We start from the raw sequence: 72,089 nt of genomic DNA on the forward strand, positions 1-72,089 counted from the left end.
TTTAATTTAACTTTCTTTCTTTAATTTCATTGTATTTTTTAAAAAAAATTTCTAAGGAGATGAAAATTATAGTAATCTTATTTGATTTATTGATCATTTCCTTTTTATAAATAATTAACCTAGTAAATTGAATCAAATGAACTAAAAAATTGATAATGTCATCTATTTATTTTTTAAATATGTCAATTTTTACCCCTTTCAAAAAATCTTGGTGATTTCTATAATAACTAGGAAGAGGTAGCTCGTGCAAGCACGGGCCTAACAATAATAATTCATTTGTCTATGCATTCTCAGGGTAGTAGAATGTTTGAGCTAACAATTTGTGATTTGTGGATTCCTATTTGTTAGATAACTTTTACATGGTGACTATATAGCAAGTCGTTGAAAGTCACTAATGATGCACACATCGTTCGTAACTGATTATTTTCCTGATGAAATTGAAATTTATTGCATTCTAACACTATATCAAGAGGTTTCTTGACTGTTGAAGATATTAAATTAATGGTCATAATACACCATCAGTGGTGCCATCAGGACTCTTAGCAAATAATTCTATTTTTATTTTTTTCCTCATACTTTTCAGCAGAGAGTCAAACAAAATTCCAGCACCAACTCCACCAGCCAAATCAATAGAGTGGTGATCCTTGGTACTCATTACTCAACAATCTCACCATTTGTACGGTCAATGTGTCAAATAAATAAGACAATTTTCATCTCTGCAATGACAAAAGCTGCAACATGCCTCGAATAGAACAAAAAACACGATACATTTCCAACTGGAAAATTGGCTCCTGACCCCAAGAAATCCTACATCCATAAATTCGAAAAACAATCAGTGCGTTGGACAACTAATGTTTGTTCTACAAGTTTTCTACTTTGAGCAATGCATCGTGTAGCCACTGTTCAATTAAGAAAGCTCATACTATGTACACTATTTGCATTCTCACAAATCTCTGTGTGCAAAGCAATATTTCATAGTATTAAGAAAAATCTCCACTAGTCTAAATCATACATGCAGAAGGACGAATGATTGGCAAATTGTAAAACAAAGACAGGAAAAACATAACAATGTAGATTTAATATTAGATTCAGTATGTACTATGTAACCATTTCATTTAAAATGCATATTGTGTTAAGGATAACAAGAAGTAGTCTTTCGTATTTGTTCACTGTAAGCACTTGCTTAGATAATAGGTAGTTCCTTCAATGAATGTTTTGGGAACCATATAATCATCGCAAATATAACAAATCTAATGATTTAGGTTCAAGATACTGCAAAAGATAATCCCACAGCTGAAAATAAGTCAATCGATCCACAAAAAAGAAAAATATAGCGAAGGCATTTATAGAGAGAGATATGAGGACGAACAAGATAGATAGGTGCTTGAGCGACCGCTGAAGAAATGCAAAGATGAGGGATATGGTTAGTGATGACTATATAGCACACATAAAGTTCCTTCTCACTTTTGAATCTCAAGATTGCCACACGAAAGAGGTCAATCCCTTCAGAAGATGACATAATTGTATTGTAAGTTCGACAACGCCTTTTTAGTTCATCTTTGTTTCCTAATTGCCGGATAATGTGGTTATTTTTTTTTAAATATAAATTGTCGGAATTTAATTTTTAGTGACATTTCAACACACTGATAAGACATAAACAAACTACTCCAGCACAAAGATGTTCTCAACACTCACAGACAAAACAGATACCAATCATGCTCGCACACAAAGACACAAAGAGAAACAGAGTGCATACATTCATGTAATTACGCACGTGACTCAAGCTTTCAGGCACACTCCACTTCTTAAAGTGTCCAAGAGCCACCTCGAGATGGTACAGTTTTGGAGCCAAGATCATATGAACAGAACAAACATTCTTCCCATCGACATATGGTCCCTGATGAAATTCATAGCCAAAAGAAGTTAAGATCATTGTAAAAATTAGAGACACATACTTTTAAGTTAAACATATCAGACAATTCAATGTAAAACAACATACATGAACCTTGAGATGCTCTTCCAAAGCCTTTAATTCATCAAGGAGTGCCTATTCAGTACCATCACTAGAATCCTTGCTCTTCATAAACGATACGAAGGTAGAAAATATTTTTGAGCCCCTGCAATCCCAAACAAGTTACAAATGATATTCCACCCGTCAATATCAATGAAATAAAAAATCAAACTGCAACAGATGCTAGCTTATTACCATGATGAATCATACAAACATAGTATATAGAAAATCATGTAAAAAGAAACACTGGATAGATAAACTAAATAATTACTGTGTTCTATATTAAATGTTCAATTTAACTTGGTATATTAAGAGATGAGAATCTAAAGGTGAAACATATGAAGCACAATGGTAACCTTTTTGCTTCTCCAAACAAGTAAGAGAAATGTGGTATTCAGTAAAGTAATGGAAGATTAAAATACAAGAGGTATTTTTTGGTTTGAAAGTTCGAAAAAGAGCTTCCGCAGAACGACCTTTAGATTGTTATAAGATCTGTTTTCAACCAAATACAAAGAAAGACGGATTTTTTTTTGAAATTTTAAACCAAATCTCACCTAAGACATTTGAGATAAAAGATGAAATCTAAGTGTATATATTCAATTTGAAACACATCAAGTAAAGTGTTTTTGCTTGATCTAAAGAAAATGAAGCCACAAAAGTGAAGAGAATTATCACAAAACTTCATTTAAATGTAGCTTGCAGAACCTAAGACGAATTCACTAATCACTTCCCTCCAAGGAATTAAGAAGAAAAGGTTGGGAAGTATAACAAAGAAACCTTTCCACTGAATTTTGAAGGAAAAATGTCATGTTAAAGTAATTGGATATAGCAACTCCATAAAACGCTCCCACTTTTGATTTCTATAAGGAGTTCAAGACAAATAAACCATTAAAAACGAAAAATAGAATAGGAAAAACAACGAAAAAATTGAAGGCACAATGATTGAAATTGTTGAAAAGTACAAGAAAAATTGAACCTTAATAACAAACCCAAATAAAATAAAGAAGGAAATCTTAACACAGCCATATCAAATTTGGTCAACCAAAGATAAAACTGGGGCACATTTTTTAATGCAATTTTAGTTTGAGTAAAACAAAGAGATGCAAAAAATCAAAAGAAACAATATAGAGAATGATTACCTAGAATGAATGCTTGAGAAAAAAGATACATTTTGTGAGCAATGAAGTAAGATCTTAAAGAATCAAGACAATTAAATATGATGTGTACATTGAAGACACAAGAGCAAGACATCTAGCTATATTTGAATATTGAAACGACAAAAACAACCTTAGATGTGATGACATAGGTATGTTGAAATAACGCTCTTCTAATATAGTAGTAACATATGATTGAAAGAGCACTAATTCAGAATTTTCTTATTAAAAAAATCAAAATAAAATATAACACGGCAAAACTTAAAGAAAAAAAGAGCACAAGAATTTGAAAAAAAACTCGATAGAGCAGGGTAAAAAGTAAGAAGAACTTAAACGCGACATAACAAGACAAGTTAAATTTAGCGAGTTAAGATTAATATCATTCTGTCACATCTCATGTGTTTATTACTTTATACTTTGAACCCCTTTCATGAACATCCTGACTTCGTTATTGTCCACAATCATAAATCATTAAGTTCCTTTACCATTTAAATCAATTCATAATCACTATTTTAGTTTGGAACTCAAGTTCTTAAAAATTATTGTCATTTGTTAATCAAATCTCATGTTTTAATGTTAAAATTCATAAATGAAAACTTAGATTTACAAAGGCTTATCAAAATGGATAAGCACAAGAAATCTTTTCAAAATAGCCTCCAAGAGTTTTGCAAAGCTCAAAAACAAAAAATAGGCTACAACTTCAAAATTTATAGGTTTGAACCTCCCCCCCCCCCTCCGAAGTCGCAAAAGCTAACCCATGTTCGCTTAAGCAGACATTAGCAAAGCGAACCACACATTCTCTTTTGCGAACACTCCAAAAATTGTGCCTCTCACAAAAATAAAGTTTTATTCGCTTAAAACAAATCTCTTTTATGAAGTGCACTTAAGCGAACAAAACTTCACAAAAGTTAGGCCGACACACACAAACAAAATACAACCAAACACAAACCATCAAATGGATACTCGAAATTTGTTTGAAATTTCGTAGACATACTCGAAATTTGTTTGAAATTTCGTAGACGCAAATTATATATGTAATTTGACTATACTCGACGTTTCAAACTCAATGAAATTATCTAAATACATATCTGAGGTCTCCTTGATCGAAATTTGTGAAAGTTACAAGAAATGAATTTAACACCTAAAAGGGCTAAAAATCAAGCTCGAGAGCTCTGAAGATTCAACCAAGATCTCACTTAGGTCTAAAATTATTCCCCGAATCCAACACACTAGATTCACAAATTCTCAACTTCGAACCACAAATTCTCAAAAAGATTTCAAATATTAAATCAATAACTCGCATAGACCAATTTACACATTTCAAAACTAATGAAATTGACGAAATTCTATTCCAATACTCAAAACTTCAAAAGACATCGAAAATCACTTTTTAACAACTTTAACCTTTCAACTCAAACTTACAAAATTCACAACTTTTTATTAAAAACTCAAAAAATCAACTTTCAAAAATTAATCAAAAATAATTTGAGGTCAATATCGAGAGAGATAAAATGATAATTTATGAAAATTTTAAAAAATGACCAGTTAGGTCGTTACAATGAGCTTTCAGACGAAATGTTACATGTATTCAAAGAGTTGGATACCATACTAATACGATACATTCAACAAGTTGGCCTCTTGAAGATCATGACTATTGGACATAAATAAGATCCTTAGTGTGTGTACAAACACGATAGTATGATATAAATTGATGTTGATATGATTTAATGGTGTTGATGTGTATACAAGTTTTAAGACAATTGCTTCCATTGGGAGTCTAGTATAACTCATTTGCTGCTTTATGACTTGTAATTTACTTGATATGGTGTGACATATGAGATAATCTTGAGTTGGGGGGGTGGGGTGGGTGCTTAGATAAGGTGGCAAATTATTGAATGTACTTGTCTCGTAAATTGATGAATTTTATTGGCTAGACTATTAAATGTAAGCGAATGAGGATGATTATGGAAGTATAAAATCTTCATGATTGTCATTATGAATTCTGTATTATATTGCGTGGTTCAACTTTGATTAATTAATGATGCTTATCAATATGTGGTGTATTGATACTATCTTTTTTATATTTTTAGTGGGATGTAAATATGTTGTAGGTTGACTTGAAGTCTCAGCGCGAGTAATCATCAACAACTTTTGCATTTCTCTTGTCATTATGAATTCTGTATTATATTGCGTGATTCAACTTTGATTAATTAATGATGCTTATCAATATGTGATGTATTGATACTATTTTTTCTATATTTTTAGTGGGACGTAAATATGTTGTAGGTTGACTTGAAGTCTCAGCGCGAGTAACCATCAACAACTTTTGCACTTCTCTTTTTTCTTATCTAATTTGTTACTTGTAAGTAAATGTTATGAGTTTTCATAATCTTGACATAAAAAATGTATGTTTATTTATTAAGAGGCCAGTAACTATTTCTTTTTTGGTATACTTTTAGTTGGATGGTAAGACTTCTGTTATCTAGTTACGAATAGAGTAGGTATCCACACAATGTGTCATAACAATTGGACAATGCATTGACCAGTCAGAAACTCTAATGTTTAGAAGATACAAGCTCTGGAATGATGAGATGAATGTTTGATAAAATATGGGCGGTACAATTAGAAATGAGGATATTAAAAATAGCGTCCAAGTGATTTTCGTGGTTACATTATTTATACATGCAAAAAGGAGATTCATAGATACTCATGAGGAGGTGTGAGGTGTTGCATATAATAGGTATGTAGAGAGGTAGATGTAGGCAAAAAAAATAAATAAATTAGGAATAGGTAATTAGACATAACGTGACATAATTTTAGATTATCGAGCACATGAACCTAGATAAAAGAGCATGAAAGTCGTATATTCGAATAAAAATTTAGTAGGTAATGAAGTGTCGTCTTACTTTTCGAGAATATATTCTTGTAGTTTTTCCTTTTGATATATATCAATATTTGTTGTTTTTGTATTTCAGTTATAACATTATGTATTTTTTACTGTTTTCTTTTTATTTGTACTTGAATTTATTGCACTTGAACCGATAATTTTTTAAAACAATCTATCAACCTCCATAAAATAATGCTAAATTATATGTATAACCTACTCTCCGTAGACTCCACTTATGAAATTTCTGAAATCGAATACCATTCAACTTTCACATTTTTTCTCATCCACAGCTTTTTAATAATTTCCACATTATTAATATTATTATACTTGTATTATTTTTCAAGTCAAATTCAAAAACATAAATCCAACACCATGAAGAAAAGATAGAGAATAAAATAATTGACAAGAAGATATTGGGAAAAAATGGGTCCCAGTAATGTTAATCACTGCGCATGTTAGTTGTCTCCACAATCATTACATCTACACTAAGCAGTCCAAAAAAACTAAAAGCCCCATGCATTTATATCCTTCCACTGCACCCTCTACTAACCTACGCACCCTCTACTACTAACCTACGCACCCTCCCCCCTTTATGCTTGTACTCTTCCCACTCCATTGCTGACCACTGACATTAATGGATCTGTAAAAAGCTCTTCAACTCTTCACCTATAATTTGAATTAATTATATTTGATTAATATATTAATTTATATTAAAAAAAAGGAGTTTATATTTGCTGTTACGTATCGGTTTTCGATCTTATGTCACATCAGAACTGTTCCGGTTGTATCGCCGATTCGATCTCCGATCGGTTGTTCTGCGTTGAAGTTTCAGAGAAGGAGGAGACTCAGATCAGTGGTTGTGTTTGTTTGTGTAGAGATCGTTGTTGTTTTTCATCAGCATTGGTGGATTTGTGTTGTTTGAGATGAATTAGTTTTTAATTTTTTTTGAGTTATTTTTTTTTGTGTGTGGAGATGAATCCACTGTGTTGCATTGCGCCGGTATCGATCGACCGTGATAAAGGAAATCCGGCGGTGGTGAAGTCACAATCCGTGACGCAAAGTCAGTTAGGGTTTGATAACAATGTGGGTGTGAAGCCGGTGAGTTTCAGCTTGAGGCAGAGTTTTACAAATGCACAAGTGAATACGGATTCGGATTTGGGTTTGGTGAATGAAAATGAGGAAAATGGGAATGATTCGAAAGAATTTAAAGGCAGTGTTAGTGTAGCTGGAGTGTTATATAAATGGGTGAACTATGGTAAAGGATGGCGTGCGAGATGGTTTGTGCTTGAAGATGGGGTGTTGTCGTATTACAAAGTTCATGGACCGGATAAAATTGCTATGAGTCCAGGGAAAGAAAAGGGGTTGAAGGTTATTGGGGATGAGTCTTGGAGGTATATGAGGAAGGCTAATGTGAACAATAATCGACTGAATGGATCTAACAAGTGGAAGCCGTTTGGGGAAATACATTTGAAGGTTTGTTTACTGTTTAGTTTTGTCTTGATTGCAAGTTAGTTTGTGATATATGAGTAAGCTTTTCCCGGCATTAATGGAATGTTATCCGAAATAAAGTAGTTGAGCAACTCATGCAATGCATCGATTAATGGATTGTGTTGACCGTCTTAAAAATGCAAACTTTGATTTATCAGTGTGTAGACAGGAAAGTAGTGTCAAAGAGTTTTGACATAGGACAAAAATGTGCAGAAATGCACTAACAAGATACAGATCAAGGACATTTGTCTTAATATATGCTCCTGTTCATATATATTATGGCTTAGGTATCCTAAGATCAGAAGAAAAAAGTTTGTAAAATTTATCATGCTTATGCCTCGTAGGAGATAAAACAACATAATATGTTCCAATAATAGTGTATTGATTGAGTAAATTAAATCTTCTACTGGAAAAGTACATGCCGAATGATGGAAATGAAGGATGATCATCTTAAGAGAACAGTCCTACAACAAATGTCTAAGGCATTTTTTCTGAGGAAATTATTGCATGCTTTCATTACTACTGGAGTATGTTCTTATCCAACATATGAGAAGTGAAGAAATCATCTCAGATGACATCATCACAATGATTTACTTCTGGTCGCTGGTCTGCCATATCTGTCTGGTTCCTCTAGTTTCTAAAAGAATATTCTGGTTCACTCTTCCATAGTTGATTCTTTTAATTTTCAAGCATCCTTAATGCAATTAATAAATTACTCTGTACAGATTCTGGAAGTATGCCTCCGTATCTGTTTCCTTACTTCTACTTGTGGTAGATTGTGGTCATATATTCTGATCAACTAGAAAAATACAACAACATATCATACAGGTCTCGTCAGTTCGGGCAAGCAAGTCAGATGACAAAAGGCTTTCTATATTCACGGGAACAAAGACACTCCATTTGCGATGTCAATCAAGAGAAGATAGGACCACATGGATTGAGGCTCTTGGGGTTGCTAAAGATCAGTTCCCTAGGCTGTTGTCAAGTGGTGATTTTGCATCTTCAGAAGATTTTATTGTTTCAACAGAGAAGCTACGATCAAGATTGGTGCAGGAAGGAATGGGTGAGGCAGTGATAAAAGATTGTGAATCTATCATGCTACATGAGGTTGCTGAGCTACAAAATCAGATGAAGGCTCTTCAACTTAAGCATGTCATGCTTCTGGACACTCTAAGACAACTAGAGGTAATTTAAACTTTTTAAATCTATAATCTTAAGAGGTGACGAAAGTTTTAATGTTGGTCTGTGTTTTCTTTTTATGCTTGAAATTTCCTTTAGTGAATTACTTTTGTTATCATTTTGGCATTTGTCTGTTCTTTCTATTCACGCCCCAAGTTTCCTAGCAAGAGTCTCTTAGTTTCTATTTTCAAGCCTAGACTTTCTGGGTTCAAGAAAACATAAGAATGTCTATAAGATTCTGAGCTACATGGTTTCCAGCAATGGAGTCGATGCCATTTTTGAATTCTTTGGCCAATAGGGTATCTCTTCACTATTATGCCCCTTAAATCAAAGTCTAAACTTGTCCGGAGAAGGTGGTTTGGTTGCTGTTTACTGAACGGTATTGCAATGCTCTTCAAGTTTGTTTGCCGCCAAGTTTTTGTCCAACAGTCCTCTCCTCAGCTTGTTAGACCACAAAGAAAATCCATGTGATTTAGGAGAGAAAGAAGTACGGGGTTTATTTTAGCATCAAGTAAGAAAGATAAGTCTACCTGTGAAACTGTGATTGTCCCTTGATGTATGGGCTTGTCAGACATAGTTATGTTCTACTGATGTCTGATTCATTTCCTGCTTTCTTGTTTTGAGCGCTGAGTTTCAATTGCTACTTAATTTTCCATTGACTTGGGATTCTTAATGTATTTGCAACTTGAACATTAAGGTACTACTTCTTAGCGAGATCTCACTTTCTCTTGCAGACGGATAAAATTGAGCTGGAAACGACTGTTGTTGATGAAACAAAAGAACGAGATTCATGTTGTGGGCAAGGTCGAAGATTTAGTGGTTGGTTCCTATCCTCCCACTCTTTTAATATACCTTAGATCAGATATTGTCCAATTTTTCTTATATCAGTAGTGTTGAAAATTGTAAAGATCTGATACAGTATGTTCCCAGTAGCTTTTGGTCTTTGAGAATGATTTGTTTACATGGTCGGGAGCCTCCTGATGATGATTGATTATCCTATAACCTTTAAATTTGGGAACATTAAGGCCCTTATGTGCATTGCGTAGTCCAAAATTCTATGTAGTTCAATTTCAGTTAACATGCCATGTTATATTGAAGGTGATCTTTTTGGGATCTGGAATAAATCAAAATGTTTGTTATGTTATAATCAGGAAAGTTGATGTTAGAATGGTCCCTCTTTTTATTTTCTTGAAACAACAGAAGATTTGTCTTTGGAGGAGACCCTATGCCTCCAACCATGTGGTTGGGGTTTGAGTCACCAAGGATGGGGAAGTGCAAAAAACCGTCACTGGCGCCTGTGTTATTGGGAATGATAAATTGGTTTTTAGCTATTCTAAAACCTTCTGCTTAATCTCCTTGTCCCTTCTTAGGTTGCACAGTGGTTGTCACAGTTTTGTACATTGCAGCTTATAGAAAACCATTTCAAACTAGACCTTGCTGTAAATTATAAGTTGTGTACAAACGAAAAAGTCTCTCTCTTGTTACAGCTGAGAAGGGTTTCTAAAAGTTTGTTGCTAAAGAGCAGTTACTAACATTTTTTGAACTTTGTCACATTTCCTTTCAACTAGATTGAAATTTTCACTTATTAGTTTATAGTAAGATTCAATAATTCATAATATCTTTGTGAATGTTGCAGATTTTTATTCCATTATGTCTGAAGGTAGTGCTAGTGACTCTGATGCTGACAATGAAAGCCGATATGGAGGAGATGCTGAAACAGATGAAGAAGATGGTGCATTTTTTGATACTAATGATTTTCTGTCTGCTGAATCTCTTAGAAGTGCTTCTTATCGCAGTAGAGAGGGTATTGGAAATGCTTGTAGCTCATTAACTTCTGAGAATGTGACCATTACTGGTCATACAAGGGAGGAGATGGAAGTAAAGACAATCAGTTATCCCTATATCAAAAGAAGGGATAATCTACCAGAACCAAAGGAAAAAGATAAGCCGGTTGGTTTGTGGTCAATAATCAAGGATAATATTGGGAAAGATCTGTCTGGTGTGTGCCTTCCTGTGTACTTCAATGAGCCACTATCTTCACTGCAGAAATGCTTTGAAGATTTGGAGTACTCACACCTGGTTGATCAAGCACTGGAGTGGGGAAAGCAGGTCACTCTCTCTCTCTCTCTCTTTTATTGCTTTTTCTGGTGGCTAACTTTTTTTAGAAATGCTTGATTTGCTATCAAGATGAAACTTCTGATCTAGTTTACGAAGATCTGTTTCAGTTGGTTATTTTCACTTGTCTTGCAATCTTATGGTTTGCAATACTGTGCACAATAGTCTATCAGTTGAACCTTTTGATGAACTGTGTATGCCGTTAGCAGTATTTTCTATCTAAGTGCTAAATATTTTGCTTTTTGATGTGATCTTGGCTATTCCTTCAAGAAAATTGTTACAAGTGTGCAACTGCACAGTTTTTTTGAGTAGCAAGCTTATTATTGAGTGATTGGATCTTTTCCTGTAAAGTATTGTGAATTGATCCACTTTTCATCTAAGTTGTTCTGTAAAACCCTACTGGACTTGTAAAAGGGACAACGATAATGTGTTTTTACAGCATATCTTCAATTCTAACCTTGAAGGTTCCAAATATTTGGTTGCCATCCGATATAGGAATTAGATACTATAAGTTTGTCCGCTAACCACCTATAAGTTAAATATTCTGCTTGCTCCTTATTTGTCGCCATTTTCTATTTATTTTTGTTTTAGATAGTGTTTGTTGTGCCCCCTGGGCTTCAGTTCAAGTGGCAAAGATTGAAGGACTTGTGATTCAGATCGCAGGTTTGAGCCCTGCGCCATGCAAACTAAGCGTGGTATTTAAGCGGAGAGGAGTAGAGGGGCTGGCCCATTATCCCCCAGTATTGAAGGCTGTTATTGGTCCCAATGATTGTCTTCTCATTCACAAAAAAAAGTTCTGTTGTGAATCATGAGTGTCACATTGCTATTGTCTTGAAATTAGTGGTGTGTACAGATTTTTTTAGTTTTTGTATTTAAATTCTCACATACATTTTGTCCCTGAAATTACTTGTGTTGATAAACATGGTTAACATTGGTTTTGCCTGGATCATTTTTGTCTTGCATCTTTAGTAAGTTTTTATTCAAAGTAATTGAGCTTCAGAATTATTCTCTGCAGGGAGATGATCTGATGAGAATCCTTAAGATTGCAGCTTTTGCTGTATCTGGTTATGCATCGACTCAGGGCAGACAATGCAAACCTTTTAATCCTCTCCTTGGTGAAACCTACGAGGCAGATTATCCTGACAAGGGTCTACACTTCTTTTCTGAAAAAGTAGGACTTTTATTTGTGAAACGACTAAAGATTGATCTGTGAAAAAATTCTCTTATAAAACTCTTCTGTTTCTGTTACAACTAACATACTAGATGGTACATATCTCTGTTGCCTGTCCTTTTCGATACCTGATCTTGTGTGCATGAATTTCAGGTTAGTCATCACCCCATGGTTGTTGCTTGCCACTGTGAGGGCAGAGGGTGGAAATTCTGGGCAGATTCTAATCTCAAAGGGAAGTTTTGGGGACGCTCAATCCAACTTGATCCTGTGGGGGTTCTAACCCTGCAATTTGAAGATGGTGAGACATTTCAGTGGAGCAAGGTTACTACTTCTATATACAACATAATAATTGGTAAAATCTATTGTGACCATTATGGCGCTATGCGGATCAAAGGCAGTGGTAAATATTCATGCAAGCTCAAATTCAAGGAGCAGTCTATTATTGATCGAAATCCTCATCAGGTAATATTTGTTACTATTAGATTTTATCTATTCTTTTGGTGTTGGTGTGGAAAAATAAACCTTATAAGCTATCTACCTAGAAAATCCAAAAAAAGTAGTCAGATATTCACTGCGTACAAGTACAGAACTTTCTATCATTTCAGATTATATTAGTAGCATTGAACGGATGAGCTGCTGCACATTTTGTAATCTTAGTACTTTAAATCTTAACAGTCAGTTTCGTTTAAATCGTGAAAAGTAATTAGTCCATTTCAATTTGAATGGAGGAGCATATGATTCTACTTCAACCAAATCAAAAGATTAACACTATCTTCTGTGAAAAAAAAGGTTCATGGATTTGTGCAAGACAACAGGACAGGAGAAAAAGTGGCCATGTTATTGGGGAAGTGGGATGAAGCAATGTATTATGTGTTGGGAGATCCAACTACAAAGCCAAAGGGCTATGATCCCATGACTGAAGCCATATTGTTGTGGGAGAGGGACAAATCTACTCCCAAAACAAGATACAACCTCACACCTTTTGCAATATCTTTAAATGAATTGACACCTGGGTTAAGAGAGAAGCTTCCACCAACTGACTCAAGGCTGAGGCCTGATCAGCGCCACTTAGAGAATGGGGAGTATGAGCTGGCTAATGCAGAGAAGCTTAGGCTTGAACAGTTGCAGAGACAGGTACTCCTTCATTTTTTCTTTATGTAGTTTGGGCCTTGCACTGCTTTTATTGGTTTCATGCATAAAAATGTGATGAAGAAAAAGGTGAACAATCTGGCAACCATGTAATTCAAAATGCAACTTTCCTCTAGCAAAAGCCTGCTTCTTTTATACATGTAGAAATGGATCATATGATGGTCTTTAGTGTCTAAAATGTCATCCATGTTCACAATACTGATATTTATTTGCTTTGATCTAACTTGAAAGTTGAGATATGAGTGATGCACTGTTTTCTATCTGATTGAGCCACTATTCTTACTGTCTTTATTAAGAACTGTGCAAAGAACTACACCCAATAGTGTGTGACCTAACGGTCAATGAAGTGGGAGGAAACCATGCCTCAGGTTCAAAACCCAGCAAAAGCAAAAAAAAACCCTTCCTAAGATCCTAAGCCTTGGTGGCAGAGCTATCTGGTGCGAGGTGGCAAGTACTTGGTGGAATATTCAAGTTGCATGAAAGCTGGCCTGAAGACCACAAACATTAAAAAAAATGAAAGAAGGTGCTGTGCAAAAAGCCACAGTGCAATACGTGATAACTTCTGTTATCTCAAATGGCTACGAAAGCAGATAGAAATCCAAGTGGAATTGAAGGGACTTTGAAGGCCCATAACCTACATCTGGGATACCAACAACAAAGGTTTTGAGGATGGTGATGCCAAATTTGTCCACATGTATCACTTTTCTATTGGGCGGAGGGAGTGGGGGAAAGAGGAACGGTGGGATACACAATTAGACACGAGATTCTACAACTTTTGATGACTTTTTAAGAGTTTGCTTACTATAATGCATATCAACTACACTACATTTTATTCTTTCTATTAGCTTCTGTTGACCATGATGATGAGCTTTTGTTCTAGTTATCCTACCTAAACACATTAGTTTCTTCAACCTGTTGATTTTCATCTTTAAAGACATGCTGATTCTGAAGTCCACTGATTAACCAAGTTATAACTGCTGGTGTGCAGGCAAGGAAACTACAGGAGAGGGGTTGGAGACCAAGATGGTTTAGCAAGGATGAGGATGGTTGTTATCGTTATGTGGGTGGATATTGGGAAGCAAAGGAGAAACATAATTGGGAAGGTATCTCTGATATATTTGGGCATACAGGTGATCCTTCTCCAGTAATCGAAGAGTTTGCCTGTTAAGCCTGCTCTTCATTTCTTATGGAGAGGTACATGTTACATGGCTTTTCTAGCAACTAGGTTTCTGAGTTTTGACATTTTCCTTCACAATTTGATACTATCTATTTTAATGTGTATAATAGCTCTCTCTAGGGTGCTTGGTCAGCTAGACATTTTTATATCACAAGGAAAGTTTCAGTATCATTCAACTGGAACTTGGGACTATTTCTTAGTTGTGACGGTTCAAAAGTAGTTGTTTTTTCCCAAAAAATGATTCAGTAAAAACTAGGGGTGTCCACACTTGGTAGATACCAAATTACCATATATTGAAACTGAAACTTTTGATACCGCAATTTCAGTATTAAATTTTGATATTTATAGAAAAAACGTTGAAGACTATACCCAAGTATTTAGTTTTATATACAATTCATATATATTATTACTAAAATAAACATATACAATAATATGTTATTAGTACCAAATTATACATAACATCTCTAACAGCGGAATGACATTTGGACTACCCTATTTTAATGGAAATGTCTGAATTTCGTGTAGTTTAATAATAAAGCTAATAGTTTGTATATTCTTTTGAATATACACGGGTAAAGTGTAGTATAATATAATTGAGATTTTTTTAAAAAAAGTCGAAGCCATTATTCTTTATTATATAAGTTGACGTTGTAGTCGAACTATCATCGATAATTGTAACAAATTCAAACTATAAAACACCGAATTAATTTAGTATGTTAATGATATAATACTAGTTCTTTTAACAATTGAGAATCAATACAATAAATTAAATTTTTTAATATGATACTATGCTCGTACCTGGATAGTAGACTCAGCTAAAATTGAGCCTTGATATAAGCAAAAGTAGGAGTGTGAAATATGACTCAAAATTGATGAGTCTTTCAATTGCCCAAAAATCCTATAGATTTGACATAAGATACTATTATACTATGCTAATTTTTTAAATCGATTTCATCTAAAAATCCCACATATATTATGAAATCGAGTCTAGGAAAGACTTGTTCATCTCTTTGTTTTGATAAATTTCAATCTGTATCGATATAAAGAAGAGATCTCTATAAAGAACTTCTTATTCATTGTAAAATCAAAATTTTACATTGTGGTTAAGTACACAAAGGGCTATAAAGAGTTTCTCATAGAGAGTCCGTTGATTATTCTTTGATAATATCATTGTAATTTAAGATAGGTAAAACAGAAATTTACCTCTTTGTAAAGCCAATAATGTCGTCTACTTGTTAAATGATGTCATCTGATATCTAATACATTTTGGAGTATTTTAAAATATATAAAAGACTTATAATTATTTTTTTAAAACTTTTTTATCTATGAATATTCTTAACCTACAAAAAAGAGACTAATTCTGAAGTTCAAACATAAATGAGAAAATAACTATCAAGATTTTGTGACTAAAAAGAAGGAGAAATTTGTGGAATGAAATAAGGAAAAGATAAATGTTCTAAATAGCATATTTTTTTGTTGTGCTATACATAACACAAAGTTTATGTATCACACATATGATTTGTACAAATACATATCCTTCTAAACTTGAATATAGTAGAATATGCATAACCACATCTAGATACGTGATAAATAATACATGTGATAAAAATTTTGTATCGAGTATCAAACTAATTAGAGTTATGTATCAAAATTAAAATTTAAACATGATACACTAATATTAATGTATCGTAATGTTGAAACAAAAATTGCACATTAATTAAGAAACAAGGTTAAATCAAAATTCTAGTTAATGTTAGATAACTGTGGAGAAATTTATGACTTGAAAGAGGAGAAAAAAATCGTGGAATTAATTATATCTCCAGTAATTTTTTACTTAAATTTATAATTTTTATAATTGAGTTATTACTACGTTACGATCAAAGATTACTATGAGTAATAAAAATATTTATTACACAAATAATTGCAAAAACCAGTGACTTATTTTTTACGCTAATGGCTTGGCTTCATCGACCTTGCATTCTTAAAAAAATTGTATGATCAGCCTAAAGTTAATTAAGGAAGTATGTTTAACATACCCATTTAGCCGTATAAGGATCATTAAAGAGGAAATACTCCTCTTTTAATTTTATTTTTGGTTAGATTAAATTTCATTTTTGGTTAGATTAAAAAGGAACAAAATTTGAAATTATAATTATTATTTATTTTTTTAATGTTTGATTAGTTTAATTTTTTTGAAAATTAAATGCGGATATGAATTTTGTAACTACTAAGAATTTGGAGTGAATTTAGGGAGAGAAAATAGGAGTGAGAAAGGGAGTGGCGAATGTGGGTTTGGCTGATTACTTTTATGTATCTAATAGTTTTTAAAATTAGGAGAAAGAAGAAATTTAAGTAATATTTTGAAAAGATAGGGGAAAATAGAGAATAAGAAAATTAAACATGTGTATATAAGTAATTTATCGAAAGAATTTTATGTAAGTTCAAGTTTGAGCCCAACAAGAGTTAAGGGTGAGTTTTTGTTACTATTAATATAACCCTTAGACGTTTTTTAAGAGTTGTTGATCATTTTTTAGCAAGTATTACGTAGAAGGGAGTTTCTACTATTAGATTTTTATTTTATTTAATTCTATCAACAATATTTTGTATGAATAATATATTGTTTTATGATTTTCAATCAGAACATTAACAGTTAACCGTTCTTATTTCGGGATTACGTTCATAGCATAGCATGGTTGTTAGTGAACGGTTTAATGGATAATTTTTTTATCAATAGTAATTATTCTTATATTCTCATGATTATTATGTTGATGCTTAGCTACCATTAAAATAAATGAATATTCTCTTTGTGAACTTGGGAGGTAAATCATTGAGATAAAATGAAGAATATAGAGAGTATGATATCTACTTTGGTAAAATAAAGAAGTAATTTGGGTCTAGGACAAGAATGTACCTAGAATTAGAAGTTTAAAAGAATTTTTGACAACAACAAAAATAGATTTGTATTTAGTTCAATTCTGCCAATGATTAAAGATCGATAGAAAGTAAAATATTTCATCAAATTCAGAACTCTATTTAAGCTATTACTACTAAAATGACCTGAGAATTGTGGGAATGAAAAATAACCAAATGCATAAGGAGAAAGAAGACTTATCACATTAATTATATTATCTTCAATAAATTACAAAGATGGACGACTCTATGATAGTGGCCAATCAAGAAGTCATTAAGCTAGGATATACAAAATACAAGCAAATATATACAAATTTTACCAACAATCAAGTTGAAGATTAGATTCAGTGATTTACGAGCGATAAAAGAATACTTAACCTTTAAGCTCACCGTTCATAATTCAGATCAACAAATCAAATCATCTTGTCCTTGAGCTCTTCTTGTATATTGTATTCCTTTCTAGCTGAGAATGAAGACATAGGTCCATTGCTGATTTAACCCGAACAAGGAGCTTCGGTGAGTTTTCATGTTCGCATTTTTTTTGACCTGATCGAGGAGCTCGGGTGAGTTTTCATGTCCGTCTTTTCCTTTTTGACAAGATATTAATTTTAATTTTTCAAATGACATATTTAAGATTATAAGATAAAAAGGTATTTTAGTATATGATTTTAATTTAAGACTCCAATATTAAGATGTGTTACTTATTTTCTTATACTAAAGGAGTATTTGTGTTTTTCTTTTGTATTATGGATCTTTTTATTTTTAGTTTTTATTAATTAATTAAAGGAGCCAGCAGCCCACCCTAAATTTAAGGGGGAAAAAGGTAGATATTATTTTTAACTAATAAGACAATAAAACTAATTTCGTTTAACCATGTCATTAAATCAAAGTAATTATATTTAATATCCAAAGCAGATATAATTTTAACCTTAACCAATTCACCATTCCAAAAATTAGCCAGTCATTGACGAAGACTACCAAATCAAACCATTGAAGAACGAAACGCAGAAGTGTAGAGAGAGAGAGATTGGGGCAGAGTTGAAAATTAACCTCTACAACTGAGAGGAGAAGCTCAAGTAAGAAAAGGACTCTTCTTGTTTCATTTTCTGTTTTCCCCAATTTTCTATCGATAATTATCTTTTGGTTTCTCTGTTTTGCACAATTTTCCTTTCGATTTGGAAACTCAGTTTTTCAATTTTCCAATGGTGAATTGCAATCCTTGCCCGTATCTTTGTTGTAATCTGTTGACTGATACATACAATCGGATACCCTTGCCTATATACATGTTGTTCGGGATTTTCTGCGTATTTATTTGAAATTGTGATATGGGTATTGAACAAGATTGCTTTTTGTGATCTGGGTATTGAATATAATTTTATTTCTTTGGTGTTTCCATTACATGATGTATAAAATTTCCCCTTTTTTGCGACTTTACGGATGTATGTAGGTGGGTATCCATTTTACTGCTGAGATATAATTTAATTTGTACTCTGATGTGCGTGTTTGTAAAGATCTATGTGCTGTTGTTACTTGTATAACGTCAGATCTCAATATGCCTTGCTTGAAGATGCTTAAACTTTGATTTCTCTCTTTTTTGTTTGTTGAAAGTGGAAATCTATTTGTAGTTATTCTATGCTAAGTTAATTGCCTACTCAGAATTTGTGTTCTAGTTTTTTTTTTCTGTTTTGCTGTAGATTATAGTTAAAGTTTATGGTCTTTTGCTTTCACATTTTGTTCAATACATTAAGATCTTATTCTTCTATCAACTTAAATAGTCATCTTATATTAAAGATGGTTGGTCAAGTGGGAGCCCTTCCTCCTTAAACCAAAAGATTGGGAGTTTAAATGACCAAAGTGGGAACTTGAAAAAAGCTACTGTTGGCTCCTGGGGAGTAGGGAGTTGGGGGTTTGGTGTGGGGGTTTATAAATTTTTTAAAAATAATAAAGAACGGACTGTTTCTCATCCTCTTTAACATTAATGACCATATGTATTAAGATTTGTGTATATTTGCTGCAGTTGGAAATTCAAGTTTCTTGTTTCTTAATATGTACAGCAATGAACTTAACTATCATCTTCATTCCTTTAAAAATCAGGCGGAGTTTCCTAATTTATAGTCTCAGTTACCTTCAATGGATCCAACAGCAGATGAGCAGTTGGACTATGGTGATGAGGAATATGGAGAAAGCCACAAGATGCAGTACCATGGAAGTGGGAAAAATCCTGCACTGGCAGAGGATGAAATGCTGGGTGAAGATGATGAATATGATGATCTTTACAATGATGTTAACATTGGGGAAGGTTTCCTACAGCTGCAGTGGTCAGAGGTTCCAGTTCCTTCTGTTGATGCGGGAAATGGGAGTTTTCAAGTTCAGAAAGATAGTTTTTCTGCCTCAAGGGCTGGTGGTTTAGGATCAGAGGAGGCGAAAATCCCTGGTATTGCAACAGAAGAGAAGTATGCTGGCACTGAAGTCCAATTTCCCCAGCAAAAGGATGGGTCTTTAGTTGAAAGGGAAATTGAACGACCTGGTGATGCTGCACAAAAAGCAAGGCCTTCAGCACTTACCATGAATCTCAATTCTCAAGTGGGGAACTCTGGTTACCAAGGATCCATGCCAATGCCCCATAAAATTGGTGTTGATCCTATGGCTATGCCAGAAATATATGCCAGTGAAGCTACACCATTGGTGAATTCTGCTGTGGCTGGACCAAGAGTTGTTCAGCACATGCCAACTAATTAATTGAACTCAAGTGGGAATGTTAACATCAATAATCCAGTTATTAGTGAGACTCCTTTTAGGCCATCTCTGGAGAATGGTAACACCATGCTCTTTGTTGGAGAATTGCACTGGTGGACTACTGATGCTGAGTTTGAGAGTGTGCTAACTCAATATGGGGATGTAAAGGAGATCAAATTCTTTGATGAGAGAGCTAGTGGCAAGTCTAAAGGCTATTGTCAAGTTGAGTTTTTTGACCCAGCTTCTGCAGCTGCTTGCAAAGAAGGAATGAATGGTTATAATTTCAATGGGCGACCCTGTGTTGTCGCATTTGCAACTGCACAAACTATAAAACAGATGGGTTCCTCATATGTGAACAAAACTCAAAACCAGGTGCAGTCTCAACCACAGGGGCGGAGACCCATGAATGAGGGAGTTGGTAGAGGTGGGCCAAATTACACCCCTGGAGATGCTGGGAGGAATTTTGGAAGAGGTAGTTGGGGGCGTGGAGGGCCGGGGATGCCTAACAGAGGACCTGGGGGTGGACCAGTGAGGGGAAGAGGAGCCATGGGATCGAAGAATATGATGGTGAATCCTGGAGCTGGCAATGGTGCTGGTGGAGCTTTTGGACAAGGACTTGCAGGTCCAGCATTTGGTGGTCCTCCTGCAGGTCTAATGCATCCCTGGGGCATGATGGGTCCTGGTTTTGATCCTAGTTTTATGGGTCGAGGAGCTGGTTATGGAGGATTTTCAGGTCCTGCATTTCCGGGGATGATGCCTCCATTTCCTGCTGTTAATCATATGGGCCTTCCTGGAGTGGCTCCTCATGTCAACCCTGCATTCTTTGATCGAGGAATGGCTGTAAATGGAATGGGAATGATGGGTACAACTGGGATGGATGGGCCTCATCCAGGAATGTGGACTGACACAAGCGGGGGCGAATGGGAAGGAGAAGAACATGGCAGTAGAACTAGAGAGTCCAGTTATGGGGGTGAAGATAATGCATCAGAGTATGGCTATGGAGAGGTTAGCCATGATAAAAGAGCCATGTCAAGTGCTATGTCCAAGGAAAAGGAACGGGGTTCTGAGCGTGACTGGTCAGGCACCTCTGACAGGCGGCATCGTGATGAAAGAGAACATGACAGAGATAGGCATGATAAGGAGCACAGATACAGGGAAGAAAGGGATGGTTACCGGGACTATCGTCAAAAGGAGCGTGAATCAGAGCATGAGGAAGAGTATGACCGTGGACAGTCTTCTTCAAGATCCCGTAGCAAATCCCGAGCAGCTCAGGAGGAAAATCATAGGTCTAGATCAAGAGACATCAATTATGGGAAACGTAGACGCGGACCTTCTGAATGATCTCTTATATGCTGTTATGCATCTATTTTCCAAGTCTTTTATAGGACTACAGGCGCAATTATTAACCTTTGGTGATGTCCTTCCTTCAGCTACTTGTATGCAGTGGCGTTCTTTCTGTTTTGTGTTGGTGCTGATATTCTGTGGTTTCAGGACTTAAAGAAGTAAGTCAAGTATTACTATGGTTCCAGGAAGTAGATATAGATCCTTCTATCCTACTCCCTATAAACGTCATTTGATGCAAAACTTCTATTTGTGCAAAGATTATGAGTAACTTTATTAAAAAACTCAAATGTGTTTGCTTAACGAGTTGAGCTTTCTAATTCTGTTAATTTTTAGGTTTTATGACTATTATCGTAAATTAGAGCTTGGAGCTGCTAGAACTTGTTGTGTATTATCTTAGAGTTGTGAGCCTTTTTGTGTACGATTTTTTGCTGACCAAGTTCTTTCAGTTAGTTATATTAGTTTAATCTGAAAGATGAGAAATAGGCTTAATGTATCTTGATGCTTGGCTTTTTCAATTCGCTGCTCATGTGATATTAAAATGTGTATTTTTTTCTTCTTTTGTTTGCCTGTTTGGGTGCACATGTATTGGCCGCGGGAGGGAGGCTGTCTTATCTGGTCTGTTAATCTCTAGGCTGCCAGACCTTGTTATCTAGGTATGCTTGGAGGTACTGTTGCATTTTTTATTCAAACTTGGTCCTTATTTGATTATGTCTCCAGGGAAGAAACTGAAGTTTCATGACAATATTTTAGAAAGCCATGAAATTAATGATTTTAAGTGGTGTTCCTATAAATTGGTTGTGCCATGGTTGTTGGGTTGTAAAGTTGTGCTTATATGGACGGATCATCCACTATGGGTGTATACTAAGTTACTAACACATCTTCTTCGTGAAGCTGAGGATCTTTTTTGTTGTGAAATAGTTAGGGAGTCATAATTCTTGTGCCGGTAATTTGTATGTGGTCTTGGAGAAATTTTTCAGCAACTTTAAGTTTATGTGGTACTGCATGGCTCATAGGGTAGCTGTTGCTTTCATAATGCCTCTAGGTGATCAACAAATATATTGTGAGCTTCACTCGCTTAAATTTCTGCTGCACTTTTGTACTCTGATTATTTATGGCAGAGTCATGAGTTAGCTGACAATTTGTTATATTTTTGGTCTTTTCCTTTCTCTCTCTCTCTTTTTTTTGGTGTGCGAATAAACGAAGATCCTCCGTGAATTTTAGGTTTTTGTGGTTCTTTCTCTGTGTTGAAGTAAAGATAGTTTTAAAAGCCTTATCATTGGCTTTTGGCATTTATGTTATGGACCAAGCAAACTTCTCCTGTCACACCACCAACTCCTCCCGATCCTCCAGAAGAGGATAGGGGTACTTTCTTATAGATCCTTCTTGTTTTCAATGCTGGGCTCCATGAGTTCAGGCAAAGAATTTAAAGTTGCATTTCTCTGCTCCTTATAGTTATAGCTGAAAAATTCTCCCCGTCTGTATGGTTGTACCATTAAAAGATTTTGTATTATGGTTTGATTATTTGTGCTTATTGATATTGTTTCATCTCATTTTTGAATGGCATTAGTACAGGCAGAAATGCAGAGACAGACATTGGATGCCAGTTCTATTTTTGAACTATGTTAAATCTTGTAGATTATTTTCTCGATGTGCATTTGTTTGTACAATTCCAATTGCGCGTTGCTCTGATTTGAAGTGTTGTTCGGGAGGGTTTGACCATTTAACCTTCTTCCTTAGACAGTTAAAGATCAGTTTGCATTATTCCTTCTTTCTTTTTGGTTTCTATATCAATTTTAATGCATCTCTTAACTGTTATTGGCATCTATAACTTACGCAATCATTTGAATTTGGGTTCTATCATTTTTCATGAGTATTAACATGAGAATTTTCTCTAATTATCGTATTCAGGGAGCCGCGAGGCAACTCTGTTTTTTGTGACTAAATCAGCATATTTTGGTTATCCGGAGGAAGATGAGTTAAATTGGACAATTGTTTGAAAATGCTAGTCTCTGCCTAGTGCCCTAGTGTGCCTGAGATGTTTGTCTGTAATTTTGTTTTCTTTAGCATATAACATTGTGGGCGTCCAATTTACAGCAGGCCCACCAGTCTTTTAAAGCTCTACTTTGAGCTATGTATTGTAGATATGTAGTAGGTTCCATCATTTGTAATGTTTCATACCGTTTTTTGCTCTTTTTTGAGCTTTGAGGCCATCATTACAAAGGGGAGAACCATTACATCGTGAGAGTCTTGATGAGGCCAGTCTTCGAAGCATAAAGTGTCTCAAGCTTGTCCCACAAATTTTTGGCATGTGTCTCATTCACAATATGATTTCTAACATTATCTTCAACCCATTGTCTAACATAGCCACAAACCTGCAGATGCTCAAATTCTCATTCTTCATCATTCAAAGACTGAGGCTTATTAGAAGCAAACACAGGTAAATGCATCTTCTAGACAAATAGAAGATCTTTCATCTTGCCTTTCCAAATATGATAGTTACTACCAGTTAAACACACCATTTTACTCATATTTGCCTCCATCATTCAAAACGACAATCAACAATAACCAATGCTCTGATACCACTTGTTAGGATCGGAAATAAGCAGGTGTATATGCGGAAGCTAGCAAAGCAAACCTCAAAAGACCACGAGTAAGAAGACAACGAGAAATATACCAAAAGACACGAAGATTTAACGTGGTTCGGTCAATTGACCTACGTCCACAAAGGAGATGAGCAATCCACTATAAATATGAGAGTACAAAATACAGAGAGAAACAACCTCAATCAATTCACTCGGAATACATGGGAGGTTCACACAAGTGATAACGTATCAAGCTTGTGACCCACAAATTCTCCCCCTAACCAAAACTCTCAAAGTCCTTAAAACTACATTGTGAATGCTGATTAAGTTAGAAGGAATATTCCTCTATTTATAGAGTCCTAAACAATTTCCTACCAAAAAAGGATTAGTCAATTCAAAACCTTTTCCTAAAAGGAAAACCTATTTATGGTAATAAATCAGGGCAAATAAAACCCAACAAATCTCCCCCTTGGCCTGAATTTCTGACAAAATAAATTTGTCCACCATCTTCACTTAATCTTCAACAACTTGTTTCTCCTCTCCATAATCTCCTTTGCAAAATTTATGTCTCAACACAGAGAACCTCTCTAAAATAATTTCTCCAACAAAATCTTCATTACTGTCAAAAAGGTTGCAGCTAAGACTACACCCGCCAAGATGAACACATTTTTCTAACCTGGTTCAATCATCGATTACCGAACCACTGAACCTGACTCCATCATTGAATCTGGCTCTGATACCACTTTGTTGGGAAAGACAAGGCACTAACAAAGAATGCCTGATAGGATAACAGCGGAAGATTACCCAAGTCTATACTTTCCCTTCTCGATTTGAACCAAGAGAAGACAAACAACCACAAGCAATATGATAGTAAGGCAGCAAGTAATTCAACCAAACAAATATAACAAGACAATAATAAACCAATCACACAAGACACTAAGATTTACGTGGAAAACCCTTCGATGTGAAGAGTAAAAAACCACGGGACCAAAAGCTCCACTATAATCACCAAGAGTTACAATATTGTTCTCCAAAATTGGCCACAAAACAAGTGCCAAACAACGAGCAACAACAAAATAAGATTGCACCAAATCTAGAGAATTAAAGGAGCAAAAACACCAATTTCGCAGCTACTATTCACGACAGCAAAACTGAAGCTGCAGGCCACCAAATCCAACTCTGTCAGTTCCTAATCAAATATTGAGATGAATATAATATGCTGTCCAAAAATCAGCTCAATCGGACAAGAAACGAAGCGGGAATGACAATTTGAAGTTGGTTGTTAGGGCTGAATTTTTGACTGCGAAAAACTGCTCTTTTTTTTTTCTTTTTGGCTGCTGAAAAACTCTTTTTTTTTATGTCTGAAAATAAGACCTAAATAGGCTTATATTTGCCTCATAAGAATGGGCTTATGGGAAAAAATGGGTTGGTCCAAATTGGACTTTTATTTATCCACATAGGAAAGGAAAAAGGTCCATAACCCAACAATTCTCTCCCTTACGACTAAGTGGAGGAGACCGCCATCCCGGCGACCATGCAACAATCTTCAAACTTCCCTCTTGGCAAAGCTTTAGTCATCATATCGGAACCATTGTCATTTGTATGAATCTTTTCAAGCTCAAGCAACTTAGAATCCAACACATCTCGAATCCAATGGTATCTCACATCAATGTGTTTAGACCGACCATGGAACGTAGAATTCTTGCCAAGATGTATAGCACTTTGACTGTCACAATAAAGCACATACCTCTCTTGAGCACAACCAAGTTCCCCCAAGAATCTCTTCATCCAAAGCAATTCTTTACAAGATTCAACGACAGCAATAAGCTCAGCTTCTGTAGTAGATAGAGCAACACATTTTTGCAACCTAGATTGCCAAGACACAGCTCCCCCTGCAAAAGTAACCAAGTACCCTGAAGTAGACTTGCGAGTATCAACATCACTAGCCATGTCTGAATCAGTATAACCACAAAGAATAGGCTTCCCTGTACCAAAACACAAACTCAGACTAGAAGTGCCACAGAGATATCTCATAACCCACTTCACAGCATTCCAATGTTCTCTTCCCGGATTAGAAAGAAAACGGCTAACAACTCCAACAGCGTGAGCAATATCCGGTCTTGTACAAACCATCGCATACATCAAACTACCAACAGCTGAAGCATAAGGAACTTTCTTCATATTTTCCTTCTCATCATCACTAGAAGGACACTGTTTCGTGCTCAATTTGAAGTGCATAGCTAAAGGTGTACTGACAACCTTAGCTTTGTCCATGCTGAATCTGCGAAGTACTTTCTGAATGTACTTCTCTTGTGATAATACCAATTTCTTGGCCTTTCTATCACGAACAATCTGCATGCCAAGAATCTGCCTTGCTGGTCCTAAGTCTTTCATAGCAAAAGACTTACTCAACTCTTGCTTCAACTTCTGAATCCTGCAAGTATTATGACCAACAACAAGCATGTCATCAACATAAAGCAACACAATAATAAAGTCACCATCAGAGAACTTTTGCACAATGGTCTGAAGAAGTCTTCTTGAAGCCCTGCTGACTCATAAAAGAACCAAACTTCCTGTACCACTGCCTGGGAGCTTGTTTCAAACCATATAAGCTCTTCTTCAATTTGCAAACATAATTCTCTTTACCCTTGACTTCAAAACCTTCCGGTTGCTCCATATAAATTTCTTCATCTAAGTCACCATGGAGGAAAGCAGTTTTAACATCCATTTGCTCAACCTCTAAATCTAGACTTGCAGCCAAGCCTAGAACCACACGAATGGATGACATCTTCACAACTGGAGAGAATATCTCATCAAAATCAACTCCCTTTTTCTGATTAAAGCCCTTGACAACTAATCTAGCTTTGTATCGTGGAACTGGATTACCATCTTCATGTTTCACCCGAAAAACCCACCTGTTTTTCAAAGCTTTTCTGTCTTTAGGTAACTTAACCAAATCAAAGGTATGATTATCATGCAAGGATTTAATCTCATCTTCCATAGCATCAAACCACCTTTCTTTTTCTTCACTTTCCATGGCCTCATGAAGACTCTCAGGTTCTCCCCCGTCAGTCAAGAGTACATACTCATTGGGAGAATAACGAGATGAAGGAATTCTCTCTCTACTAGATCGTCTGAGAGAACTCTCTGGAGCATCTATAATTGGTTGTTGGACAACCACATCATCTTGCACTGGATCATCAACAACATCATGCCGGTCATTCTGAACATGATCACCATCTTCATTATCAACTTGATTTTCATCATTATGAAGATTTTCTTCCGGTGCAATAGTCAAAGGAACTGGATCAACATCAACTAAGCTCTCACTACTCTGAAAATCAGCCTTGTCAGTTTTGTCAAAATCTTCAATTGTTTGGTCTTCAAAGAACACAACATCACGGCTTCTAACAAGTTTCTTCTCAACAGGATCATAGAAACGATAGCCAAATTCATCTTGACCATAACCAATGAAGATACACTGCCTAGTTTTAACATCCAACTTTGACCTTTCATCCTTAGGAACATGTACAAAGGCTTTACACCCAAAGACTCTAAGATGATCATAAGAAACATTCTTACCAGTCCAAACTCTGTCAGGGACATCACCATCTAAAGCAACAGCAGGAGATAAATTGATAACATAAGCAGCAGTATTAAGTGCTTCTGCCCAAAAGGAATCTGACAGCTTAGCATCTGAAAGCATACATCTAACCCTCTCAACTAGAGTTCTGTTCATCCTCTCTGCTAAACCATTTAACTGAGGAGTCTTTGGAGGAGTTTTCTGATGCCTAATACCCTGCTCTCTGCAATATCTATCAAAAGGACCAATATACTCACCACCATTATATGAGCGGATGCATTTGAATGTCTTCCCTGTTTGTCTTTCAACCAAGGCCTGAAAACTTTTGAACACATCAAGTACTTAATCCTTGGACTTCAAAGGAAATACCCAGAGTTTGCGAGAATGATCATCAATAAAAGTCACAAAGTAAAGTGCACCACCATGAGATCTTACCTTAAAAGGACCACACAAATCAAAATGTACCAACTCCAGTAAATCAAGCTTTCTTGAAGGCGGATGACTCTGAAAAGAAACTCTTTTCTGTTTACCGGCTAATCAATGAACACATTTCTTCAACTTTGCTTGTTTCACTCCAGAAAGCAAATTTTTCTTAGCCAAACTATCAATCCCCTTCTCACTCATATGACTCAGCCTTCTATGCCATAACTCTGATGAAGTATCATTCTCCACCAAATTTACTGAGTCTCTGGACATGGAGCCCTGAAATACATACAAGTTAGACAACTTGTCACCACGGGCCATAACCATCAAACCTCTAGTAAGCTTCCACTGGCCAACACCAAATGTATTAACATAGCCCTCATCATCAAGATATCCCACAGAAATAAAATTCAAGCGAATATCTGGAGCATGCTTGACATTATTGAGAACTAGTTTGGAACCATTGTTACTTTCCAAACAAACTGTCCCAATGCCAATAACTTCAACTTCATGATTATTGCCCATTTTCAACGTTCCAAAATTACCTAGAGTATAAAAAGAAAATAATTCCTTCTTTAGCGTGACATGAGAAGTAGCACCAGAATCCACAAACCAGCTAGACTCATCACGAACAAGATTAATGGCATTTGCATCACAAGAAACAAGAAGATTATCATTAGCAACAACAGCAACACGATTTTCATTATCGTCTTCTCTCTTTTGTTCTCTCATATCTCTCTTGTGCTTGTAACAATATTTCATGATATGCCCATTCTTGTGGCAATAGTCACATGTAATATTCTTGTATTTAGACTTTGACTTGCTTCTACTTTTACCTCTATCATTCTGACCTCTGGACTTGTTTCTCCCCCTATCTTCAGTAACCAAAACATCGGAGTGTGAAGCTGAAGAAGATGAGGCTTGAGATCTTCTTCTCATTTCTTCATTCAAGACATCACTCTTAGTATATTCCATGGTTACAACACCACTGGGAGCAGAATTAGTCAAAGAAACTCGAAGAGTTTCCCAAGAGTCTGGCAGAGTATTAAGAAGCCATAGTCCCTGTATCTCATCATCAAACTTTACACCCAATCCGGACAGCTGGTCAAGAATACCCTGAAAATCATTAATATGATCAGAAATAGGAGTGCCCTCTTTATACCTGATATTCATTAATTGTTTCAATAGGAACAACTTGTTGTTGCCAGTCTTCGAAGCATAAAGTGTCTCAAGCTTGTCCCACAAACTTTTGGCATGTGTCTCATTCACAATATGATTTCTAACATTATCTTCAACCCATTGTCTAATATAGCCACAAACCTGCAGATGCTCAAATTCTCATTCTTCATCATTCAAAGACTGAGGCTTATTAGAAGCAAACACAGGTAAATGCATCTTCTTGACAAATAGAAGATCTTTCATCTTGCCTTTCCAAATATGATAGTTACTACCAGTTAAACACACCATTTTACTCATATTTGCCTCCATCATTCAAAACGACAATCAACAATAACCAATGCTCTGATACCACTTGTTAGGATCGGAAATAAGCAGGTGTATATGCGGAAGCTAGCAAAGCAAACCTCAAAAGACCACGAGTAAGAAGACAACAAGAAATATACCAAAAGACACGAAGATTTAACGTGGTTCAGTCAATTGACCTACGTCCACAAAGGAGATGAGCAATCCACTATAAATATGAGAGTACAAAATACAGAGAGAAACAACCTCAACCAATTCACTCGGAATACATGGGAGGTTCACACAAGTGATAACGTATCAAGCTTGTGACCCACAAATTCTCCCCCTAACCAAAACTCTCAAAGTCCTTAAAACTACATTGTGAATGCTGATTAAGTTAGAAGGAATATTCCTCTATTTATAGAGTCCTAAACATTTTCCTACCAAAAAAGGATTAGTCAATTCAAAATTTTTTCCTAAAAGGAAAACCTATTTATGGTAAGAAATCAGGGCAAATAAAATCCAACAATATTTGTAGCTACTATATTAGTCTTAACCTCTCTGTTGTGGCTCATTTCCGTAGCAGCCCGTGTTCCTGACCTGAAAAATTAGAAAATGAAAGCAGAATTTGTGTGCACTAGTGACAATTACCTGCTCATATCCATTCTCCTTCACTATCCCCCAACTTATTGACTGTAGGGGGTTGTGCAGTTAACTGAAAAGGCGATCGAAAGGAAGCGAAACGTGATATATACATGGTTCCAATCACTAATAAGTGATTAGAAGTTGTGTCTTAATCTTGTTTGATATTAACATCTGTTCTTGAGAGAGTTAACGTTAAATAGTACTGATATGTGTTGCATTATTTGATTTTAAGTTTGGTATGTTCTTTCGTGCAATTTGTTGATAATTTTTTGGTTTTGTATTCTTTTGATTTAATTAACTTATGCACAATGGTGTGATTTGTTACATTGAAATGAAAAGCTATTTGTTTGAATGTATGGTGTGTTATGTTCGTCTTTGGCTTTGTATTTCAATTGTTTTTATTCTCAATAATAGCCAAGTTAGGAAGACATTCATCTCACTTTTTTCTGATAGTAGTTATCAAATAATTAATGAGCAGGTTTTAATTCACATGTACCTAGTACCTGTACAATTCAAATGGGATTTTATAACATATCAACATGTCTTGCATAACCCTAACACTATGTTTTGGATCATTATTACTCATTGTATTATATTGTATCGTTATTATACCAACAATGTTTGTTTTGATTGTTACTTAAAATGTATTGTATTGCATTGTTAAATTTCATTGTTACGTAACAATTAAAACCTCTATTTTATGGAACAACCGATTTGGTGTGTTTTCATTGTTACTTGATTTCTTTTTCCAATTAAATCTTTACATAATATTTTAAAATATTATTTTAACCTTTAGCTTAATTATTTAAATCTAGTCAAACTTCATACCCTAGAATAACTAAGGATATTTTAGTAAATTTTTTAAATTAGAATATAGTACGATACAATCAAACCAAATAATTAAAATATTATTAAACAATAACAAACAATACAATCTACCCAAACATCGCATCTATCATACAATACAACTCAATAGGAATTTTTCACCAAAGTAGGCCATTATTAAATCAATTTATCAAGATAATATGTTTTTTTGAAATTTTATAAAACTAGTATAAACTTAGTTCTCAGCAACGTTTCAGGTAATATTTTATTAAAAAAAATTCAATAACAAAAAGACAAAATCTGACAGAATAAACAAACATGAAACGTGATTGTCAGTTACGTTTTATAATTCGTTACTGTGAAACACGTTTTGCAGCTAAAACGTGACTCGTAGTAATATTTTTCTAAAATGGTTGAAAATTGAAATTCAATCTTGTGTGTGCCTCATTCATATTCAAATTTTCCACTATAAAAATGGACTTGAAATATATATGATTTTCTCTTTTCTTTCACTTTTATACATAGACAATACCTTTTTAAATTAAAGAAAAAATTGGAGCTTGTCTTGTATCATCTCAATTTCAAAATTTGTGAATAAATCATATAAGAGATTTTCTCCTAGCCTAAGTAACCATCCCTTCCAAATATTAGACCCATCAATTTCTTATGATTATTAAATATTATACTATCAATAAAGAATTTATTGAATTAATATTAATGCAATAAGTAAGCGAGACAACTATTAAAAAAATAAATAAATTAATATAGTACAAAATTTCTCATCACTCTCTTTTTTCTTACAAAAGTATTATCTATGTATGAAAAGAGAATACAAGAGAAATTTATACATAAAGAATGAGACATATACAAGATTGAATGTTAATTTTTAATCATTCAAGAGAAACGTTATTGTGAGTTACACTTTTAACGGTAAAACGTGCCTCATAGTAACGAAATATAAAACGATACTGATAATAACGTTTTATGTCTGTTTACTTTGTTAGATTTTTGTCGTTTAGTTATTGAATATTTTTGAATAAAAATTACCTAAAACGTTACTGAGAACTATGTTTATACTAGTTTTGTAAAAAAAATTTATAAAATATATTATTTTGATAAATTGATTATAATAATGGCTTGCTTTGGTCAAACTTTCACACAATAGAGTATAATATTATACATTATGAAACAATGAGTAATAATGATCCAAACAAAATGTAAAGAGGCGGAGCTATGTGCCAATTCACAGAAGCAATAGTGTTTACTCAAATTTGATATAAGTACTAAATTATTCACTAAATATTTAGAAATAATCGAATGTGAAAACTTAATTATTATTGTATATTAACTTGAGACTTTTGTAGCAACCTTTATATATTTCAAAATGTAGTGTCTCATCTTAAGGTGTTTCTAAGCATTTAAGATTTAAAGTTCACACATTAAGAATTATAGTCCTTTCAAGTGACTATAAACTTAATAATTTGTACATATTTTATGATTTCTTAAATAAATAGAGTTTAGATCAAAGTTAAGATGAAACTTCATAGTCACTCCAATTTATGAACGGGTGGATTTTATCAACATCCATTTGACGCAACTCACCCCACATCCACGTGCACTCTAACCTTTTTTTCATCGTCCTGTTGTCATTTCTACGTATAAAGTACTTTTATTATTATGCTGTAATAGTACCTCAGACTGAATTTTAATTTTTATGTTGTAATAGTACCTAAGGTGTAGTCCAAATGGAATGGAAGTTTATTCATCATTATCAATAATATATCTGTTGAAGTTTTTCTACGTAGGTTCGAATCCTGCCTCTTTCACTTGGTTGTTGTAGACTTCAGAGAAGAGAAAAGAGGCATTCCTTATGTATCCATTCTCTCTGTTTTTCCGTATTTATTAGTCCAAATTATATCTCTAGTAACTCGTTTGGAAGCGTATTAATTATTGTTTGAATTTATTTTAATATATAGCAATCATGAAATGGAAAAACTTACATTTTGAGGGACCTTATTTTGTTTAAGCAATAATAGCCTAATAGGTTATATCAGAAGAAGTTTGATACATTGAGAGCATTGTCACACACACAAAAAAAATTATCAAAAGAATCCATTAGAAAAACCTTTCAATAACTTTGCATCTCAATTATGAGCTTGGTAAGAAGATATAATATGTTTATTTTATTAATTTTCAATTTAGACAGCTAATATGTTTAGGTCGTCCCTAATAAAAAGAATAGGGCCTTTGATGGTCATCCTTGGACTCCGCTTAACCATTACATAAAATTTCATTTTTGTGTTCCTATATTAATCCCAACCTATTTTTATTCCTCTCTCATTGCTGCACTTTCTCTAATTTCCATTGCTGCATTCAAAATTAAATACAAATAAAAGGAGCAAAAAAACGTTCATAGCAAGAAAAAAAAAATGGCAGCACCTAAAATCATTGTTCTTGCTCTCGTTTTCTTCGCCATGGCTTGTATGGTCTCCGCCATTGATGAATATTCTACAACAACTGCAGCTTTGAAAGACGCAGCTAATGCTCCTATTCCGGTTGAAAACAACAACATTATTGGTAATTCTTTTTTTACTTAGTTTTCGAATATATATAAATAATGAAGTTACTGTTCAAAAGATTCTAAAATGTGTCAACGTAAATTGAGACAGGTACTATTAATGGTATCGATGAAAATGAAGCTGTATCTGCTGCACCAGTTGGTGGACCAGTTTCTGGAGTTACTTTTCCTGACATAAGCCTACCACCAGCACCCAATGGAGGCAGCAGTAGCAATACTATTGATTTCACCACAATTGCCACAATTATTGTTGCTGTTTCATTCTTTTTTTAAATCATGAGTGGCCGGAGGGAGCTTCAATCCATGTTTTCTTGGTTACATATTTTCCTGTCTTTAATTTATGTTACATGTTATAATGGACAATATGTAAAAGACATCATCTTTGTAAACCATGAAATTTTTATCAAAAAATGAAAAACTTTGAATCGGATTTCCTATTCTTCTTTAATTTATTTATATGACACGATTATTGTTTACTCTCTTGAATATATATCAAGTGTTATTGGGTTATGGAAATGGTTTTATACAAAAATAAATTATTGAATTATTGGTTCAGTTTTGGTTTTTGAATTTTGTTAGAATTATTGGGTAAATTGATAATCCATTAAGATTACTAATCAACTACTCTTTTCGTCTAATTTTATACGTTACCTTTCGAATTTGAAGAGTCAAACAAGTCTATCAAATTTTTTCATAAATCTTCTAAACATTTTGAATTATCAATTATTGTGACTCATAGTATTTTTTACGTAGTTTACAAATATATAAATTTCATTTCAAAAAAATTGAAGATTCCATGCGTAAATTTTTTGTCAAACTTAAACCGTTTGACTCTCGAAATATAAAATGTGTATATAAATTGGAACAGAGGAAGTAGTTTACTCGTCATAAATATTAAATATTAATCTCAATAGATTATGAGTTATTGTTTTTGTTTTTTTAGCCTTCAATTTACATTTCATAATGAATTTGAGTTCACAAATTCACGTTTTACATGATGTTAAAACCTAAAAAAAAAAAGAACTCTATTCTATCTAATTTCTCTTTGTTTTACACTTGCAAAATTCTTTTTCATGTTAGTTAGTACTATTTCATGAGCATTAGTAAAGTTATATTATTGTTTTGTGGTGTCAAACTATTGGAGAAATCGTGTATCTATTTTATAAGCATTTTCTTATTGGTTATACCAAGAATCAAACTGTTAAAAAACCTAAATCAATAAAAGGAAAATATCTTGTTCATTTCATTATTAGCTTTTCATATTTAAAAATAAAAAATCAATAAACTGAACCAATAATGTACAAAATCAAACTAAATCGATCGATCTCACTTTTTATAGTATTAGATTACTATTTGAATGCTTTCATTGATCACTCTTTGCCTTTAGAGCACTGAAGGAAGCCAAGTTTGTCGAATTGGAACTAATTAATAACATTAAATATATTTTGTTATGTGATCTGGAATATAGCACATTGAATTTATCGTAAATTACTATCCTTCTCTCAAAATTATCAACAACATTTTTTTTTAAAAAAAAAAACTTATTTATTTGTCTAACTGAATCTAAATATTCACCGGTCTTCAATATGAGTAAAATACATTTCTAATATTTTGTCAAGTTAGAGGTATTTTTAGCACTTATCTTGACTTTTTATTAAGAGTTTCATACTTGTATAAATATATGAGATCACTTGCTATGTCATGTAGCAAATCAAATATGTATCTATGTTTAATTAGTCAAATAAACAATATTTTTAAGTCTTTTAATAATTTAAAAATAAAGTTAATAATTTACACTAAATTCAAAAGTTTTTTTCAAACGCTTCTAATATATATTAATATTTCCTTTTTATGAACTTTAAACCCAAAATAGTTGAAATGATATTAATTTTCTTACATGTTTGGAGCAATTAGTCTTTACTCTTCAAATTTCTGTTGATGTCTATCCTGCAGAGGTACTCAAATTGAATCAGTGATCGATTTCTATGTTTCGTCGTAAACCTAATTACAACTCATGCGTCATTTTGAGTCGAAAGGAGGAGATAGGTACATTTCACTTAAGATAAGCGTTACAAGAAAATGCCAATTGAAGTGTGAGTTGAGTTTCTTTTTTACAAGTTTATTAGAGGAATATATGTATTTTTTCCTAATATTTAACAATAAAAATTGACATTATATATAAATATTACAATTAAAATAACTTGGTTTCATCTAACCGCTATAATTTTTAATTTCAGGTGTCCACCAGTAAGCACTTAAATTTGCATAAAATTAAACAAAACAATATGTTCATCCTACATGATGTCATACATGACAATTTTGTGTCTTAATTGACGTTTTATGTGTATTATCACTACAAGAAACAACTTTATTTAAGACCAATATTTAGAACGGGTTAATAATCCCGTCTTTAAAAATCATATATTAAGACGAAATTTTATTTCGATCTTTGATTCCATATGTTATTGTGAAGATTCTAAATCTGGTCTCTATAAAAAGTAGTAACTCGTCCCAAATTAAAACTTGGGCCTTAAGAAATATATTGGTTGGCAGGAAATACTTTCACCAAAAAATTAGCCGCCTAAATTAAAGTCATCAATTCATAAAAATCTTAAAAGAAAAGAAAATAAAGAACAGACGCCTCAGTATTTGTTTCTCAAAGCAACGATCTTCCACAGCTAACAACCAGCTTCGCTTACAACAAACTTAGTACATAGTAGCTCTCAACTAAAAATCTGTGTTTTCTCAGAGAAAGCACATGTCTGCCTAGCAGTAAATGCAACCCAAGTCGTATTGATTAGTGTTTCATCTCAGTGTTCTCGAAACAGAAAAAGCAGAGGTTTGGGCAGCTGTGAACTTTTTTTTATTTAAAACTCGTCTCGGATCTTAGGTTTGTCTCTACTTCTACGAGTTTGTTTGATTTTTTTATCTGTGTTTTCTAAAAAAAAATAGAAAACACAGGTCTGCCTAGCAGCAAACGTAACCCATGTCTCATTGATTATTGTTTCATCTCGATTTTCTCATAACAGAGAAAGTAGAGGTCTTCGTAGCTGTGATTTTTTTCCATTTGTAACTGGTCTCGGATCTCAGGCCTCCCTTTACTTCTACGAGTTGATTTGATTTTTTTCTGTACAGTTGATTTTCTATTTGTTTTGTTCGAGTTGTAACTCGTCTGTTTGAGTTCTTGTTCTCTAAGACTAGATGTTGATCATTTTCTAAAAAAATGATTTAGTTTCTTAGTGTGATATAATTCCAAAAGTGAAGGGGATCGAGCATTTCTTGATGAAGTATATGTTCCTAAAGACAAATAATAATGAACCAAATTTGAAAAGAGACACTAAAAACTCAATGAGCTAAGAAAATATTAAGAGATAATATAGAGAGTGTTCTGTTTAAGTTTAGAAATCTCTCATGATTTACAAGTGAACTACTAAGAGGGCAAATGAGAGAAGTAATTGCAGAATGTTGCAACTGAATAAGTGAAAACACGATAGTCTTGTTTGGGTCTGAAACTGATGAAATATGTAAAACACAATAGTAATGATGCTAACTGACCAACTGTGGTACTGCACATAGAAGATTGAATGAGTGATAGTTTTGTTTGGGTCTGAAAATTAGAATCTTGATAACTTTCAAGGTGAGTTTTTTTTTATCCTCTATTTTTTTCTTATAGATTGTTTTCTTCTTATAACATAGTGTATAGTGTGTGACTAAATAATCAATCATATTTTGACGATTACAGTAACATGAGTTGATGAACGATGAAGAAATCAATAGAAAACTGATGCAAATTACCTCTTGTATATGATGCACATAGTAGGTAGAAACAACGATAGTTTAGTTTATGTTTCAAAACATGTAAAACTCAAGATTTTTCAATAGTTACACCATATTTTTTTTAATTCTTGTAAAACAGAATCACTAGCTATTTTCTGTTTGTTCAACTTTTTGTTAAGCTTCCTCTTTTTGGAGCTGATTTTCTTCTTCTCTATATTTGATTTATTCGAGTTGCACTATACACTTATTTGAATTACTCTTCATCTTTGAGATTGACTGGTCAAATTTTTTGAAGTATATCATAGTGTTTCGTGTGTGTCTAAGAAAATCGATCATATAATTTTTACAATAAAATTAAGTCAAATTCACAAAAGACGTAAGAACAAACAAAACGGATACAAATTACATCATGTGGTGTTGTACATAGAAGGTAGAAATAGTTGTAGTTCCATTTACATTACAAACTTAGCAAACTCGAGAACCTTCAAGAGATATGTTCTTATAGTTGCACCATATATTCGTCCATTCCTATCAAACTCTCAATTACCACGAATTTTTAATTAAAAAAATCTGTAACTAACAAATTATAAGAAAACTGTAAATAACAGATTGTAAAAAGTTTGTAAATTTTTTATTATAAAAAATCTGTAAATAACATATTGTAAAAGAAACATTCTTATAACTGCACCACATATTCTTCCATTCTTGTAAAACTCAAGCTCGACAAATTTGCCCAAATGACTGTAACTGCTAGTAAGTTGTGCACATCTTATAATTTATCAAAATGTCTGTAAATAACACACTGTAAGTTGTAAATAATTTATTAAATTTAATTATACTAGTTACAAAATCACAAGTTGTGTGAATTTAAAGTTTTTTCTTATCGTTTATATTTTCTTATTCTATTTTTATGTATTTTGTAAGGTTATGACACCTAGTAAGCAGTGGATGCAACTTTCTCTTGATAAACGGGTTGACCAGGCCTATTTAGATGGGGTGAAAAAACTTTTGGATTATGCTTTTCGAGGTCTGTCTTGCTAATTTTATCAATATAGTCAACTCCTACAAGTTGATGCCTTATTTTTTGTCAAATAGTCATTGGGAAATTGTATTCAAACAGTAGCACTTTGTTTTCTCCAGGTTCTATTGGTAAGGAACGAGGAACTGGACATAAAAACTCCACCATTCCTTCTAGTGAAGTTCATACTCTAATCAAGTAAAGCAATGTACCAAAGAAGTTGAAACAAGTATGTTTCTTTTCTAAAATATGTTTTATTTTAAATTCCATGTATAATAGAAAGTAAATGTCAAAGTTTTTATAATATTACTTCTTGATTCTAGGTGCTATAGAAAAGGGATGTGAGCAAATGCCTAGATCTTTCTGCTCATTTTAGGGGTTTCTGAAAATAATGTGGAATCTAGTCAAGGACTACCATCAATGGATAAAAATTCCCTTGTTTTTGAGAAAGAAAACACGGAAATCAAATCTCATGGTTCTACTGATCAAGTAAGGCAACCCTCCCAAACAACAGAAACAAGTATGAACATTTACAAATATGTGCATTATCAATCTGTAGAACTAAATTTTACTGATGTAGTTCTTACTAAATTATACAACTACATGATCATCTAATCCTAAGAAGGTGAAAAGGGTTCGAAGACCAAAAAAGTGTAAAGAAGTTGCATCACTTGAAGCCAGAAAGAAGTTGAAAATAACATTCTATAATAATCGAACGGTTGGAACAAATAGCAATCTGTTTTTGAGGCACCTGAAAAATAATTCGTGATTATAAAACATGTGTCCATTGGGAGTATCATTGTTTAGTGATATCAAGCAACAAAATATGGATCATACGTGGGTAGTTATTGCAGTAACAATTATGAATTACATTGTTTAACATGTTGACAACTTACTTTTCCTATTCAAACATTAAGCACTGCTGCATATCTTTTTCATGCTCAAATTTGTACATACTTTTTGTCTATTTGTCACACAATGTTCACTTTCCTTTTTTTATTTAAGCTCATATTTTAATTGTTGTAGGATAAATTTGAGAGTGATGACTTGAATGATCATTGTGATCATATATTTTGATGGATGAATGAGTTATGAAACAACTGGAGATGATACTTGCATGCTACTTTTGTGAAGAATAAACCGATCGTTCAAGCTCTTAAGAATATTCCAAAAGGAGTAGAAAGGAAGGAATGAGAGTGGTTAGTTAAGGAACAATTTTGTTCTGAAAGTTTTCAGGTATACCTAGTGATCTAACAATTTACATTGTTAAAGCAATCATTTCGCAGCTCATAGTGTTATTTAGATGTGAAGCTTTTTGAAGTTGATAAATTTTCTTAGATATGAAAGTTTTACCTAACAATACAGGCAAGGAGCAATACAAAATTGAGGCAAGTTAAAGGTGTTCCATCATATTGATAGCAAGCCTATTAGAGAGATTATTTTTCAGTAGATATTATCAAAAAAATTTATTTTTTAATAAAATATTTACAATGTGTTATTTGACATGTTTTTTGTTTAATTTAAAGAGCGAAAAAGATGGTAATCCATCAAATTTGGCGATTATTTTCTTTGAGACTCGTAAGAAAAATAACAAGCTTGTTGAACCAAAAACAATTGAAAAACATGTGTGTTTGGTAAATTCAATAAGTAAATTACTTCAAACTATTATGAAATGTGTTAATATATAATGTTTTATATGTTGTAGGCTTAAATCAAAGAAATACTAAAAGTTGAGTCATCTCTGCTAGCATAGAGATTGTTAAAAAGTATTGTGGACCTCAAAATTGTAGCCATGACTTTGGGGATGGAGTAAAGGCAAAGGACATGAGAGGTGACACTTCTTCAAAGGTTGAATTACTGTCTGAGCTACGTTCAACTCAAGAGAAAAATAAATTAAATGACGAAAATAAATCCTTGGATGATCGCTTGTTTACATTAGAAGATGGAAAGAAAGAGATAATAAATATGAAAGAGTTCTTTGCTGCTCAACAATCACATAACCTGCATATGACATCACTTGTATCAACTGAATGACCACTGACATTTTTTGTTGATCAAGTAAGTAACGATATATCAAACTCTATTTATGTATTGACGTTTAAGCAGTTACTGTAAGGTTGGAATCATAGGAAACTAATAATGATTATCGATGTCTCAGATGTAATGGTGTCTCTACTTCATGTGGTGATGCAATCTGTGCAAGTGATTTGAGTGCTTATGAGTTCTAATCTGTTCTTTATTGTGATTTGCTGAGCCTTGCAAATTATCCTTGTTGTGTTCAGGTCGATTATCCTCCTTCCCAATCAATTCATTTTGAGATTTAGTACAACCATCTGCTTGATTGTGGAGTATCTCAGAGTTGTTGAATTTTATTATTAGCTCGATTTAATTGTGCCCCTCCACTATGGACCCCACCTGTGTTTGGCTCTTGCTAAAACTCGGAGTTGTTGTTGGAATTGATCTCTGTAATTTTTTTTATGTACCCCACATTATTGACAAACCATTTGAAGATCACTATACATATAGTTATTCTCTGTTTTTTATTGATCTTTGTTTGAAATACAACTGTTCTCTGTGTTTTTAATTTTCTGCACATAATGTAACAGATCTTTGTCTCTGTGAATGTGATCTTCCAACTGAAATGAACAATTCATTTCTTGTTAATGTGATCTTTCAACTGAAGTAGCACTACAAAAAAGCCAACCACCATAACCAGCTCTAATGGAATTATGTCCTTTCTTTGTTTCGCCTTCAAGACTTCTTGTTCTACGTAAAGATATAAGATTTATGATTAAATTGGTGTCTAAATGAACTCTCTCACTAGATTATAATGACCATTTGTTACTGCCAAATCAATAATAGAAGCGAACTACCATTGATCCGCTGTGCTTTCCCGTCTCAAAGGAAATAACTTGGAGGCATTTTGACAACAAAGTAAAGCGCTCAACAACCAACTCCTACAAATCAAGAAAACCAAAAAAATCTCGAGATACATATGTAATAGGTAATATTTAATTTAACTCAACATATAACTGGATACCTTATTGGTCTTTGATCAGAGTGGGCAAGCTTTCTGAAACTTGTCTGTCAGATAGAATGTTCTCCTTTACATTACCATAATGTTATTGATCTGCATTTATCTTGGTGGCTTGTTGGTCAACATCCTTACAGTTGCGCCATTCGGTTGTCATTGTCTTGTTGTGCATAGTCTACTGTGTCAGCCTTCAATACATAGTTTTTTTAGATTTGACGCAATCACTATGATGACGTATTAGACTTGTGACACAGTCACAAGAATCAATTTGAGATTGTTTGGCTCCTACAAGAATTACAAATTGAAAGAAAATAATAATATGTTGCTTCTTTCCCCTGCTACACAAATAACTTTGTTGTTTCTCATGAAACCTTTGTATCTTGATTGTTCAGTTCCTCCATAAAAGTTTGTGTCCCCTGAAATATAATATAAATCTTCTTGATGAAATTTTTTTCTATTTGTACTAAGTTGTTGTTATTGAATTTATGTTTCTGATATATAGATTTTTATTATAGGTTAATGAATCTTAAAGGTTTCGTAATCATTTTTTCTTATTTTCATGCAAATTATTCATATGCGTGGATAACCCTTGGTGAATTTTGATTTCTTTTGTGAAGGTTGAAGCTACAAGTGAAGATGAATGTTTAGAATAACCATCAGACCATTAATATATTGCTAAGAAAGTTATGCAAAACTTGAAAATGTTGCTAAGTTTTTTTGTTGAGAAAATGTTTTAACTAACAACACGGGATGTAACTTATTTTGATTCTTATGTCAGCCTTTTGTATAAAGATTTACCGTAGCAATCTTATATTTATTGACAAATTAAAGCTTACTATTTTTTTGTGATACAAAGATCTAGAATAATTGGTGGTCAACTAGAGACCAACTTTTTTCTCGTATCTAAAGGTTCATCTAGGACGAGACAATTTGTTGTCTCTAAAAGTTTCATCTACACTGATGCAACTTTTTGTCCCTAAAGGTTCATCTAGGACGAGTTGTTTCTTGTCGCGAAAAACAATATGGGATGACGTAGTTAGTGATAAAAAAAGGAAATTTAGGATGAGTATAGTTACTCGTCCCAAAAGAGTATTCTAGGACGAGATTATTGCTAATCTCTAAGGATTTACTGACCAGAAAATAACTAATTTTCCAAGAAGGAAATATCTTTATGGGACGAGTAATGTAGTCTCTAAAGACATTTTGCGGTGAAGACATTTAATGTCTGCAAAAGCATACAGTCCCGATTGACCTTTCGAAGAATAATTTAAGGGTGGCGACCAGCCGAAACCCGTCCCAATAGACCATTTGGGACCAGATTTTCCTTTCTTAGAGATAATTTTTCTTGTAGTGTATGCTACGTAGAACTACTTGTTCAGTTTTATACAAATTTAGTATATACTTATGAAAACCTAATAATCGAAGGGAATAAATGTCAATCGAAGTCCAAAAATATATAAAGGGTGCGTTTATACATTTTAAATTAAAAAAATAACAAATATATCTCCTAACTATCGTAAATAGTATGCAGATACCCTTCGTTATACTTTTGGGACATTGTTGCCTCTGCCGTCCAAAAACTATAGCATATATGCCCTTCGCTCGAATGAAAGACTAACTAGGGACACATGACACAGCCTTATTAGTCTATCCGATATTTAATAAATTTTAGGGCGGTAGATAAGATTATGACATGTGTACATTTCGTTAGTCTAAAGGGTATATATATTTTAATTTTTGGATGATATGAGCACTAATATCCAAAAGTATGACATAGGGTATTTACACACCATTTACATAGCTTCAGAGTATATTTATTCTTTTTCCGTGTAAATTATGCAATCAAAATTTTAATTAAAAGTTAGGAGTCAATTCCCTATATGGTCACCCAAGTTAAGAGAATTGCCTTGAAATATTATTTATGTTTCATTTAGGACCAAAATAAACTCAACTATCACTATTTTTCTCCAAATATACTTGACACTTTAAAATCATCACTCTCTCCTAGTTGGCATGACATGTCATTAAAATCTTTTTTTTTAATAATAGACTAATTTAATTCATTGAACCTTTTTAACTAAAATAATGATCATATTATTTTTACTTTATTTTTAATCTATTAAGAATAAATTTTCATACTTAAAATCTTTTAACAAAATTAATTGTTTCTTATGTTATGAAAAATACATTTTTAAAATGTACTATAATTTTATTAATTTTGACTAATTATAAACACATACATTTAAAAAAATATTTATGTACAAATCACTCATTAACACTAATTAACATCAATTAATCATAAGTTGTATAACAAATCAATAATATCAAAAGTCAATTAACTACTACAATAATATTAATTGTATATTATGCAATTCATACTTCCAATATTTATTTTTTTTGAAAAAAAAAGAAGAAAGTGAAAAATATTATATTTTTTATCCATTAGAAATACTAAATACCTCAAAAGTTTCCTTAAATTCTAGTTGATATGCTTTGTCATTAAATATTCATTTTAAAAAAATAATAGACCTATTTAATTCATCAAACTTATGTCTCTACAAAATAAATATATACGTGAGAATTTATGAAGATTATAACAAAAGTAATTTAAAAAGTCTAGTAACTTTATATATTATCACCAAACAAAATTCAATGGAAAATCTCTGTGTGCAATTATTGCATGATAATTTTAAAATTTTTAACTAAATTATTTGAAAATCTTACTTTTAATAAAAGTATTTAGATAAATTTGTAAGGTTGACAAAAAAATTGGTAAGAAAAAGAAAATTATTATTTAACTTTTTTTAATTTTATTTTTATTTTTATTCTTTTATTCTATATTATATTATATTGTATTATATTATATTATAACTTTTCATACAATTAGACATCAATAAATAAACTAATAATTAATTGAATTTACTAACTTAATTCGTTAATATACATATTTTATGAGATTAATATACTATAAATAAAGATCAAAATTTTATATTCTATAAATATTATTCACTTATTATTTTCTTTTTTTTTTAAAAAATATTATAAGTATATATGGATTTCAAAGCATTCAAATAATTATTTCTTAATAATTAGTCGATCTTTAATATTATTGATTTATTATACAATTTATGAATAATTGAAGTAAATTAGCGTTCATAAGTGATTTGTATATCAATATTTTGTGAATATATGTGTTTATTAGTATTTAAAATTGATGAAATTATAGTACGTTTTAAAAATGTATTCTGCACAGCATAAAAAAATAAAAAGTTTAATATGATAAAAGATTTTAAGTATGAAAATTTATTCTTAATAAATTAATTAAAAAAATTAAAAAAATATGGTTATTATTTTAGTTAAATGAGTTTAATGAATTAAATTAGTCTATTATTAAAAAAAGACTTTAATGACATGTCATGCCAACTAAGAGAGAGCGATGCTTTTGAATTATCAAGTATATTGGGAGGAAAACAGTGATAGTTGGGTAATATTTTGGTTCTAAATGAAACATAAATGATATTTTAAGACAATTTTTTTAACTTGGGTGATCATTCAAGAAATTAACTCTAAAAGTTAGGTAGATATTTCCGCTCACTCGACCCAATTCGATTTGACCCGACCCGACCCATTTAGATACAGTACACGAATAAACCAGAAGCGGGAGCACTTTTTATTTAAGGGTTTATCGCAGACAGCATGCTAGGGTTTTGAAGTGTTCTAGATTCATAAAACAACTCTCTCTGTCACTGTCGCCGGAGATTATTATTTACCGATCTGACCGGAAGCAGGTCACAGTGAACAATGGCGTTAGCTTTCGATGAATTCGGAAGGCCGTTTATAATACTGAGGGAGCAAGAACAAAAAACCAGATTAAGAGGCCTCGATGCTCAGAAGGCCAACATTTCCGCCGGAAAAGCTGTTGCACGTATTTTACGTACCTCACTTGGTCCTAAAGGCATGGATAAGATGCTTCAGAGCCCTGACGGCGATGTCACCATCAGTATGTTCTTCTTCATTCTTTTTTTTGCTTCCCTTACTCTTCATTGAAGTTTGATCTACTTTTTTTTTTCTTCTGCTTGGTACTAATTTTGGTGATCTACGTTTGTAATGAACGGTTTGATTTATTTTCTTCAGAAAGTATATTGTCTGTTTGTTTCGAAGGAGATTTTCATGCAAAGTGTTGTCCAGAAATGTTTGATTGGTGAGCTGAGAATATTTTCTGCAAAAAATAATTTTTCAAGATTGATAATAATGCCATTGAATTTGGCAGTGTTTTGATAAAATCTCTTGAGTTGTAATGGTTGGTAACTATATCCAAGTGTTGGCTGGAGCAAGTGAAACTCATAAAGCTGGGATAGTTACATAGGCAAAATGAATTCTGCATGTTAGTACGGAAATGATGGAACCATTTTGCTGGAAAATGTACAGTTTTCGTGGGAAAATATTCTTTGGTTACCAAATACCAGAATAAATATGACTTCTTTATGGGAAATATTTTGGCACATTGTGTATGTAAATAACTGGATTCTGCATTCACTAGTGGTAATCCTAGTGTTTTCAAATGACGATTTGAGAAACTGTAAGTCTAGGAGCTTACCAGCCCCTTGTGGAGTTAGCGGACCAAGAGAAAAAATTCCCCGATATAATAAAGAAAGTAAGAAGGGTTCCAAACCATTGAAACAGAAAGCACTTGGTTCTGTATTGTGTATTTCATTTTGTTATAGATGCACTACTGATTGTAAGAAATTTTGTCCGAGGTTGCAATTGATGAGATTAAAAGTTTCTGTTTTTGTCCAGTAACTAGGCTTAGTAGAATGTCGAGTGTACAACTCTGCATAGCTCTAGAGTCAAGTTAGTTAGGCCCCTATAGTTGGCTTCACCACAGTTGCTTAAGTGCGTCCATTTCACTTACTATGTTTGATGTGATGTACGGTGATATTAGTGCCTGCAGTCATACTTGGTTTATGGAGGAACTAAGGGGCTATTGCATATGCAGTATAGATGTTCAAGCTTCCGATTGCCGTTTATCCATTTTGTTAATGGAAATTGGATTGGCTCATACGATATATTTTCTGTTTGTATCAGTTATTTGTAGTTCTGACCTTACTAATAACTTTGAACAATTTCGGAAGGAAATTATAACTCTATTTCAATTCTTGTACATTTCAATATAAGGTCCAAATGTGAAAGGTAGATTAATATATTATTGAAATGTAATAAGACTGCTTAGGAGACTATTTTTGAGCACTTTATATATAGAATATCTCTTTTGTTTGAGGAGTGGAGAGGCGTGTCTAGCTTTGCTGTCTCATTGATGTCTGGCATTTAAATTCCTTTGCTACAAATTTCTGTTGACTCAGCTTCTCAAGATCTTTTAATCACTGTTCTGGTCCTTTTGGAAAGAAATTTTTGAGGTGAACCTTGGGGCAACATACAATTGTTTTTCCTATGAGGCTTGCGTGATTCTAAAGGCAATCCAGTTGAAGCAAGCTTTTCTTTGCGTTCAGCTTTCCCTTCTTTCTGCCAGACGTGCCTCTATTCGGTAGTCTTCTTATGTTTGGGAAGAACAGTAGTTACTTGAACACATAGTTGAAACTACTATGAGCTCTTCCCTTTCTGATCTAACATATACAGACAATCTCATGTCTTGTTTTGATGTTTCTAATATTGGAGATTTCAATTGTCAGCAAATGATGGTGCCACCATTTTGGAGCAGATGGATGTTGACAATCAGATTGGGAAGTTAATGGTTGAGTTGTCACGAAGTCAGGATTATGAAATCGGCGATGGAACCACTGGAGTTGTTGTCATGGCTGGGGCACTCCTAGAACAAGCTGAGAAGTTGTTAGAACGTGGTATTCATCCTATTCGGATTGCAGAAGGGTATGAAATGGCTTCAAGGATTGCAGTTGAGCATTTGGAGCGTGTAGCTCATAAGTTCGAATTTGGTCAGAATGATGTTGAGCCTTTGGTTCAAACTTGCATGACTACTTTGTCATCTAAGATGTAAGTGACAAGTCAATTTCAGATACTGGTTGGAAATTTCTATGTTGCGGATTGTACTTTATGGCTTCATGAACATGCATTTTATTTATAACATGCATCATGTGTAGTATTTTGCTGCTTTTGATAATGTTACAATGCTTGAAGACCCTGAAACAAAACTTGATACTTTTTTTGAAATGAATAATTTATTGCAGTGTGAATAGATGCAAACGTAGCATGGCTGAAATTGCTGTTAAAGCTGTGTTAGCAGTTGCTGATTTAGAGAGGAAGGATGTAAACCTGGACTTAATCAAAGTTGAAGGGAAAGTTGGTGGGAAGTTAGAGGACACAGAGCTAATTTATGGTATTATAGTTGACAAAGATATGAGTCATCCACAGATGCCAAAGCAAATTGAGGATGCAAAAATTGCAATTTTGACATGTCCCTTTGAGCCTCCTAAGCCAAAGACTAAGCATAAGGTTGACATTGATACTGTGGAGAAGTTTCAAACTTTACGCCTACAGGAGCAGAAGTACTTTGATGACATGGTCCAGAAATGCAAGGTAAATTACTGGATCTATAAAAGAGATGAGAGTTGAAAACCTTTGTTGAAGCTAATCCCTTGTTCTACAAGGGAATGAAAATGGGAGGGTTGGAGCAACAAAAGACAGACGTGTTTCTTGGCTCTTATAGATATATTGGAGTACTAAGAAGTCTATGATCAGCTAAAACTAATAGTTCTCCTTGACTATCTGGTGATAGTGTTGCAAAACTAGTTCCCTTCACTCTTTGACATCCATTTATCCTCTTAGCGAAGGAGTTAGTTTTTCCAAGCCTATCACTGTATATGCAAAACTCAGTTACGAATGAAATCCAGAGATATTTGTTCTCCTCTCCTGCCCCTTGTCTTGTAAGTTTATGCAATGTGGTCTGCCTATTAACATAAACAAGTACAGGGAGTAGGTATGCCAACACTTGTGTTCACAATTATCACTGAGTCATATATAAGGGAACTTCACTTGCAGCTTGTTTGATGATTTTTACCTATTTTATTGTACCATATTGCATTGTGTACATTGTGTCACTACAACCTATGCACATTTCTGCCTATTTATACTTGCTAGTTATGTTCACAAATACCACTGAGTCATATATGTAATGGAACTTCATTTATTTTTGAAACTGGTAAGTTTATGTAATGGAACTTCATTTACAGCTTGTTTGGATGATTGTTACCTTTTGTATAGTATCATTTGTTACTTGAATTTTGTTGTATCGTGTAAATATCGTTTGAAGACTCATGTTCTGTCTATTATACATACAAGTTACCAATTTCAATTTTTTTACTGTATCATATTGTTGAATCCATTGTTATGTAATGAGAAGTGTCATTTTATGTGACTACCAATTTCATGTGGTCGTGTTGTTACTTTTTTTTTTCTTCTCATTTTGCTCTTATTATCTAATAATCTTATTTTTTACTCTACCATACTTTTTTTTAACTTTGCATGTACCATACTTTTTCTTTATAATGTTGTAAGATCATCTTTTAAATTGCTTGTGCATGATGATATGTAATGAAAGAAAATAATACAATATATCAAAACATTGTATTCATCAAAACCATATAGTATGATACAATATAAAACGATATGTAACAACCATCCGAACAATTTGTTAGGGAGATGAGGTCTTTGGTGTGTGTTCTTAGGACATAATATTGCAATATGTGTGCTTTTACATGCAGTTTATCTTTATCTGGACCTATTTTCCTTGTACTCCTTGTATTCTGGTGCTTTCGCTTCTTGGAGTTTGATTTATCTAAAAAGGGTGACATATCTAACAGGATGTTGGTGCCACCTTAGTTATCTGCCAGTGGGGCTTTGATGATGAAGCTAATCACTTATTAATGCATAGAAATTTGCCTGCTGTTAGATGGGTAGGTGGTGTGGAATTGGAGCTGATAGCAATTGCCACAGGTTTGTGTCTAAATATGATGATTGCCTTGCATCTTTCACTGTTTCTGCTAATTTAATTTAATTTCTTCTTGGTATTAGGTGGGAGAATAGTACCAAGGTTTCAAGAGTTGACACCCGAAAAACTTGGCAAGGTACTCTTTCCCCTCTGTTTGTGGATGTACATTATATATCCATGAAATTTGTGGACTTATATGTGAAAGTTGTTAAAGGATGATTTAATAGTCCTATTAAAGCTATATTGGGCTTATCTTATAATTTATGGATATGTAATGCACTTGTTACCTATATTTGTTATGCCAAACATTGCATGAATAGATTGTGGAAGTGTTTCTAATTCATTCATATGTAGGATTGCTGGACATCTTATCTTGCCACGTACTCCATGAGAGCTTCACCATTTAATTTTCTATTGTGAAAAGACTTGTGGATTTGTAGTTCTCTCTAGTCTCTATTTGCTAAACATGATTTTTTATAAGTTTAGGCCGGTATTGTTCGGGAGAAATCTTTCGGTACAACAAAGGATAGAATGATCTACATTGAGCATTGTGCAAATTCAAGAGCAGTAACTATATTTATCCGTGGTGGTAAGTCTATTGCCTACCGAGATGCCTTATTAGTTCATTTTGCTGTTGATGGAAATTGCATGTTGTTTTATTTTCTACTTTTTAAATGTTGATCAATGTTGCCTGTTGAAAATGTTGGAGGTCTCAAGTTTGGAACCCCTTGCGAGCAAAAGCAAGGGGTTTGCCTTCTGGGTCAAGCTCGTCGCACTAGGCTTGCCTTGTGCAGCTTACCTCTCCTATGTGGTTTGCGAGCTATTGCTTAGCAGCAGGGTTTTACCCTTGCATACCCATCTGGTAGTGGTTGAGGGTTTTCCTTGTCATAAAAAAACAAAGAAGCCTTAAATTAGTTTATTTGCTTCCATGAAAATAACATGTGTTATTGGTTTATTTTCTAATTGTTGATGAAAATTCAGAGAAATTGATAAAATTTTGGAGTTTCTTGCCCTTGCCCTGTCTGTACATGTTTTATTCGATTGTGACATTATTATTTATGATTGAACTCTACGTATATGTGCTCCCTGAATCCAAATCGTGGTAATTTATGTCATGACCTTCCCAAAAATGCTTCCTTAATGACAATTTTGCTTTAGCGTAACCACCCAGACAGTTATTGTGTGGACTTCTATTTAAATCTTATACTACTGATCCTGGTGAGGGATTAAGTCTTGTATGAAACTGTTTTTTCCTATAAGTAGAGGCAAGTGAAAGTGAAAACTCCATTTCATGCTGAGTTGAAAAAGTTCAGCTAGCCAGTTTAATTAGGCGTCTGCATTGTTCAGATGGTCCTAACTTTACTTGGATGTAACAACAAAACAAACTGTCTAAAACCAATGGCTTCTTATTGGTGATATTGGTTTGATATGATTCGATGTATCATTTATGAAAAAATATTTTTCCTCTTAACGTTACACTCTTGTGTCAGAGTGAAAAACCATTCCTCATAATAAGATGTTCTTTAGTAATTACTTGTCGACCACGATGAAGTAAAACGTACATAACAAACATATCTTTGAACCATAAAAACATTTTATTAAAGCCTACAGTGCATTTTAAATGCCCGATGAGAAGACATTTCTCAGAAAGTTGCTATTTTCCATAAGCAATAGAAGTGTAGATATCCCCTCTATATTTTTATTAGATGGAGATAATTATTGGGGGATTATCCTTTTCCATAAGTAGTTGTTTGAAGTTCCACCTAAAAAAGAAAATTTTAAATTATATCATCAAGCAATTTGTTTCCAAAATTGTTTTTTCACTTGTGTATATTTTCTGTCATACCAAACTTAGTGCATTTTCAAAAGATACATACAAATAATCAATACAATTATGATTTTCTATGGGTTTTGATTGACTCAACCGAATCAAAATATTTCTGTTAATTTCTCTAGGGTGTTTGGTCGATTGGTTTATTACCCCATCTCCTCTTTAACTGTAACTAACTTAGGTTGGTGCCGTTTGTTCTGCGTGGAGCACATTGTGCAACATGTTTTCTTACTTTGCAAATTTGAGGTTTTGTGCTAATGATTATCCAGCACTACATGATATATGACATGCATTTGACTAGAACTGTCATATATTAGGATGGCTGAGCTGATATTTGATCACTGTACAGGAAACAAGATGATGATAGAGGAGACAAAACGTAGTATCCATGATGCTTTATGTGTTGCTAGAAATCTTATTCGCAACAATTCAATTGTATATGGTGGTGGTTCAGCAGAGATTTCTTGCTCAATTGCTGTTGAAGCGGCTGCTGATAAACATCCAGGAGTTGAACAGGTATAATTTTTAGTTTTTCTTATATTTTTCTGTATTCTTTTGTATTTACTGTCTGTAACTGAGGCCTCAATCCCTCTTTCTGCAGTATGCAATCAGGGCATTTGCAGATGCTTTGGATGCTGTCCCAATGGCACTTGCTGAGAACAGTGGTCTCCAGCCTATTGAAACTCTATCTGCTGTTAAGTCTCAACAAATTAAGGTAATACTGATTTGTTAGTATTAGTCTCATATTGAAGCGGTGTTCTATGATACTTTGTTAAAAAAAAGAGTGGTCATATGTTTCCACTGTGAGAGTGTTGGAAAAAGGAGAAAGTAAAGAAGCCGTTCTTCCATTTCTAACAGTTGTGTTTATCACCTTAACGTCAAATCTTACATGCAGGAGAATAATCCATGCTGTGGAATAGATTGTAATGATGTTGGCACAAATGACATGCGTGAACAAAATGTCTTTGAGACTCTAATTGGTAAGCAACAACAGATTTTGCTTGCTACTCAGGTCGTCAAGATGATCCTAAAGATTGATGATGTGATTACTCCATCCGAGTATTGATTTTAAGTATGGAGATGCAAACTTTTCTTTGTCTTAGAGAAGATGTATGTTTTCCTTCTGGCTATGCAAACCAGAAGTTTTGTTGGGTGAAACTTTCACGATTTTATGCTTTGGCTTCTATGTTGTCTATTTGAATTTCACTTGATTGGTGACCAATTTCTGTCAACAGTATTTTCCATCGAAATATTATTTATGAAGATTTTACTAATTTATCTGCTAGAACTAGAATTCTCAAAAACTATAGTTTCTTTACGCTCTAATCTCAACTTTGTGGCACCTTCACTGTATACTTTATGTGCAATGATGTAGCAGTTATATTAGAAGGATTATGCGCCTGATTGATTCGATTATTCAGTTACCACCAATTCACCATGGAGGAATACTTAGACCACTCTTTAATAATGATTTCTATAATGTGATGAAACTAACAAAAAATTAGTTACAGGTTAAGTGCATTGTGCTGTTGATAGTTGACTTGTTCGATAAGGTTGAAGGAAAAGTGAAATCAGAGGATGTTCTATTTGATTTTATTCCTCTTATTTTGACATTCAACTTGATGTTAGCTCATGAGACTGTGTTTAGTGGTAAGATTGCAATGTGTGAGCTGTATTTAACTATCACGTACACGTTTGAACTCTAGCTATTATTCTCATATTGAGGTTGACGCTTACATAGAAGAAGATAAGAAAAGAGCTAGCTAGAATGAAATTGCACAAGTTTCATGGATATGGTAGAATTGTGATAAATTTATGTTTCATTTGAGGAATAAGAGGGTGCATGTTAGTTGCTTCTGGAAGTTGAGCGGTTAGGTGTTGGTATTATATCTGCACTATTGCAATTTCTTCATTTATGACTGTTTTATTTTTGGTGACTACAATTTTCAGTCTGCCAAATCATGGTGCAACTTTTTAAATTTCACAAAAGTTGCATTTATGTTGATCAACCAACCCATGTGAAGTGGGACATCTTCAACAGAAATAATAAATGGCAATATTAGCTGATCAAATGTGAATATAAATCATTAATGGGTAAGTAATCTCTAACTAAATATTTAGGGTGATCAAATGGTATTATTTTATAGACGTGATTAAAATTGAAGTTAACAGTTATTTTGAAATATAGTTTTCTTTAAACAAGCATTTTCCATATTTCACTAGTATTTCGAAATACTGAAATTTAGGATTTGCAAATACTGATGATTAAATTAGTACTTGCAAATGTTGTACATAGGTAATTATTATACAAAAAGTACAATATTATTATGCCCCACAGTACTCATTCATTCATTCAATAATACATAGGGATCATAAATTTTACCAAATCATCAATATAACCTTAATGGAAGGGCATAAGTGACACAAACTTCACAACCCGTATCAACTAATTCTCCAAAAATGTTGCCATATTTATGTCAATTTTTTTTTAAAAAATACACTACCCTACACACGCACTGATCAACATTTGTTGCCGCATTTGTGTCAAATTTCCAGAAATACACTATTTTTAAAGTATTCTACACGTCTACTCATCGACAATTTTAAGGAGTACCAGAGCAACATCGTTAGTAACAAAGAATATTAGGGCAAAATAATTTCTAGTTGAAATGTGGTAGTAGTATTCACACTTGATCCTTGATTATCACATAACATTACAATGAGAGGGGAAGTCAAGTTACAAACTCATCAACCTGTCCTTCATCATCCATTTTTTTTTTTTTATATATACTACATGGTATATAATTAACTGAGAGATTATAATATTTCACAATTTCTCAACAATACACTTAAAAAAGAGAACATATAGTGCTAATTAAAATTATTAATAATCATATACATATTAATCAACATCTTTTGCCCTTTTTGCAACCAAGTGCACCAGCATTCATTGTAATAGAATTAACCAAAGTAGATGGCCTTGCACTTAAACTTGATGCTTTTGCATAACTTGAAGAAGCTCCAGCACCAGATCTTATGAAAAATGCTCCATTAAGCATTAAATCACCTTCTGATCTCCAATTCCAATTCTTCCATTCACTTTCTGCTGCATCTTCATGTTTTGTCACCTATATAACAAACATTTTCATTTTGTCCCTACTTAAATAGGTTAATAAAGTAACTAACCATACTTTTTTATTTCACCAACTTTTTCCACCTTGGACTCTTCAAAAATGTTATCGTATCTGTGTTGAATCTTTTAAAAATATAATATTTTTGGAGTATCTGATATGTACTCGTTGACATTTTTAAATAGTCTAAACAACGATAGCTTTCATCTTTATGAAAGTTAGTTATATTTTGTTGTACCACTATTACACCTACATTATTTTTGACTAGCTCTTTCTTTTTCTAGTTTCAACTCTAAAACACTAAAGTTGAAAGTGTCAGAAAAACTTTACTATTTTTATTAACAAAGAGTTGCAATCTTGAAAAACATGAGTGTTTTTTTTTAAAAAAAATATTGTTAAATACCTTTGTAACATTTAAACAACCAAAATTTCATCATTTTTTATTTTTTTTAAAAAAATATTTTTATTTTTCAAATAATTGGGAAGTAAGAGTGAAATTTACCTCCTTGTTGAAGATATCATTAGGAGCAAGGAATCTATTGCCTTGACTATTGATAGTTGGAGAAGCACTTCCTCCAATTGCATACATCTCCCAATGAGTGTAGTCATTATTCACCACATGGAAATATCCATGTCTACATCTATAATTTTTTTTAAAAAATTGTCTTATTACCCCAAATAATAATTAGCATATTAGATCCAGCATTTCTTTATTTATATATATTTAATTTTCTTACCTTGGCATCCTTTGCACAAGCCCTTCACCAAAATGATTAAAAGCAATGGTAACTTGCATATTCTTGTCTCTAGTGAATGAATCACTATGTCCCAAAAGCATTACCTATAGAGAAAAAAAATTCAAAATTTAAAGTCGATGTATTTAACCAAAAAAAAAAAGGACATATCAAGAACATACGAGGCTGACAGACTGAATTTTTATAGTATAATATATATCACGGATTGTTAATTACCTTGTTGTGATGTGTCATATAATTATTGGAAATAGTAATGGCAGTAGAACCACGAATTGCATCAATCAAACCATCATTACAATTTGACAAAGAACAATGATCCACCCAAACATGACTTCCACCAAATATAGAAACACCATCTCCATCTGATATTGTTCTCCAACCATAATGTTGTGGTGAATCTCTAACATAAGCATTTCCACCTTGTTTACAATCATGAATATTTAATCCATGTATTATGATATTTGTAACATATTGTATAGTTATACATGGACCACCAGCAATATGTACACTAGCACCTCTACCATCAATTGTCTTAAATGAATTCAACATTAATTCTTCTTTTAACTTAATAACCATATCTCTAGAAAATATAATCCAAAGTGGTTCATCTTGAATTGCACCATATCTTAATGTTCCTGGCTTTGGATTTACTGGATCATCACTAGTGTCAGTAACTACGTAGATTTTACCATCTTTACCACCAATCGCTTGTTTACCAAAGCCAATTGCACAATCAGCTAGTCTTTGTCTGTTTTTTTCCCAATTAGGATCACATCGCCAACAATCATCAATTGGATTGCCTGTTCCACATGATAAATAACCTAAGTTCCTTCTTGATGCATTGATTTTCCTACAATAATGAGAAAAAAAAAAAGAAGTCAAATTGTAGAGATATAACACGAACATACAAAATATTGAATTTCATCATATCAATCTCTACTAGGAGGTTGTTACTCATTTTTGTACTTGCCTTTTATTTTTACGATTAAAAAATACACTCCACTAAGATGATAAGCATAGTAGGTCCAAAGCCCAAGAAGAAAAATAAAGACAATGTGTGATTTGGTACTAATATTCCATTTCAGTTGAAAAATGTATGTGATCTAAGGTTTTGCAACTTAGATATTAATGATTGGCTCCACGATTTCTTATGGACACATAGTCAGGGAGTCGACCCTCCCCACTGTCCCTTGCCTGTACCCTTTATAACGTAAGTATATAAAAATCTTGATCTGTTTACTAATTCTCTATAAAAAACATGATTACAATATGTTGACAACTAGAATAAAAATGAGATTGTTATAAACTTTGAATATCCTAAGTAAGGATTCATACAATGGAGCTCAAATTATTTTGATGAATAAGAGTAAGGGTGTAAAGTGTCATACTCATTAACTTGTTGGACTATAACTTCAGGGTCAGGAACATGAGAGGAGAATGTGAAGATAGGAGATAATAGAGTAAGAAGGAGAAGAAAAGAAAGTGGCATTCCCATTTGAAATCCCCTTTGTGTTGTTAAGGGAAGAGAAAATATAATGGAGTTTGGAATGAAGGGGATGTGGGACTTTTGGAGGGGTTTTATATACAGGGGAAGAGAAGATGAAGGGAGTTATGAACCAACCAAACACCATTTGGACCTACATGCATCTACTATTTCACAAATTTGATTTTACTTCCCTTTTACGGAATGATATGTACTTTTTTATTCTTGATTAAAGGTCTCGAGTTTGAGTCTGTTCGGTACAAAATCGCTTTTGATAGGGGCATTGGGAAGCATATTTGAATTCAACTAAACTCCAATGCGGATTCTAAAGTACTTTGTATTCTTGATTAAAAATCTCGAGTTTGAGTTTGGTCGATACAAAGTTGCTTTTTGATAAGGGCATTGGGAAGAAAATATGAATCTAACCGTGCTCCCGATGTGAATACTTTTAGTACTTTTTCATTCTTTATTAAAGATCTCGAGCTTGAGTCTACTGGGTCTAAGTCACTTTTAATAGGGGCATTGGGGAGCAAATATGAATTTAACGAGTATCAATGTGAATATTGAATATTGAGTGGTAAATACTTCTTCATTCTTGACTAAAGACCTCAAATTTGAATCTGTTGGGTATAAAGTTATCTTTGATAGAGGCATTGGGAAGTCAATTTGAATTTAACCGAGCTTTAATGTGGAAAGTGAACATTGAGCGGTAAGTATTTTTTCATTCTTAATTAAAGGTCTCAAGTTTGAGTCTGTTGTGTAAAAGTCACTTTTGATAGAGGTATTGGGAAGCAAATCTGAATTTAGTCGAGTCTCAATACAAATACTGAATAGAAATAATCTTCTTACACAATTAATGTGCCTTAACTAATTATAGAAAATTATGTACTGTAATTTTATGTCACCTAATTAAGATTACTGATATTTAATCTAATTGTATGAAAATATGTACAATGTCTTTGACAAAAAAAGGTAGAAGAAAATAATAAGAGGAGACATTGGAAGGAACAAAAGCGGTTTTCTTGTTTCTTGTATTTAATGTTTGTTATGTGTATCCACAGGAAAATAAATAAGAAATCATTTTTCATGGAACTTTGTTTTTGGGGTTTGGCTAATGAATCAAAACTATTTCCCAAAATATATAAATATATTATAGAAGTTAATAATAATAATACCAACAAATTAGCAGAGTACGTGATGAATCTTTTGAAGACTAAAAATTGATAATAATGCATAAGTATTGACACTTGAAATGAGTAAACACACAAACAAATCAAAGGATTTTTATAACTTAGATCGATCTTAATTTATATTTAATTTGAAATTAAATTATTTGTACATTAGAATAAAAAGTCATGTATTTGCACGATTAAATATACAAAGTATTTTCGATTAAATCGAGTACACACAATATGGTTATTGTCATAAAGAAAACTAACTTGAAATCTTAAAAGGAGAAAACCATCCCTTTCATCAAGTCAATGTATGACATTGATCAACCTTATTTTTTTTGTATTTCGAACTAAATATATAAAGCGTGAACAATATAATATGAGAGTTTAATATTAAATATATATACTAAATATTAAAATTGGGCTAAACTCCTATGAAAATAAAACCTTAGACCTAACTGGTCGATTTATTGTGACTTGTTGTCTTGATCATTGTAACACACTAATAAAATGAATGAACTATCATGATATATCAAGATAATTGCTCATTTTGTTTCACAAGATATAATTAAACATTGGAAATCCATTGATTTGCCCTCAAATCTGAATTTGAAATACAAACAAAATATAGTAGTGTGTAAAACAAAATTTTGTGACTCGTGATTGTACGTATGATTTGAGATTTTTGCCAAAGAAAAGGCAAATAAACTAATGAATAATAGAAGCACATGAATAGGTTTGGTTTTATTGGGAAATAATGTGTACTATGCAACCTCCCACGTTCTTGTTATTTCTTAATCAAATTAAAGTTTTCCTTGGTCCTATTAACTGAATAATTTTGGTTCATTGGATTTAAGTACACATACACGATGTGTTTGGTACGAAGGAAGACATTTTCACGAAAAATAAATAAGTTTCATTATAAGAATATTGTGAATTATATAAAAGTTTTTTTAGAATTAGTATGAACATTTGCAGGTTAGTAAGGTTTCTGCGAATTTTCATGTTAATCTCCCAAAAATTTTTTTCATATAATTCAGAGTTTTGTTATAGTGTTTTTTATTTATTATTTTATATTCGATACGTAAACAAAAGTTGTATTGGTATATAATTTAGAAAAATTCTATCAAAATGTGGGTGGGGGTGGGGGAATCCAAGTCTATAGAGTAGAGGTGAACATGATATGCGTTCAAGGGTAGATATGACACACAATTAACATAGAATGTTATTTCTAAACTTATTTTTCTTATTTTTATTTGGAAAATTATTTTTCACGTTAAGAAATTTATTTTATCACAATAATATGTTTTACAACGTTATAATCGATCAAACATAAATTTTTTTTGAAGTGAACAATTTTTACACCATCAATAAAATGAGTCAATTTTTGATAATAAATTAGCTAATCGTATTAGACTTACATGTGATCTTGAAAGTGATATGAATGTCTAATGTACTTTGTTTACATTAAAATTTTAACTCTTAAATTATTATTACCTATTTTTAGTCTTCCGTACTATTTGTGATGAAAAAACCATAAATATCTTCTTAAAACTTGATCTAGACGTGAATATTTTTTTTATTATTCCATATTTTTTTATTATTAGGATTGTTTATTGGATTCCATAAATTTTTATTGCCTCTATAAATCATAGCTATAAATTTATTTTGAAGAACAAACTTTAAATTTTTATTGCCTCTATAAATCATAGCTATAAATTTATTTTAAAGAACAAATTTTAAAAATCTATAACATAGTTTGAGACAAAAAAAAGTACGCATCCTCAAAACCCTCACAACACGTTAAAAAAAAAGGACCTATTATTTTGAAATAAAATGGATTGTTTTTTTTAGCCAAACAAAAAAAAAGGATTGTTTTTTTTTCTTCTTCTTATCTTATAAATTACTAATAAATAAATTAGAGAGTTTGAAAATGACAAAATAAATAATTGTACAAAATGGTAAAAAAAGACAAATTACACATAAAGGGCTAAATAGGGTAGTGATTAGACTTCAAGGCATAAATAGAAGCACCGACAAATTCACTCCTTCAATAAGTATTATGTGTCGGTCGGTTAGTTTATTTTCATATCAATTTTTTGTTCTAAATTATTATAAAGTTTTTCTTAAAATATTTTTGACTTTCATTTTTACATGCCTAATACTAATATTCAAAGGGAAATTATCTGTTCATACATGTCTATATAAAAGATTGTGTTAATGACTCATTTTCCTTATCAAATATATCTTTTTACTTAATTATTTTTTATATTGGTGTATGATAATTCTTAGGTGGAGTTTATATCTACACCATGACGAAGTTGTCAAAAACAATATTTCGAAATTAATATCGATTTAATTAACAATAAAGAACGATGAAACTTGAAAGCAAATGCATATAGGTAGGGGTGTTTGTGGATTGATTTGAGTTGATCATTAGTTAAAAGTAATATTAAATTAATTTGATTGATTTTTAAATTATTAAAATTAAATGGTTATTGTTTTTGGTTTAATTTGATTTCGTTATCAATCATACACAAAAATAAAAGTAATAATTTATTCGAAGAAATATAGTACAAAAATAAAAGTAACAATTTATCCAAAGAAATATAGTGTGACGACTTGTATCTCAAAATTTTTGATCATTGAGTTTACTGTGAATAAAACTTCAAACTTCATCAATTTAGCCTAGAAGGAAGAAATAATGGACATTCTTAATCTTGTCATAGACACACATATATATGAAATTAATAAGATGACCTGGAGTCTCATCGAACGGGAAATTTAAAGATGGAAACCCTTTTCGGCACAAAGTTTTGGAGCATTTTTTGCTTTCATAAATAAATTATAAAAAAAAAATTGATTTATATATATGTATATATAATTTATCGTCTGATTCCGTTATTTCATTAATTAATTCTTTTGAAAAAATAAAAAACAAATTAAATATTATTGATTTTTAAAAATCTAAAATAAAACTCAAATGAAATTGATCAATTTATTTAATTAATTTAATTTTCAATTTTGATTAATTTTTATTCAAATCGTGAAATAGACCATATTAATTGGGACTAAGACTTTGGTAATTTATTTTGTTTACATTAGGTCTTCTATCACGAGTAATTTTTCTCCGGTTAGAGACTTAATTTTAATGATGAAATGAGAATGATATCTTAAGAACCTTTTAGATTAAAGAATTCCTAATTTCCTCAAAATACTAAAATGTAGTGTTTTGGAAATGAAAGACTAAAAGTTGACATATAAATCGAGTTAATATCTCAGATGGTCACTCAACTATGCACTCTTCTTTCAGAAAGTCACTCAACTTTCAATTTTCACTCAAAAGTCACTCAACTATGCACTTCTTTCTCAGAAAGTCACTCAACTTTGAATTTTAATTCAAAAGTCACTCAACTATCCACTCTTTCCTCAAAAAGTCACTCAATCTATTAAATTATTTTTTAATTGAATAGATTGAGTGACTTTTTGAGGAAAGAGAAGATAGTTGAGTGACATTTGAATTAAAATTCAAAGTTGAGTGACTTTCTGAGAAAGAAGTGCATAGTTAAGTGACTTTTGAGTAAAAATTGAAAGTTAAGTGACTTTCTGAGAGAAGAGTACATAGTTGAGTGACCATATGAGGTATTAACTCCATATAAACCATACTGAACTAATCAACTTTTTTACGTACACACGGCGGCTCAGGTTGGAGAATATGTGGTATTGGAGTAAAATTGAACCAAGAGTTTGAATAAAGATATTACGAAGAGTGTTATGAAACTATATAAATTTATGAAAGAAAAAAATAGGAAGAAGAGTAAAGAGTCACTATTATTTTTGAAGGATTCACATATTTGATTTACAAATCTTATATTTATAGGGAAAAAATTGACTTGGTTCAAAGTTAGTGTTCCTAAATTTTCTCTAACAGATAGACGTTTACTATATTCATGACACTTCCCCTTGAATGTCTGATTCGTACATGATATGACTCATTAAGAATCTTACTAAAAAACTTTTAAAAAAAATTCTAGTGAAGAAAAAGAATACATATTTTATTAATACACAACTAAGTTATTAAGAACCTTACAATCAAGAAATTTGAATTTTCATTTTCAAAGCTTGTGCACCATCTTCTTGAAAGTTGTAGTTGGTAGAGACTTGATGAATAAATCGGTCACATTGTGACTCATATGAATCTGTTGCACATTGATATCACCATTCCTTTTGGAGCACATGTGTGTAGAAAAACTTGGTGAAACGTGTTTTGAAGTATCTCCTTTTATGAATCATTCTTCAGGATCAATGAATTCTGCAAGTTCCTCACTTCAATTTATTTAAGAAAATAATCTAATGCCTTTTGAAAACTCTTCAATTTAATTCATATGTGAATTATAAACAAGTTTTGCAAAAGCTTGCATATGCTTTAGATCCTGAATTCTTTAGAAATTTTCATATCAATTTTGCGTAATGACAACATTCAACATTAAATATACAACATCATTTAAAATTTTGATTTCCTTTTTTACTCATCCTTTGTATATGACAAGTATAGATAATTTCACACCCGAATACTATTTGCTATATATTCTCTAAGATCATTCACCTCATTTTTCTCTTCTTCATTTTCTTTCTTTTATGTCTTTCAACTCAAAGTGGATTAAAATATTTGAATCAAAATTTAAGGCTAATAAAATAAAGAAAATTAAGCTAAATAATATGATTGTACAAAGAAATAGGTTATAGGCTCAAATGGGGTTAACTAAGGAAGTGTATATGATGTATCATAATATAGTTTTAAAATATAGGTTTAAACAAGAAATGTTTTGATCATGTCCAAACAAGTTCAAATTAGTTTTCACAAATAAAACAAGTTTTAGATGTCTTAATATGAATGAATACACAAGTGTTAACCACACAAGACACATTAACAATTTCGAACTTAATTGCCTAAAACTTTAATCTTTACAACTAACACATTAAAATACTTTACATTATTTATGTCCCTTTTCCCATTTTTAGAGTCTCATGCTAGATAATATATGAGCCTACACTAAAATACTTCTTTTACTTTTTTATGTTTTTTTTGAATTATAAATTCCTATGGAGTCTAGCATTTTATTATTTAAGAGTACTATACTACTATTGGTGGATTTCATTGTTTTGAAGTGTAACGACCTGTTTAGTCGTTTTGAGCAGCAGATTTTATTTCTGGAAAAAACTGGCTAAGTCGACGGATCCCACGACGAACCGTCATGGGCACGACGGACCGTCGTGGGGATCTCGTTCCAAAACACTTAGAATTCTAAAATTTGGGTACTGAAATCGACTCTCTGAACTTCGTAACGGAATGGAAGGACGGACCGTCGTGGGCACGACGGACCGTCACAGACCCTTTAATGGAATGGAGTCTCTGAACTCTGTGACGGAGCAGCAGGACGGACCGTCACAGGCACGACGGCCCATCACAGGCTGCGTAATCCCAGGCGGTGTCGGATTTCTTTAAATGTTTTAAGGGACGTTTTGGACTATTCCTGCTATAATTATAAATTTAGTGGGTTAATGTTAATAATTTAACTACTTGAGTGTTAAAAGAGATAACCTTGAATTAATTAATGGGTTAATTCACCATCTTTTATACTTAATTATATGCTAATTAGGGTAAAAGAAAGAGGGTTTAAATAAGAAAAAGAAAAGAACATAAAGAAAGAGAGGGAGAAACGATTGAGAGAGAGAGGAGAAACGAAGAAGAAAGCAAAGATTTTGAGGATTAGCTTGCTTGATCACAATTCTTCGGTGGAGGTAGGTTATGGTTTTTACACTATTCGTAGTAAACTCTTAATAGCGAATGATATGTATTGGGTAGTGTTGTAAACCCTTCTATATGCTTAATTATGTGTTTGCATGTTGTGATTATATAATTGTGATAAAATAAGCATGATGAAGTTATTGAATCCTAAATTTTGAAAAAGAAACCCTAATCTACTTTGTTAATGATGATGCCTTGGTATAAAAGAAGGCTTGATGAACGAAAGTACTGAGATTAGGGGATCGGGTGCCACGTTCCGGTACCAGGATAGTATATGAGGATCGGAGTGTAACGTTCCGACACCAGGATAGAATATGGATCGGGTGCCACGTTCCGGTACCAGGATAGTATATGAGGATCGGAGTGTCACGTTCCGACACCAGGATAGAATATGGATCGGGTGCCACGTTCCGGTACCAAGATAGTATATGAGGATCGGAGTGTCACGTTCCGGCACCAGGATAGAATATGGATCGAGTACCACGTTCCGGTACCAGGATAGTATATATATGGATCGGGTGTCACGTTCCGACACCAAGATTAGTAAAGAGAATGAATCTTGAAATATGTTAATATACTCAATTTAATGAACCTAATTCCCAAATGAGTATGATGGGGAGGCGTGAGTCCTCATTGATGAGCTTGGTGTTGTGACCAAGGGTTATGGTAATTGTAAACGCCGCATGTTGAGTATTGTAGTTGATTTTATGATATTATCTGATATATACTATTTTCTATTTTGAGTTGGCCGATGATATCTACTCAGTACCTGTGTTTTGTACTGACCCCTACTTGTATGTTTTCTTTTTGTTCATTGTGGAGTGCAGCAAACGTACCGTCATCTTCAACTCAACCGCAACTCTAGCCAGTCTTCGTCACACCAGATTTCAGGGTGAGCTAAAGCTTCTAGCTTGGACTGAATCTTCTTCTTCATGTCTTGATGCCTTGAAGTTCTGGCATAGACTAGCTATTATTTATGTTTAGTTTCTTAGATACTCTTAGCTTTAGTAATTTGAGGATAGATGTTCTTGTGATGATGACTTCCAGATTTTGGGGATAATAATAAGTGTTTGAGTTTTTAGAAGTTATTTAATTGATTTTCATTAATGAGTTCAAGTCTTCCGCATAATATTGTGTTATTATATTCGAAATGTTGGGTTTTGTATTGATTGGTTAGCTCATATAGGAGGTTAAGTGTGGGTGCTAGTCGTGGATCGATTTGGGTCGTGACAAACTTGGTATCAGAGCATTAGGTTCGTTGGTCTTATCACACAAGAACGATTCTAGTAGAGTCTTAAGGAATGGTAGGGGGACGCCTTTACTTTTCTTTGAGAGGCTATAAGACTTTAGGAAAATTCCATTCTTTCTTTCTTTCGTGCTATTACTTGGGTCCAATTGGTATCTAGGTGATACAAATTGGTATCTGACCATCTTCACTCTATTTCGCAGATGGTTAGAACTAGAGCAACGACTGCGCCAGCACCAACATCGGCAAGACAAGAAGCGTCTGAGCCAGCCACTGGGGCTGTAGCTCGAGGAAGAGTAGCGGCAAGAGGCCGTGGAAGAGGTCGTGGGAGGACGTCCTCTAGAGGAAGAGGACAAGCACCTAGCCCATCTGATACTAGGGCGATGCCTCCTCCACCGACAGAGGAAGTAGTAAGAGAAGGGGAGGATGGGGAAAATGAACAAGTACAGAATGAGGAATTACCACCCCAACCTACCCCAGAGATGATCAATCAGGTTCTTGCTTATCTTAGTGGGTTATTTGATCAAGGTCAAACACCTCCAGTGTTTTCTGCACCAGCACCTCAGGGTCCGGAAGTACAACAGGCAACTGCTGCGGCTCTCCGCATGGATATTCCATTAGAAATAGGCACGTTTCCTCGCCTGACTACAGGGCCTATAATGACAAATGATCAACATGAACTTTTCAGTAAGTTCTTGATTAAAACCTCCAGTCTTCAAGGGTGCTGAATCTGAGGATGCCTATGATTTTCTGGTTGACTGCCATGAGCTACTACACAAGATGGGTATAGTAGAACGGTTTGGTTTTGAGTTTGTGACTTATCAGTTTCAAGGGAACGCCAAAATGTGGTGGCGGTCACATGTTGAGTGTCAACCAACAGAGGCACCACCCATGACTTGGGAATCATTCTCTAGCTTGTTTATGGAGAAGTATATTCTCCGAACCTTGAGAGATAGGAAAAGAGATGAGTTCTTGAGCCTAGAGCAAGGTAGGATGTCGGTTACTGCATATGAGGCTAAGTTTCGTGCACTCTCCAGGTATGCCACCCAACTGTGTTTCAGTCCACAAGAGCGGATTCACCGTTTTGTGAAGGGGTTGAGGTCAGAATTGCGGATTTCGGCCTTACAGGTAGCGGCTACGGCAAAATCCTTTCAAGAAGTGGTAGACTTCGTGATAGAGGTAGAGGGAGTGAAGCCAGATGACTTCACTATGGCAACGACATCAAAGAGGTTTCGAAAGGGAGGTGAGTTTAATGGTTCTTACTCTAGAGGACAGGGTTCAGGAGGTTACTCAGTCCGACCAATTCAGTCTTCACTACAGACTGTAGTTGGGGGTCCACCGCAGACTGGTCAACACTTCTCTGAGTTTGGAGGTTATCCCCAGACTTCGTCATTTTCACAAAGACCTATGCTTGAATCCAGAGAGTGTTATGGATATGGAGAGACTGGACACATTAAGAGGTATTGTCCAAAACAAAGTTACAGACCTCAAATAGTCAGAGGTAGAGGTGGTCATGGAAGAGGCCGTCATTCTGGAGCGTGTGGTGGCCGAGGTAATGGTGGTCACCAAAACGGTCGGGGTGACGGACAAATGGGAACTACTGCAGCGCAACCTGGTAGAGGCAACGGGCAGACAGGTGATAGGGCCCATTGTTATGCCTTCCCTAGGAGATCTGAAGCGGAGACATCTGATGCTGTCATCACAGGTAATCTTTTGGTTTGTGATTGCATGGATTTTGTATTATTTGACCCTGGATCCACATTTTCATATGTATCTTCCTCATTTGCTACTGGTCTTAAATTAAATTGTGAATTGCTTGACATGTCTATTCGTGTTTCTACTCCGGTGGGTGAGTCTGTGATAGTTGAGAAGGTGTATAGGTCTTGTCCTGTGACTTTTATGGAGAACAATACTTATGTGGACTTGGTTATCTTAGAAATGGTTGACTTTGATGTAATTTTGGGTATGACTTGGCTTTCTCCAAATTTTGCAATCTTGGATTGTAATGTTAAAACTGTGACGTTAGCCAAGCCTGGGACAGATCCGTTAGTGTGGGAGAGTGACTACACTTCCAATCCGGTTCGTATCATCTCTTTTCTTCATGCTAAGAGAATGGTTAGTAAGGGTTGTTTAGTTTTCTTGGCACACCTCAGGGATGATACCGCCTAAGTACCTTCGATTGAGTCGGTTTCGATAGTCCGCGAGTTTCTGGATGTGTTCCCTGCAGATCTTCCTGGTATGCCACCGGATAGAGATATTGACTTCTGCATCGATCTTGAACCGGGTACTCACCCCATTTCTATACCCCCTTATAGAATGGCTCCCGCGGAGTTAAGAGAGTTAAAGGCCCAACTTCAAGAGTTGTTAAGTAAAGGTTTCATTAGACCAAGTGCATCCCCTTGGGGTGCTCCGGTGTTATTTGTGAAGAAGAAGGATGGGAGTTTTTGGATGTGCATAGACTACCGGTAGTTGAACAAGGTAACTATTAAGAACAAGTATCCCATTCCTCGCATTGATGACTTGTTCGATCAGTTACAAGGTGCTTGTGTCTTCTCTAAGATTGACTTGAGGTCCGGTTATCATCAATTGAAAATACGGGCAACGGATGTGCCAAAGACTGCTTTTCGGACCAGGTATGTGTATTACGAATTTGTAGTGATGTCTTTTGGTCTTACGAATGCCCCTGCTGCTTTCATGAGCTTGATGAATGGGATTTTTAAGCCATATCTGGATCTCTTTGTGATCGTATTTATTGATGATATATTGGTATACTCAAAGAGCAAGAAGGAACATGAGGAGCACTTGAGAATTATATTGGAAATGTTGAGGGAGAAAAAGCTTTATGCCAAATTCTCCAAGTGTGAGTTTTGGCTAGATGCAGTGTCCTTCTTGGGGCATGTGATTTCTAAGGATGGGGTGATGGTGGATCTTTCTAAGATTGAGACAGTGAAGAATTGGGTAAGACCTACTAATGTGTCAGAAATAAGGAGCTTTGTTGGTTTAGCTAGATATTACCGTCGATTTGTCAAGGGATTCTCTTCCATTGCTTCCCAATTGACGAACTTGACTAAGCAGAATGTTCCTTTTGTATGGTCGGATGAATGTGAAGAAAGCTTTCAGAAGCTCAAGACTTTGTTGACTACCGCACCAATCCTTACCTTGCCAGTGGAAGGTAAGAATTTCATTGTCTATTGTGATGCATCCTATTCGGGTTTGGGTGCAGTACTAATGCAAGAGAAGAATGTAATTGCTTATGCTTCGAGGCAATTAAAGGTGCATGAACGTAATTATCCAACCCATGATTTGGAGTTGGCTGTGGTAGTGTTTGCATTAAAGCAATGGAGACACTATCTATATGGAGTCAAATGTGAAGTCTATACAGATCATCGTAGTCTACAGTATGTCTTTACTCAGAAAGATTTGAACTTGAGACAGAGGAGATGGATGGAACTACTGAAGGATTATGATGTTACAATCTTGTATCACCCAGGAAAGGCTAATGTTGTGGCAGACGCCTTAAGTAGAAAGGCAGGGAGCATGGGAAGTCTAGCTCACTTGCAAGTTTCTAGACGTCCATTGGCTAGAGAGGTTCAGACTCTGGCTAACGACTTTATGAGGTTAGAAGTGAATGAGAAGGGAGGATTATTGGCTTGTGTGGAGGCAAGATCTTCTTTTCTTGACAAGATTAAGGGAAAGCAGTTTAATGATGAGAAATTGATCCGGATCCGAGATAAAGTGTTGCGAGTAGAGGCTAAAGAAGCAATAATGGATGAGGAAGGTGTTTTGAGAATTAAGGGAAGGGTATGTGTGTCCCGTGTTGATAATTTGATCCGCACTATTCTTACAGAGGCTTATAGTTCCGGATATTCTATACATCCTGGTGCAACCAAGATGTACCGTGACCTAAAGCAACACTTTTAGTGGAGTAGAATGAAGCGCGACATTGTTGATTTTGCTGCCAAATGTCCAAATTGTCAGCAAGTAAAGTATGAACACCAGAGGCCCGGAGGAACACTTCAGAGAATGCCCATTCCTGAATGGAAGTGGGAGAGAATTGCAATGGACTTCGTGGTTGGTCTTCCAAAGACATTGGGGAAGTTTGACTCCATTTGGGTAATCGTTGATAGGTTAACTAAGTCTGCTCACTTCATTCCGGTCAAGGTGACCTACAATGCAGAGAAGTTAGCCAGAATCTATATCTCAGGAATCGTTCGATTGCATGGAGTTCCACTCTCCATCATATCATATAGAGGTACGCAGTTTACTTCTAAGTTTTAGAGAACATTGCATGTTGCATTAGGTACTAGGTTGGACCTTAGTACTGCATTTCACCCTCAGACTGATGGTCAGTCTGAGCGAACGATTCAAGTGTTGAAGGATATGCTTCGTGCATGTGTGATAGAATTTGGTGGCCATTGGGATAACTACTTACCCTTAGCAGAGTTCTCATACAACAATACTTATCACTCAAGTATTGATATGGCTCCATTCGAAGCATTGTATGGGAGGAGATGTAGGTCTCCCATTGGTTGGTTTGATGCATTTGAGGTTAGACCTTGGGGTACTGACCTTTTGAGGGATTCATTGGAGAAAGTGAAATCTATTCAAGAAAAGCTCTTAGCGGCTCAAAACAGGCAAAAGGAATATGCCGATCGAAAGGTTAGAGACTTGGAGTTTATGGAGGGTGAGCAAGTCTTGCTGAAGGTGTCGCCCATGAAAGGGGTGATGCGGTTTGGTAAGCGAGGTAAGCTAAGCCCAAGGTATATTGGTCCATTTGAAGTTCTAAAGCGCGTGGGGGAGGTAGCTTATGAATTAGCCTTGCCCCCAGGACTATCAGGAGTTCAACCGGTGTTTCATGTGTCTATGTTGAAAAGATACCATGGGGATGGAAACTACATCATTCGTTGGGATTCGATTCTTCTTGATGAGAATTTGACCTATGAGGAGGAGCCTGTTGCCATTCTAGATAGAGAAATTCGTAAGTTGAGATCAAGGGAGATTGCATCCATCAAAGTTCAATGGAAGAATCGACCAGTTGAAGAGTCCACTTGGGAGAAGGAGGCTGATATACGAGAAATATACCCACACCTGTTTACAGATTCAGGTACTCATTTTCGCCCTTGTTTTCCTTCTTGTGATCGTTTCGGGACGAACGATGGGTAAATTGGTATCTATTGTAACGACCTGTTTAGTCATTTTGAGCAGCAGATTTTATTTCTAGAAAAAACTGGCTAAGTCGACGGATCCCACGACGAACCGTCATGGGCACGACGGACCGTCGTGGGGGTCTCGTTCCAAAACACTTAGAATTCTGAAATTTGGGTACTGAAATCGACTCTCTCAACTTCGTAACGGAATGGCAGGACGGACCGTCGTGGGCACGACGGACCGTCACAGACCCTTTAATGGAATGGAGTCTCTGAACTCTGTGACGGAGCAGCAGGACGGACCGTCGCAGGCACGACGGCCCGTCACAGGCTGCGTAATCCCAGGTGGGGTCAGATTTCTTTAAATATTTTAAGGGACGTTTTGGACTATTCCTTCTATAATTATAAATTTAGTGGGTGAATGTTAATAATTTAACTACTTGAGGGTTAAAAGAGATAACCTTGAATTAATTAATGGGTTAATTCACCATCTTTTATACTTAATTATATGCTAATTAGGATAAAAGAAAGAGGGTTTGAATAAGAAAAAGAAAAGAACAGAAAGAAAGAGAGGGAGAAACGATCTCGAGAGAGAGAGGAGAAACGAAGAAGAAAGCAAAGATTTTGAGGATTAGCTTGCTTGATCACAATTCTTCGGTGGAGGTAGGTTATGGTTTTTACACTATTCGTAGTAAACTCTTAATAGCGAATGATATGTATTGGGTAGTGTTGTAAACCCTTTTATATGCTTAATTATGTGTTTGCATGTTGTGATTATATAATTGTGATAAAATAAGCATGATGAAGTTATTGAATCCTAAATCTTGAAAAAGAAACCATAATCTACTTTGTTAATGATGATGCCTTGGTATAAAAGAAGGCTTGATGAACGAAAGTAGTGAGATTAGGGGATCGGGTGCCACGTTCCGGTACCAGGATAGTATATGAGGATCGAAGTGTCACGTTCCGACACCAGGATAGAATATGGATCGGGTGCCACGTTCCGGTACCAGGATAGTATATGAGGATCGGAGTGTCACGTTCCGACACCAGGATAGAATATGGATCGGGTGCCACGTTGCGATACCAAGATAGTATATGAGGATCAGAGTGTTACGTTCCGGCACCAGGATAGAATATGGATCGGGTGCCACGTTTCGGTATCAGGATAGTATATATATAGATCAGGTGTCACGTTCCGACACCAAGATTAGTAAAGAGAATGAATCTTGAAATATGTTAATATACTCAATTTAATGAACCTAATTCCCAAATGAGTATGATGGGGAGGCGTGAGTCCTCATTGATGAGCTTGGTGTTGTGACCAAGGGTTATGGTAATTGTAAACGCCGCATGTTGAGTATTGTAGTTGATTTTATGATATTATCTGATATATATTGTTTTCTATTTTGAGTTGGCCGATGATATCTACTCAGTACCTGTGTTTTGTACTGACCCCTACTTGTATGTTTTCTTTTTGTTCATTGTGGAGTGCAGCAAACGTACCATCATCTTCAACTCAACCGCAACTCTAGCCAGTCTTCGTCACACCAGATTTCAGGGTGAGCTAAAGCTTCTAGCTTGGACTGGATCTTCTTCTTCATGTCTTGATGCCTTGAAGTTCTGGCATAGACTAGCTATTATTTATGTTTAGTTTCTTAGATACTCTTAGCTTTAGTAATTTGAGGATAGATGTTCTTGTGATGATGACTTCCAGATTTTGGGGATAATAATAAGTGTTTGAGTTTTTAGAAGTTATTTAATTGATTTTCATTAATGAGTTCAAGTCTTCCGCATTATATTGTGTTATTATATACGAAATGTTGGGTTTTGTATTGATTGGTTCGCTCACATAGGAGGATAAGTGTGGGTGCCAGTCGCAGCTCAATTTGGGTCGTGACATAAAGATTTTAACTTTAAAAAGAAAAAAGAAATTAATCCTGAAATAATACAAAAAAAAAAATCTAATCAGTTTAAAGAGACTATCTTCATAAAAGTACCAAAAATAAAAGTCGAGAAACTCAAAATAAAATTAAATAAAGAACAAAATGATAACAAATTATTTTATTTGCAAATATTTCAATTCAGCCCAGACTATATATCCAAATAGAAATCTGACAAAAGTATCTAACAAAATATAAACATTTCAGAATAATAGAACGATGAAAATACAACTCAATAATAAAGAATGTACAGAAAATAATTATTATGATAAATATTTATGTTTCTAAGTCATAATTTATAAGTTCCTTAGATCCATAAAATATTTTTTTTAAAAATATATAAAGAATTCAATACTCGTTTAGAT

The 72,089-nt window shown here is 33.8% G+C and overlaps 5 protein-coding genes across 11 annotated transcripts; 4 read left to right on the top strand and 1 right to left on the bottom strand.

Annotated features, from left to right (window-relative positions):
• The first annotated feature begins 5,604 nt into the window (after window positions 1-5,604).
• On the top strand, window positions 5,605-14,697 carry LOC101250889 (oxysterol-binding protein-related protein 1D). The gene is made up of 8 exons (XM_004239109.5): window positions 5,605-7,525; window positions 8,369-8,725; window positions 9,454-9,538; window positions 10,356-10,828; window positions 11,850-12,005; window positions 12,159-12,467; window positions 12,795-13,139; window positions 14,143-14,697. The coding sequence occupies exons 1-8, from the start codon at window positions 7,025-7,027 to the stop codon at window positions 14,320-14,322; spliced, it is 2,406 nt and encodes an 801-aa protein (XP_004239157.1). The 5' UTR covers window positions 5,605-7,024; the 3' UTR covers window positions 14,323-14,697.
• Window positions 14,698-17,967: 3,270 nt separating this feature from the next.
• On the top strand, window positions 17,968-23,563 carry LOC101251182 (uncharacterized). 2 transcript variants are annotated; one of them, XR_011221132.1, is made up of 3 exons: window positions 17,988-18,317; window positions 19,336-21,479; window positions 23,230-23,563. XR_011221132.1 is itself a non-coding variant. In XM_069297900.1 (2 exons), exon 2 carries the CDS (start codon window positions 20,065-20,067, stop codon window positions 21,316-21,318), a length of 1,254 nt encoding a protein of 417 aa, XP_069154001.1. In that variant the 5' UTR covers window positions 17,968-18,317; window positions 19,336-20,064; the 3' UTR covers window positions 21,319-21,561. The 2 variants fall into 2 exon arrangements, 1 of the variants encoding a protein (XP_069154001.1); XM_069297900.1 differs by lacking the exon at window positions 23,230-23,563 and having other exon boundaries at window positions 17,968-18,317; window positions 19,336-21,561.
• On the top strand, window positions 21,429-52,323 carry LOC101251777 (T-complex protein 1 subunit epsilon). 6 transcript variants are annotated; one of them, XM_069297899.1, is made up of 10 exons: window positions 21,429-21,458; window positions 44,951-45,247; window positions 46,935-47,253; window positions 47,448-47,796; window positions 49,080-49,212; window positions 49,291-49,343; window positions 49,694-49,796; window positions 51,388-51,554; window positions 51,640-51,753; window positions 51,934-52,323. In XM_069297899.1, the coding sequence occupies exons 2-10, from the start codon at window positions 45,049-45,051 to the stop codon at window positions 52,102-52,104; spliced, it is 1,608 nt and encodes a 535-aa protein (XP_069154000.1). In that variant the 5' UTR covers window positions 21,429-21,458; window positions 44,951-45,048; the 3' UTR covers window positions 52,105-52,323. The 6 variants fall into 6 exon arrangements, with proteins under 6 accessions (XP_069154000.1, XP_069153998.1, XP_069153999.1 ...); XM_069297897.1 differs by having other exon boundaries at window positions 21,433-21,458; window positions 44,943-45,247; XM_069297898.1 differs by having other exon boundaries at window positions 21,435-21,488; window positions 44,943-45,247.
• LOC101251474 (uncharacterized) lies at window positions 33,171-33,848 on the top strand. Its single transcript, XM_004239110.5, has 2 exons — window positions 33,171-33,417; window positions 33,510-33,848. The coding sequence occupies exons 1-2, from the start codon at window positions 33,270-33,272 to the stop codon at window positions 33,689-33,691; spliced, it is 330 nt and encodes a 109-aa protein (XP_004239158.2). The 5' UTR covers window positions 33,171-33,269; the 3' UTR covers window positions 33,692-33,848.
• Window positions 52,324-53,695: 1,372 nt separating the features above from the next.
• LOC101252082 (probable pectate lyase 5) lies at window positions 53,696-56,503 on the bottom strand. Its single transcript, XM_010322654.4, has 5 exons — window positions 56,313-56,503; window positions 55,141-55,774; window positions 54,907-55,010; window positions 54,672-54,810; window positions 53,696-54,166 (listed from the first exon to the last, which is right to left on the bottom strand). The coding sequence occupies exons 1-5, from the start codon at window positions 56,417-56,419 to the stop codon at window positions 53,945-53,947; spliced, it is 1,206 nt and encodes a 401-aa protein (XP_010320956.1). The 5' UTR covers window positions 56,420-56,503; the 3' UTR covers window positions 53,696-53,944.
• Between the last annotated feature and the right edge of the window lie 15,586 nt (window positions 56,504-72,089).

This window comes from Solanum lycopersicum, chromosome 5, assembly GCF_036512215.1.
Source record: "Solanum lycopersicum chromosome 5, SLM_r2.1".
Taxonomy (NCBI): Eukaryota; Viridiplantae; Streptophyta; class Magnoliopsida; order Solanales; family Solanaceae; genus Solanum; species Solanum lycopersicum.

Bases quoted from the DNA above. Each gene is read 5' to 3' on its own strand.
- LOC101250889 (XM_004239109.5), top strand. From the start codon at position 7,025: ATGAATCCACTGTGTTGCATTGCGCCGGTATCGATCGACCGTGATAAA. The intron at 7,526-8,368 runs GTTTGTTTACTG...CATATCATACAG, and splicing joins TTGGGGAAATACATTTGAAG to GTCTCGTCAGTTCGGGCAAG. The intron at 12,006-12,158 runs GTAGGACTTTTA...CATGAATTTCAG, and splicing joins TACACTTCTTTTCTGAAAAA to GTTAGTCATCACCCCATGGT.
- LOC101251182 (XM_069297900.1), top strand. From the start codon at position 20,065: ATGCTCTTTGTTGGAGAATTGCACTGGTGGACTACTGATGCTGAGTTT.
- LOC101251474 (XM_004239110.5), top strand. From the start codon at position 33,270: ATGGCAGCACCTAAAATCATTGTTCTTGCTCTCGTTTTCTTCGCCATG. The intron at 33,418-33,509 runs GTAATTCTTTTT...AAATTGAGACAG, and splicing joins TGAAAACAACAACATTATTG to GTACTATTAATGGTATCGAT.
- LOC101251777 (XM_069297899.1), top strand. From the start codon at position 45,049: ATGGCGTTAGCTTTCGATGAATTCGGAAGGCCGTTTATAATACTGAGG. The intron at 45,248-46,934 runs GTATGTTCTTCT...TTCAATTGTCAG, and splicing joins TGACGGCGATGTCACCATCA to CAAATGATGGTGCCACCATT. The intron at 49,797-51,387 runs GTAAGTCTATTG...ATCACTGTACAG, and splicing joins AACTATATTTATCCGTGGTG to GAAACAAGATGATGATAGAG.
- LOC101252082 (XM_010322654.4), bottom strand. From the start codon at position 56,419: ATGGGAATGCCACTTTCTTTTCTTCTCCTTCTTACTCTATTATCTCCT. The intron at 54,811-54,906 runs GTAAGAAAATTA...AAAAAATTATAG, and splicing joins CTTGTGCAAAGGATGCCAAG to ATGTAGACATGGATATTTCC. The intron at 54,167-54,671 runs GTAAATTTCACT...TTTGTTATATAG, and splicing joins ATGATATCTTCAACAAGGAG to GTGACAAAACATGAAGATGC.